The sequence below is a fragment of the Strigops habroptila genome, chromosome 22 (assembly GCF_004027225.2).
Source record: "Strigops habroptila isolate Jane chromosome 22, bStrHab1.2.pri, whole genome shotgun sequence".
In the NCBI taxonomy this organism is placed as follows: domain Eukaryota; kingdom Metazoa; phylum Chordata; class Aves; order Psittaciformes; family Psittacidae; genus Strigops; species Strigops habroptila.
The window spans coordinates 1,422,340-1,491,538 of NC_044298.2; the positions used below are offsets into that span (position 1 = coordinate 1,422,340).

Here is a 69,199-nt window from a genome sequence, read left to right on the forward strand (position 1 = left end):
GTCATTTTCAATCATGTTATCTAAAGTACAGTGTGCAGATCTGTGATGTTGCCTTAAAGCACAGTTGTTTCTTAATGAGTAGCCAACATGCAGAATCAGTCTTGGTGTATAAAAAGAAAGGATAGTTTTGAGTTGTGTGACATCAGAGCTTGCTGAAACACTGGTGGTTTCTAATACTGTAGTGTGGTACCTGTAGAAGATGTTGTACAGCCTTCACAAAGTTCTTTGAATGTATTTGTGCTCAGACTTCAACAGGTTATATTTAACAAGTGTTTTTTTCCCCTGCAGGGAAATCCCACACATTCATTCATCTCAAATTTTACGGACCATTTATGGCATGGAAATCTGAAGTTATTTAATCAGGAAAAAAACCACAGGAATGTAAACAAATTATGCAGGAGAAAGAATGAAGTATTTTTAGCAATCTCTGGGTGTAGCAGCTAAATCTGATGTGAGTAACCCTCTGTCCTCCCTGGCAGACCTCAGGCTTCTGTTGGTTAGAGGGTGAGAAATGATGTCCAGCACAGACCTCTGCTCCCACATACCTGCCCGGGGGGGGCTGACTTTTAATGGGAATTGAAGTACTCAAAGGTCAAGGTCTAGAACTAATGATGAGTGTATTAACAATGTATCAAGAATGAAGATTTTATGTGTAATTTAAAGTGATATTATTACTTGATATTTGAATGTAAGGAGTCTGATAAGGTAAGGTTTGATTCATCCCCTTTATTTGCTCCAATCTTTTGTGTGGGAAAAGCAGAAACATGCTTGAGATGAGGATTTTGAACTTTTCTTCTATATATAACTGTAGGTAGGTGTTATTGCTGGAAAGTTCCTTGAGAGGGCAGACCAAAAACTTGATATGAACAATCATAGAATCATAGAATACTTAGGGTTGGAAAGGACCTTAAGATCATCTAGTTCCAATCCCCTGCCATGGGCAGAGATGCCTCACACTAAGCCATGTCGCCCAAGGCTCTATCCAACCTGGCCTTGAACGCCGCCAGGGGTGGAGCATTTACCACTTCCCTGGGCAACCTGTTCCAGTGCCTCACCACCCTCACAGTAAAGAACTTCTTCCTTATATCTAACCTGCACTTCCCCCGTTTAAGTTTAAACTCATTACCCCTTGTCCTATCGCTACAATCCCTGATGAAGAGTCCCTCTCTGGCATCCTTTTAGGCCCCCTTCAGATATTGGAAGGCTGCTATGAGGTCTCAATGCGGCCTTCTCCAGCTGAATAGCCCAACAATGTAAAAGATGTGAATTTAGAAAATGAGCAAAGGATAAGAATTTAAGAGCATTCTATCCTGGTCCTGCACATAGGAGAAGCTCTCTGAAACTGGAGAGGGAAAGATAGGGATGTTGTGGAGAATAGGGAATGGAGAGTCTGCACATGGGAAAGTTTTTGAGATGATGAACAATCCCTTTGCACGTTCAAGGCTTCTTATCAGATCTAAATAAATAGCTACTTTATAGTAAAGATCTGATTCCAGGACTCTAAATGGAGTTACATGATATTAACTTTATAATAGGCACTTTGCCTATGTAAATCAATAGAAAGCACTTAGGAAGTATTTCGAAACTCTTTCCTTGAGGACTCTTGGAGATTTCCCAGTGAATGACTTTGCCCTGGCTGACCCTCAGAGAGGCATTTCACATGTTAGAGGTAGTTGGGAGTATAAATCTGATTAAATCAAAACCCAGGCTGTAGGGTAACTGTGCAATGGAATAAAACCAGACTTCTAGCATACAGTCTGGGCCCCTGTGATCCTTCCCCTTCCTGCATACTACAGCCACATGGAGCTTTCCAGCACTGCTGCACCTGCCTGTCCTCCTTTATAGCATGGCTATTGCCCAAAGGCCTGGGCCACATAGTAGCTGAGTGTATTCACAGCAAAATTACACGTGGCACATATATGTCAGGTAGTTCATGGTTATGTTGACCAACACAGGTTTTTCACAGAACCTTAGGGAAAGAGAAAGAAAGGATAGACACACCTACATCCAAATGAGCTGGGTTCCTCCATCATGACACTATGACAAGCACCTAAATCTTTAGGACAAGTGTGGTGGCAGTAAGCAGTTGTGTAACTTTAGTGGTGGATGGTAGCTATTAGTGTTTGGCTTGCTGATCTGCTATTAAATTCACCACTGCTGGAGACCCATTCATGGGGCTAGACTGTTACAGGGTAACTGATATTCAAAAGACACGAATAACAGCCTCAAGCTGCACCAAGGGAGGTTTAGTTTGGATATTAGGAACAATTTCTTCACCGAAAGGCATTGGAACAAGCTGCCCAGGGCAGTGGTGGAGTCACCATCCCTGGAAGTGTTCACACACTGTGTAGATGAGGCCCTCAGTGACATAGGTTAGTGGCAGCCTTGGCAGTGCTGGGAGGACGGTGGCACATGATGAGGTTTTCCAAGCTGGTTGATTCTATGATTCTGAGCTGAGCAAGCTGAGCAAACTGAGCATAGTGCATACTGCACTGCTGAAGGGAGGCAAGATGTCTAGCTTCCACTCTCTTGGGATTTGTCCCCTGAACTTTAAAACAAAACATTGGGGTGACTTGTTTAAATATAAAAAAAAAAAAAGAAAAAAAGAACGGTTTATGAAAAAATGCAAAATAATGATCTCACCTGAGAAATGAAGCTTGCAGTCCTCATACATGTATTTCTAAATTGGAGGTGTTGCTCAACAAACACCTGGGATGTCTAAATCTGAAGACAGAGACTTAGTTTCACAATGCTCTGCATGTGTACAAATATAATTAATGTTTATGAAGCATTTTGAAAACTATATTTGTTATTATTACTGAAAGGATCATATAGGAGCCACCTGAAGTTGAGTTTGATTCATGGAAAAAGAAGTGGCAGGTTTAATTTGCAGACTCCAAGAACTTGAGTAGATTAATATAGAGAAAATACCCTGGGGGATGGGGAAGGCTGTTGGAAACCATCCCCTGAGAATTACAATGAGGAAAAGGTCTAATGCTCAGCCTAATAACTCATTAGTTCTAACTATTACTGCATGTTGGCCAATATATATACATATATATTCTTTGTGCTATGAAGTTGCATGTATTCATATTACAGATCCTTTTTGCAGCAATTCTCCCAATGAAATGACCCAGAGAAACGGTTATAGTGCCCTGCTGCTGCCTGTACATACTTGGTCAATGATTTTTTTTTCTATTTTGGAGGAATAGCCTTGTGAATAGAATCAGAGAATCAACTAGGTTGAAAAAGACCTTTCAGATCACCAAGTCCAACCATTACCCCAGCGTTGCCAAGTCCACCACTGAACCATGTCACTAAGGGCCTCATCTACATGTTTGCTTGAAATAGGCTGGGAAATTCCCTCTAATACTTCAATTAATTAAAATCTCTTCATCTTTGGGAGCCTGGGAAGGAGTGGGGAGGTGGTTTCATGGTGCTCCGTGCTGCTGCAGTCTGCCAACTTTCTGTGGCCTGCTTCAGAGGTGGACTGGCCCACCACTGTGCAGGGTGAAGCACCCTCCAGAGCCAGCAGCATCTTTCTGCTCTGCAGTTTGGCTGAGGTCTTAAAACATGCAAAAGCTTATAAATATTGAGCGGTGACTTAGTTAATGCTGGTGTGAGTGCTGAGCCTCAGGAAGGTGACACCACCACTTAGAGTGGCACTCACAAAGGTTCAAAAATAAAATGTAGAGCAAAAGGAAACCCCAGAAGTACATGCTGCATGGCAATATTTAATGGGAATGAGAAGCTGAATATACATGTGCAAAATGAGATGGATAGGATATAATCAGAAGAGTTCCAGGACTTCATGAGGGTCTACAATGAATCTCCAGTTCCCTAATTTTACATAGCATGTTCTTCTTTGCTCAGATATTTTACAAAGATATCTGCTATTACAATTGTTTGAAGTTCGAATTTGGTTTTGCCCGGCTTACATCAAAGGAGGTAAAGTCAGAAAAATAAGCTGGAAAACCATTACATCATAGCTCTAAGCAGAAATAAAGCACAAGACAGACTTGCAAAATGCCTAATCTTAAGAAATGCCAAGTAGAGCTGATTTTTTTTTTCTTTTTAAATTGTAAATACTGGTGCCACAAAATATACAAATGAATATGAATTTTGATAAAATCGATTTTGGAACCCAAGATTTTCAGTCATCTAATTTTGAAATATTTGGTGGTTTTTATTTCAAGAGGAATTGATATTAGAAAGTCAATGTTGGCATAAAAACTTGAATTTATTGAGATACATTTTTATCAAACCAAAAATATTTTTTATTTTTTAAAAATCTTGTTTCTTGGAGAATTCTTTTTTTTTTTTTTCTTTCATTCTGATTTTGAATAAGATCAATAATGAAATTTCAGTTTCTTGAAGTTTGGAAATTCAAGTCCTCATGCAGGTCTAGTTCCAGGAAGCCAATGCTTTACTGACTCCACTGGGAACTGTAGGAGCTCAGCACTTCTATAATCCATTATCCATAAACTTAGTCACGATCTGTCTTACTGTTCAGTACTGCTTTTCACTTAATCCACAGATATCCATGCTGGGTTTAGGTTGGCCTGTAAGTTCTATAACAAAAGGGTATGGACAAGTGAGGAAAAGAACGGTTAAAATTTCCTGTATCATAAAATGATAATCTTGAGTTACATGCTGTCCCAGAACCACACATACCCCTAAACCCATGAGATCCCCTGGAACCAAGCAAGTTTCTGACATTGAACAAGGCAGTAGATCCCACTAGGGTTTGCTGAGGAAAAGTGGTGAGAGTTGGGCCAGGATATATCACAGAATATGGTGGCAGGTCAGGCTCCACTATGTCCATTACTGTGTTGGGGTATTTTATGACACAGGTCTCATTGGAGGTGAGGGCAAATGGCTCAGGGCATATCAACCCAGGTGGCAGGCAGCACTCGTAGGGAGACATGGGACAGATCCAGACCTGAAACACACGAAGAGGAGAGAAGAAAAGGCAGTTGTTAGTCTAGCAAGAAGTTTATGTATAAGGCGTCAAGATTTTGGGAAGACAAGATTGCATGCTGGATGCCATGATTGATGGCAAAAGGGGACATTGCAAAGTTCATGTGGTAGTTACGTGTTTGTCCAGTTTCCTTTTTCCACTCAGTAAACCTCCTTGCTAAACAACCCATTTTGAACGTCATTGTTTCAATATATGATGATATTTTCTAGATCACCACTGTTTTCATCCTAAACACTCTTCTGCTATTGCTTGTCTTCTTTTCTTCTGTCACTCCTTCTATTGCCAATTCAAACCCTACTGAAAACCATAACCCAAACTCAACTCCACATTTTAAATTTCAATTTTAGTCCTCACTGCCCTGGCAAACCAAAACATGGGGGGAGAAGCCAGTTGCCTCATCTCACCTGATTAGAAATGGAGCAGTATGATCTGGGATGGAGATCCACCCATCTTTCATTAGACTCATTATATACCATCTGGATTACAGTATCTTATACTTGAAACCACACAGCTCTTTAAAACTGTACCTGATATCAAGGCCAGATTTTCCTAGGTATCGTATAATTACAGATTAACAAGATGTTCTTGCCCTGAATTGTGCCCACACTTATGAGGCACAATTCAGTGGCAAACAGAGTGAGGGAGAAGTGATAATTTTCTTCACTTTATCTTTGTGAAACTAATGTAGAAGAGATTAAGGGCCGGCATAAAGGGTGGTCCTGAACTGATTTCCCAAATGAGTCCCCACAATTACCCCAGGAGTCTGTGGGAGAGATAAAATTCAGGGGTGATTTCATGTGTCTCCATCTAAACATCTTGTTTCAGCACACACCATAGTTGCCTTCTCCAATCCTGAGGGCTGCATCTTCAGCTTTTTCCAATTGACCTTATGCCTTTGACTTGAAGTTAGGAAAAAGGCAACAACAATACTTTACCAGCTAAAGAGCTGGATCTGAAATGGCTGGTTCTGCCTTTGAAGAAAGAATTCCTGCTACAGATCAGTCTAAGGATAGGGATCCTTCAGCTCATCCTAGTATCCCTGAGAAGGGGTGAAAAGGAGCACTTCTATGTTCCTTCTAGATTTAAAATTCAACACTATAAATATATTTTAAACAAAACCAGTAGAAAAGTGGCTTTTTAGTCAGAAAAAAACAAGTTCCAGGCTTTGTAGGATTTGGAAATTATTTAGGACAAGTTCTCCAGCTGTTAAAAGAAGCTTCCTTGGAGACAGCTGAGGGTGAGAAGAGCATTAAAAATTACATATCTTCAATGATATATTTTTTCAATGATAACTTCTTTAATGAAATCTAGCCATTATAATATGAAAAGGATGCTTGCAAGTCTGAAATTGAGACTCTTTAGAGTTCTGAGGGTGTTCCATATGCTATATGTGGTTTAAATGAACTGCTGTCCTGAACGCTAACGTAGTTTGCAAATGCCATCTTTCACCTCTGAAGTGTAAAATTTAGCACTAAAGGACAACAAAAAGGTTATTTCTGGCAGAATACCCCCTTACCATTTCCTAAGTTTCACCTGTCATTGGATAATATGTAGATAGCAGTAAGTAATTGATTCAAAATTGACTTACCTGGATCACCAAGGAGAAGAGTTTAAGAAAAGTGATTAGAAGAGTTCTATGTAGCAAATGCTTTTATACTCGCAGTCAAACGTATATTTGACGTAAACGTATAAACGTAGTATTGCCTGGAGGATGTGACACCCTTTTTGCATGAAGTCTTAATTAGTTGCAAAACAAACTTTGCTGCATGCATAACTCCTGCAAGTAATGAAACTGTTTTGCTCGCTGTGTTTGTTACCTATTGGACCTTCACATTGTGTGCTAAATACACCCTGCAGGCAGGATTCACTTCAACATTTCATGGGTCAAAAAGAACTTGATATACTTCACTAACCACATTTCAGTTAGATCATGTGTTGATCAAGCATTGTTTTATTTACATTTTCTTTTTTTTATCCCTTCAAGGGGTTCAAGGGAGCACCAGTAGCACCATTTGCTGATAGGAAACAGGATTTTATTTTCATTTTCTAAACCTGACACGTTGTCTGGTGTGGAAGAGAAGAGACTATTCCTCTGAAATACCTTACAGGCCATTAAACTTAGCAGTATACAGCTATTATTCTTGGGGAATATTTATGAATGAGGAGAACAACTCAATAAATTCATAGCCAAGAATGAGGCTGATCATCTCTGAATAGGATTGATTCCAAGGCAGAGTGAGCTCTGTATCTAATATTCACTTTAGTTTTTACAAATAATACTTGCATCGTATTTCAGTGGAGCATTTGGATTTGTTTCAGATCTCTTTGCAGGGTTTGACCATGTTGCAATTGAAGGCAGGTAGAAACCACCCACGTCTTCTTGCCACTGACTCAAAGTGAAGTCAGGGTGCATCACAGAGCTGCCTTCCTGCTTTTCTTTCTTTTTTCATTTTCTATTCCCCCCAGCTTTTTGACCAGGTTCAAAAGGGCATTTTTACAGGGAAGGTTGCAATGGGCTGTACTCTGAAACTGGTGTTTCCATCTAAGCTGTTTTAATGTGATAGTACTAAAGGAAAGACTGGCAGTGGGGGCAGGGGGAAACACATGAGAAATAGCTCTGTCCTGTTGAGAACCTAATTTAACACAAAAGAGAGACATAACTTTAATGTCAGACTACTAAAGAATTATAGGAAATGGGGGCTGTCAGTTTGCCAAGATTTTTATGAACAAGCCAGCCATGTGGATTTAAAAATGGGTTTATAAACTCTAGAAAGAAGAAATCAATATGACAGAAATATTATGTTAAAGGAGGAGAGGGAAATCAGGATTCACATGGAAGCAACTTTCAAAAAAGCCAACAGTCAGTGCATCTAGGATCTTTCCGGAATAACAGTCACTCAACATGTCAGCTTGTAAATCAGAAAGAGGTTTTTTAATACATAAAAGGTATTCTTAATAAAAATCTTATTGTAATAACAGGGACAGGGATCACTTGCATATTTTGGGACACACTTAAGTACAGTACAACTTGCTGTGTTGCATACCTGATGCACAATGCTTTATCTGCATGAATTAATGGGAATCAGCCTGAAATCTTTTCTTCTGTTCACAAGTTCCTGTAAGCGCATTTGCCTTAGGACCCTGGCTAACATCTCAAGCTACAGACAATTTATAATATGAAGGAAAAATTTAAGTGAATAATAATTATGAACAAAGGAAACTTTCCTCCCAGTTTGCAAGGCAAGGAAGGGGGGCATGTCGCCTTCCTAGCACCACTCAGCTGCCCTCAACTTTAAATATAAATCTTGTGAAAGAGAAATAATAGTTTTGATAATCTTTGCCACGAGGTTTCAGGGCCTGATGGTTGCTTTAAGACAGGGAAGTGGGGCTAAACCACTTTTTGGGACTGGAATAACTAAGAAAAGTGAGCCAGCTGAGAGGACATCAGTGAGGATTTCCCTGTTCAGGGTGAAGGATGGTATTCCCACTTAATCCTGACACATGGGGATCCCTAAAGGCTCCTCCTTTAAGGGACAGAGGTGAACCAGCTGCTCTGGAGAGGTTAAAGCTCTAAGGCTGAAACACAGTATTTTACTAACACTTCACAACCCTTCAGAATGAGTCAAGGCTGGCACAAATTTGCGTGATGTAGTATATTTATTTGTGGCTGATTTTCCCATGCTTTTTTCCCTTTTCCCCTCTCTTTGCTCCATCCTAGTTAGAAAAATTCATGCTCAGGATAGCCACCTGCTAGATACGTTGTGCTCCTGCCTGTGCATTCCCATGCCTTCAGTTCTTGTGAGGATTATTTAAGCATTTACACTGATTTGTCTGAAATATTTCAAAATCAAATCTATCTCCTTAGAGCTATGGGAGGAAAAAAATCATAGAATCATAGAATAGTAAGGGTTGGAAAAGACCTTAAGATCATCTAGTTTCAACCCCCCTGCCATGGGCAGGGACACCTTGCACTAAAAAAGTGAAAAAAAAAACAAACCCAGGAATCTCCCTCTTCGAATAAGGAAGTTTGCGAAACAATTCAATGTGAACCACAGCAGGAGCTATCTTCTCCACCACATCTGCAATAAAGTTGTATTTGTGCCGCAGGCTATTAGGGTGTTCTTGGCCCTGCCCGCATGCTCCGCGCCGGATGGCGATGATAGGCGGCTGGCGGAGGATCTCTGCGCGGCGGCTGGCAGCCCGCAGCTGGCACTGGCTGGCGTAGGTAACAGCATCGCTATTACAGGCGGGCTCGGTGCTGGAACACCAACAGCGCCCGGCCGCCGCCCGCTTGCGCACGGTGGCCGAGGCGGGGACACCGGCGCCGGGCGGCACCACGCACTGGAGCCCCTCACGAGGGGAGGGTCGCCGCCGCCGCCGCCGCCGGCGGGCTATCCCTCCTCCGCTCCGCAGGCGCGGCAGCAGCCGCAGCCGCCCAGCACCTCACCGCCGGGGCAGGAGGCGGGCAGCGGAGGGCAGCGCGACCGATCGCAGCGCTCCGGGCAGGCGGCCTGCGGCGCGGCGGCGGCCAGGGGCAGCGGCCCCACCAGCAGCAACAGCAGCGGCAGCAGCAGGGTCCAGCCCCGCAGCGGCATGGCGGCGGGACTATCGCTCTAATCCCTATTCCCTCTGCACTACATACATAAAATAAAGCCTTTCCTATTTGCTGAAGGCAGCTGTTCTTCAGGGAGGCAAAGGGGTTTTTTATATACACTTAAGAGCTCTGTCTCTTGTCTCTCATGTTGATTGTGAGCATGTGAATCGATGGGGAAACACCAAAGAGTGAAGCAGGTGCTTTTTGCCTTCTTCGCTCTGGCCAAAACCAAAAACCAAAACCAAAAGTCTGGAGTAAGAAAGTGAATTTGCGTTTCACCCTTAGTAGTGTTTGGGCTTTTCTTGTTTGTCTTTTTTTTTGGGTTTGGTTTTTTTTTTTTTTTTTGAGTAAAAGGTTATTACATCTTAGCCAGGTTGGGTTTTTATAGGGCCATAATAAGAAATGGGAAAAATTAGTACGGTTTTCTGATTAAAGAAACCAGGACATAGGGTTTTTGAGGGCTCCAGGCAGGCAAAAGGGAACTAAAGGCAGGTGGGAATGTCCCAAGATTTACTTTTAATTAATTTCCCTAAGCACTGCTCTGCCATTGAGGAGCTGTGTAACATTAAAGCTGTGCAGCAGGATTTGTTCGTCTGAAAAGTCATATATACATATACAGGGAGATTAATATATATGTTTATTTTCATTCAGAATTCATTTAGTAAGATTTGGGTCTTATAATTTAACCATGGATAAAGAAACAATTGGTTGTATTTTAGGTTGACCTAAAATATGCACAACATGCTGCTCATAAGCTATGTGAAGATAAACCTTAAAAGCTTGTAGGTAAAAAAAAAAAAAAAAAAAATCTAGTTTTTAACTGTCTGTAAACCACCACAGGCATGTTCTTAGAGAGCTGGAAATGCCTGGCAAGAAAAGCCTTAACTGCCAACTATGCTTATCTTTTGTTGCTGAGGCATTTTGTGCCGTTAATCCAGGTTTAGCACAACTCGTGCTCCTCTTATGGGCATTTTCTTTTCTAAATACTGACTCAAAGACTACTCAGTGCTTCATGTTCATTGCACCCTATTTTTATAGCCCTTTGTGCCATAGTATTATGGGGAACTCTTTGAGACTTTTACTCTCTTTGCAGTTTTGGGTACTATATAAAATGCTACTTTGCACTTCTTTGCATCTTAAGTTTTCATTGCCTTTGGCAAATCTTATTATTATATCTAATTATTATCTAGGTTTAGTAGTGAAGCACAAAGGCTAAATGAATTGTCAGAGGTCACTTGAGCAAATGGAACAGCCTGGAGTAAAACAGGCTTTCCTCATTGGCATTTATCATATTATTTATAATTTGAATTCCTGCAAGTCTTTGAAGTCTTAACTGAGATTGCGTTGGGCAAACAAAGGGCAAGTCCCCACACCAAACAACAAGCATTTGAACTGATTAGACCTGAAAAACAAAAGAGAAGGGATTACTATCTCTTTCACAAATGCAACGCTACTGCACAGGGATTAAGGGAGGGGCTCTCAATACAGGGAAGTACTTTTTGATATGTCCTGAAATGACTTTTCTAGTTTTACACAGGAAATCTGTGGCAGTCAGGAAGTAAACACACTCCTAAGTGTTCATAAATTATTTAATTGTAAGAGTGCCCATTATATTCACATTCTTCAAGTGCTGTTTCCACAATAACTGAGGATTTGGTGTAGCAACTCAGTCTATAGGATAAGTGAAGTGTGTACAACCCCAGCTAAGCCAGTGGTTTGGACACCAGGACATCCTTCTTTCTTGGATAGACATGTTTACAGGAAAGATAAGGGACTTGAAATTGAATCTGAAGAGATGAGTGCCCAAAAGTATTAGAAAACCTAGTGTAGTGGAGATCCGCTTAGCCTGAACAAAGCACAGCAATTCAGTAGGGCTGGAAATTCTCAAACTGTGCTTCCCCTGCTCAGAATAAATAGTGAACATTAATTTTTTTTAGTGTTTTTTTGTTTTCTCTCCATGAAAGAGATGAAAAAGTGCCAAGTTTTTCAAAGCTGCTTAAAGTATTTAAGACACCATCCCTGGTTAAAATCCATGGCTTTATTTATGCATTTTGAAACCTAACCTGTCACTTAAGAAATCTGCAATTACCAATGCTTGCAAATTACTAACTGTGGAGTAATAAGCTTTGTTAAAAAAGTAATAACCTTTCAATAAAAATCCTACATCAAAATTCATCCCCTAGGTAACGGTTGGTTACCAAGCAATGATTGTATCGGCGTGGATTTATCTGCTTTTCTGAAGAGAACACTAAAAGACGGGGAAAACAAACAAGATAAATAGGAGGCCTATTTAGTGGGAACTTTCTTAAATTAATTGAAAGATTAAAGAAGCGTTTTGTGCATGAGGTCCTCATTAGCTACCCAGGTTATTTTTTTCCCCAAGAGTAAGTTCTACATGTGTCAGGGTAGCCTGACTGGCACATTTTCTGACCTTCACATTCTTTCATGAGAGATGTACAAGAGCCTAATCCTTTGCTCAAATCATTCTCTTGCCTCCTCTAAAAAGGCCTCTAAGTCTTTATTAAGGGTCTTGATTTTGTTATTCATTTACCAATATGAGTAGTTCAGCTCTTTCTGAGACCCTTCCTCAAAATGCAAACAGAATTAAGCTGAGGAGGTCATGGATGCTTATATAATTATTCTCTGTTTTCACATACATAGCAAGTGAGCAAGTGCATGTTTGTGTAAGTTCTGAGAAGTTTCAGATTTTCTCTGCAACAAGTTTCACCAGTTGTCTCTTCTAAGAATTCTGGCATCATCAAAGCTACTTTTCAAATGAAAATCAAACAAAAATGTAGTATGATGCAAGAACCTTAATATATAACTAGAGAATATGAACAGTAACAACCTTGACACGTATTTCAGGGTGACTTCATAAGTCTATTTTAAAACACTGCAATCATGCTGAATGCTTAAAATATGGTAATAAGTGTTTTGCATGTATAAATCATTAATGAGAGTTTGCAAAGTGCTTTGAAAACTTCTGCAGAGTGTTCCCAATGACTGGCACTGCTTTGGGACCTTTACAAAGACATCTACTTTACAGGAATGATTTAGAAGATGAGGACCACAGATTGAATAAGTTATATATATATCAAAAAAGGAAATCAAATAGTTTTCAGAGGAAGGTGGTGGGGCATGAATGCTTTTTATACTGAAATCTCCCAATCTTCCACAAGATAAGATGGTATTCCAGCAGTGGCAGCATCTTGCCCAAAGAGATTTACTTGCATGGTTACAGCAGATTGTACATTATACCTGCAAAGGGAGTTATTTTATACCCATCTACAATGTAATCCCAGCATTAAGAGAGAGAAAGAGTCCTCTTTGCCATTCAATCTTGTCCAAACAGCTAAGACTGTTTGCTGCAAAATTCTACCACCTGCCTGAGGGTAGGATCCAGCTTTGGAGTATAGAAGTGCTAAAGTTAAGAAGCAAAACCTCCCAGATTCCTTCTTCCTGTGCATCAGGGTAACATGAACTCACTCTCCCTAAGCATTGCAAGTTCTTTGGATATAGCCAATGACGGAGGTCAATAAAGTTATAGCCATGATCTTTGGTATTTCGTCAGAGTTTGGTGATTCCCTGTAATCCCACCTTTGAGATCCCAATGAGCCTGGCGTCGGGCCTGGGTGAACTGTGAGAGATATTCAGGGAGACAGAGTTAAAAAGTCACCCAAATCATTCCTGCTTTATAGTGAAAGCTAAGGTTTGCTCCCACTAGAAAATGATGAGATTTTGGTTGCCAAAGCCACAATGCCTCAAAGCATATAGATTTTTAGAAATCATTTGCCTTGAAAACAAGGTTCCAAATTTGAAGCCAGAAGTAACTAGTAGTTTTGGGAGTCTATTTATGCTTTCCAAGCAGTGCATTGCAGCTCCCAGCCCATCTGTCTTCTGTCCTTTTAAGTACTGCAGCTAAATATGATTTGATGGTAAAGATGACAGGGGAACAAGAGCATCAGACTGATGACAGGGAGCTTACTAAAACTGCTTGCAGTTGTGCCATTGCAGAGTGGCTGGCTCTTAAAATACACTCACAGGAAGGGAATATAATCTGTCACTGAGATGACTTGTATCCTGAGAAAAAATGGATCCAAATTATAAGGCTTTACCCTTCATGGTGTTGAAATCATTGCAATAACATACAAACCCATGAAATGGAGTTTATTTGCATCAGTGGGATCATGTGACAGTCACATGAGACTGCAAGGGGTGAGTGGAATCTAAAATGAATGCAGTGTAGGAAAGAAAGGAAAATAAACAAAATAAAGCATTATGAGGCCAGGAATCCTGACCTGATTACGAACTGATTAGTGGAATGACATATGTGACTTTGATCTGTTTATCTTAAAGAGATATTATTACTCAATTCATGGGTGTCAGAAGCCAATACCACAGTTCAAGTATAATAACACAGCACTCTGAATGTATAAATCATTAATGAATACTTGTGATATGGCATTTGATCTAAGGAGGACGCAGAACTTCCCGATAAGAGTTATTGCCCTATGGATCCCTCCAACACACCTCATAATTTAGGAGGGATTTACAGAGAAGAATTTTTACTGCTCTATTAGAGAAGCAAACAAGGAGCAGGTAAACAACTCCAAACAGGAAATCTGTCTTTAGGGAAGGGCAGATCTCGGGGTATGTGAGACACTTTCCCTGACTAGCTTGTTCTGTAACAGCTACAGCTTTTGGCACAACAGCCCAAAGATGAGCTACATGGGCACTGGAGACAGAAAAAGTCTTTGTCACCCTTGGTGGCTGCAGCTTTTCACCCTGATTCCTGCTGGCAGACCCTTTAATCAGGGTTGATACCCACATAAGCATCCCAGGCACCAACCCTGCTTGAGTGCAGAATGACGCTTAATCTATCAGGAAGGGTTAGGATAGCCAGAAAGGTCCTTTTCTAAACAATAAGAAGCAAAATATTTGTCTTCGCAGCACATTGAAATACAAGTGATTACCTGACACCAAGCTTTTCAGTGCAATAAAGTGTCATGGCAAGTCTCAGACCCTGCCTGGTCTAGCCTGAAGGAGCTCACTTACGGTGGGGTCACTGGATGTGAATTTTTTCTAGGAATCTGGAGCAGATGTATAGCTCTAGGTCTGCAAATAGGCAACTTAGTCTTCTAGTAAAACCGAGGATGTTATTTTTCAGGGAGAGAAGCAATAAGTTTTGTTGCCCGGTGATGTTGTATTATATAGTCATAAGACTTTAGAGTAGCTATGGATCTGCTCCAGAAGTTTTATACAAGGTTATTATTATGACACATACAAAACTACTTTTTAATGAAAAAATGAATAACCCTGGTTTCTGAAGCTATTAAATATTGCCTGCTTAGGGAGTAACCATGACTCTCCAACTTAAAGTGATGGTATTAGCCAACTGACATAACTATTCAAATTTCGTCATGAATATTTTGTGACCAGCTTTGAAGTTCTTTCCTTTAAAGAAGCCAGAGGAGAAGTTTCAATAATGTTTCACAGCCTTAGGGATCTGCAGACAGACACACCTCAGTGGCTTCTAAATATGTAATGGAGGTAAATGGAAGATCAAGATTCTGATACTGCTCAGAAGAAAACTTTAAGTGAAATATAGTTTTTTGAATGAAAGAATATTTTATAAAAACATTTCCTTTAATCCTGCTATTGATCACTTATTCTACCTTCAGTGATTACTGCAGGATGCATTCCCAATGAATGTGGTTTTTCCCTGAACTGAATTCTTAAAATGATACAAATAAAATCACAAATCTGGGTGTGATGTTTTGTGGGAACTCTGCTGGGTGGATAATTTTATCCCATCACCATCAGCTGAATTCTTCTTTTGCTTCAGTCATGGTGTATTAGGCTCTGTTTTAATGAATGAAATCAAACATTTCTCTCTTCAGAAATGTTTCATGCAGTGGTGTAAATATTTCAGCTTCAGACTTCCTTCATTTTTCTTCATTTGCTTAGCCAAAATTGCCACCTCAAAGTATTTGAATGTAGTAGAAACGATTGCTTGCTACACCACCTGAATGAAGCATTTGGTTTTCTGTGTTTCGGTATGGTAATAAATCAACTGAAAGTATGTGTCCAAGCAATTGCATGATGCCATCTTCTCATGTGTTTGCAATTGCTTTAATTTCTTTCCTACAGCAGAGTTGAACGAATACTATAAGTAGACATTCTGGATACCACATTGTTATGCCAGTACATAAAACTTTAGCATATTACACCCCTAATTAGACCAGGGAAGCAACTTGTACAGTAGCCCAAATAGCCCATATCCAATACCAGATGCTGAAATGCTTTGTAGAACAATTCTGGTTTGCTTTCGAAAAAACCCCCAAAACCAGCCAGATTTGCTGTGCTAAATTCCAAACTCAGCACCTCTCAACATCTGCAGGACTTTTTTTTCCATTGAGTTTCATCTCAAACACTTAATGGGATGTTTTAGTATCTTGTATGTCTCAGTGCATGGGTGATTCAAAGTCCTGTTGTGAGAAGAGTTTTTCTGAACTTCATAGGCGTCTGGACTGATTGATATTGCACAATGGATTTTAATTGATATCTTGAATGTGCAATTCAGTATCTGGCCAGCAGAAAGAGCTGACCTATTTAACTTGCTATCCTTGCAATGAGTTTGAACATGAGTCCATAAAGTCTGAAAGTTTCCAATCTCAGCTTGGTGAGAGAATTCTCAGTCTGTCTGATGTCAGGAAAGGATTCTTCTTACAGGTAGTTGCTCCATTTTCTGACTCCAATTAAAAACATAAAATATCTCCCAAACGGACCACAGCTTCTGCAAGAAGGGAAGGAAAAACCACTCATTGAGTCTTTACAGAAATTGCTCTGTTGCTCAAGGGGAAAATTATTTCTAAAAATGGCTTGAAGTGTTAAGTTGGCTTAGAAGAACATGATTTTTAGGCATTCTGATGACGCCATGTTGTGTATTGGAAGTTAAAGTAGTTGGATATTCTACAAAATCAGGAAGCAGTGAAAAAATAAGCTATAATAACACCATATTATAACCATATCAATACCTGAATATAGCCATGATGTGGTTGCAGACATCAAAGAGTTGACAGATGAACTAAAATTTTGGTACCATGCAGGGTATCTGACCTAATTAAGCTTTTGTCTGAAGAAATATTACACTTCTATTGACAGATTCAAGATGTGGTGCAATCCAAAGGAACAGAGAAAAATACCTGGAGGTATATTTGTGCAAAAGATGCAAATTTTCCAATTAAGATGAGTCTCGCATCATTCTAATTTGAAAACGGCCTGTGAAAGCCAAGCCAGCAGCTAAAATGACAGACGGAGGAGGAAAAATACATTGCTTTCCAAGCAGATCACCATAAATGTCTAAATTACCCAAATCAAGAAATTCATTTCATCTCTAGTTGTGTCATATAAAATAAGGTTCTGTGGTGGAATGGGCATGCCATTAGCAAGGAAACGAGGAGGTAGCATTGCAACTATGAAATCAAAGTGTATTACAGTAGCAGGGAATGCTTTCTATACAGGATGAGCTTCTTGGCAATACATTACCATGCACAAAGGGTGCCTCTGGGCCTGGGGCAGTCTGAACCAGTATAAAAGCCAGTCGAACTGCAGGCTCCCTCATCCACTTCTCTTGCCTTCTCCTCCTTGGTGAACAAGGTAAGTAGCAAGTGCCTCTGTGGGTTTCTCTTCTTTGTCCTTTTTCTCTTTCTCTTTCGTGTAGCTTTTCTGAGAGCCTTGCTCCTTACCAACATCATGGAAGATGGGGAAGGTCTACAGCTTTCTTTGCAGCAGCTCCTTAAAGACCAGGGCTCTTGATCTCTCTTCCTCCCTACACAGGCTGTCCCAGCTCCCCAGCCTGTGCCTTTGCTCTGACCGAGCAGGCTGTCACTATAACGCTGCCTGTGCTTTGGCTGCCCTCTCTCCCAGGTCCACCTCCACCCCAAAGCCATGTCCTGCTACGACCTGTGCCGTCCCTGTGGGCCAACCCCACTGGCCAACAGCTGCAATGTGCCCTGTGTCAGGCAGTGCCAGGACTCCAGGGTCATCATTGAACCATCTCCCGTGGTGGTGACCCTGCCTGGACCCATCCTCAGCTCCTTCCCCCAGAACACCACTGTGGGATCCACCACCTCCGCTGCCGTTGGCAGCATCCTGAGTGAGGGAGGAGTGCCCATCAACTCCGGGGGCTTCAGCCTCTCTGGCCTTGGTGGCCGCTACTGTGGCAGACGGAGCCTGCCCTGCTAAAGCCGGGATGGATGTCTCCAGTGAGTGCGTCGACCAGGAAGACCAAAGCCAGGTGCCGGACTGAGGACATTGCTGCTAGCCAGGCTTCTCTGGGCAGATTGGTTGAGCATCCTTGTGCCCTCCTGCAAGGGAGGGATGGAAGCAAGGTGCCAGCCTGTGCTGTCTGGAAACATGTCCAGCTGATGTCTTCTTTTTCTCCTACTTTCCTCTCCACATCATGAGTCCCTGTTGTCTCCTGCTATCCTGTGCTATCGGTTCATCCTGAAGCAACTGGAGAAGGTCCCTGCTCACCACCTTCTGTGCATGTGTGTCAGATGAAGACGTGTGTCTTGCTGTGAAGAGGTGCCTGACTGTCAGGTGCCCTTGTAGCAGCCTGGACAGCATCCCTTCCAGGATGCACTGCTTTGTTTCTCTCTTTTTACTCATTAAAGTTTATGTTGCATTGTAGCTTGAGTCTTCTTGTGTTCCTTCCCTCCTGGGATGCCCAGCCAAGCTGCCCAATGGGGTGCCCAGCCAAGATGTGTAGTGGGAAATGGAATAACCTAGAGCGGGAGAGATTGGGTGGGTTAGGGCCGATGGTTAACCTGTCTTGTGCCTGGAGGAGCTGAGTGCCTCAGGTCTATGGTCATTGGAAGAGTGATTGGGTGGTGGAGGGTTTTGTGGTATAATCTGAACACAAAAAGGGTGTCCAGAAGCTCCCCTAATGGACATGTGAGCAACAAGCATGCTTGGATACTGTCTCGGGTTGACAAGGGAACACACTGACCTACTGCAAGACATTTCTGTGCAGTCCAACACTGACCTGTTGAAAGCTCTGATTCCATGTTACCACCTGCAACTGATCCTTGCCCTTCCTTCCTCGAAACCCTTCTTGGAAATCCTGGATGTGGAGGGAGCGCCAAAGGGATTGAAATGAGAGGTTGCCAGAGCAACTATACAAAAGGACATGTGAACCCTCTACTAGATTCTGGCAAAGTTGGAATAGGTTGAGCATTGATGTGTAGGTGATAGATATGTACACACAGGCCTCATAGTTCCTCATCAGAAAGAGATGGGCAGTGCTGATGTTATGTGCTGGAAACTCTTTGCACAGCCAGAATGGAGCAGGAAAAGCATTTTTGCATCCACCAAAGGAGTCTTGTGCTGAAAAAAACAAGGAGTTGCAGAGTTCTTTATCTGTCACTCTACCATGCAGGGAAGTGATACTGGCACAGTTGTGCTGCAAAGCTTCTAGAAACCCCACTCAGCTGCTGAGCAGGTTGTGCTTGGGGAGGTCCCAAGCAGTGATCATTTTGTTTCTCCAACCATGCCACAAGCTGGGGAGGCTGAAGAAGTGGCACCCCATTACCTCAGTTCTCAGTCTCTCCATCACATGCAGGAAATAGTTCGTGCTGCTGCTCTGGTTGTGCTTCGGGTACAGTAGGAGGTGCCTGCTATGCCATGCTCCTCCGATTGTACTTGCAAAGAAATATGGACCCTGCTTGCAGCTGAGCAGGGTTATGTGCCCCGTGGAAATCCTGCCATGTATTTGGTCATGCCTGGTGTAGGACTGATATGTAAAACAGATGCTTGTCTCAACCATTGCTCTCCGTGACCTTAGGACTGATACATAAAACAGGTATTTGTCTTAACCATTGCTCTCTGTGAGCCATGAACTTTTGTGAGTGTGGCGAGACCGTGTACCCCTCAGAAAGAGACTTTATTGCTCTCTGAAACAACTTGTGGATTCGGCTCTGTTGATTCAGCTGCTTGTCCTTGCACAGGGAGGAGGCTGGGATGCATCAGTTCTGACAAGCGGACAGGAACATCCTGGCAAAAACCAAAAAGCGGACGGGAACGTCCTTGCAGGAAACAAAAAGCAGATGGGAACGTCCTTGCAGGAACCAAAAAGCAGACGGGAACATCCTTGCAGGAACCAAAAAGCAGACGGGAACATCCTTGCAGGAACAAACTGTATGGTCAGCAGACAAAAAACCTGCTGAAACGTGCAATTCGTGGATGTAGCCCATGGCTGGTCACAGTTGTTGCGCAATGCTGGAGCAACGACTACCTGATTGACATCCGGACACAATATGGTATAAAGGACCGCACGACTGCCAGCTAGTTGGAAGACTTCTCCCACCAGTCTGGATGACGGGATGCCGTATGACTCCGTGGTGGTAACTTAACTATTTGACCTGCTCTCTCTCTCTCTGCAAATTTGCTTCTATCCTTTTCTCCCTACTCTTCCTCTTTTTCTTCTTCTCTTTTATTCTCTTTTATTTTATTTTATTTTATTTTTTACAATAGTTTTAGATAATAAATTGCATTATTTGGACATTTGACCTCATTTGTGTCTTAATTTCACCCCGTGAGATCTGAATCCTCTTTGTACTGTCCACCGGGACGCGACACCTGGTGTGCAGCCGTCTGTGTGGTTAAAGCAGAAGTGGTGGCAAAGACACAGGCAGCAAGAAGGATGTGTATCGATTGGCCAGGACATGCGTTGGTCACTTGGGTGCATTCAGCTTTGCCCGTGGTCTCCAGCAAAGAGTGTTGAGAGGGGGATAGCCTTGGATCTTAAGCACTGGTACTCTGCTGTTAAAGGTAGGTGGTGATGAGGGAGAGAAGGAAGATGGCAAAAGAGGCGGAACAGCTTCTGCTCAGATGAAAGCTCGATCTCAGAGAGAATGTCTAAACCCCAGAGCAGAGGTTCCCTGCCTAGAAACGTGATGCCTAATAAAGTGTGAATGAGCACAGAACTAGAGCTGACTCTTGTGCATGGGTGACCAGGCTGAAGCCTCAGGGTTATGAGGAGACGGGCCGCATGCATCAGGAAACACTTAAAAGGGAGGCCCTGCAGGGCAAGAGGCTGGTTCACCTGGTGAGGTAGGACACTCCTCGTTACTGGCTGCATCATCTGTCTGTGCTGATGTGTCATTTCCCCTGGAAAAGTTAGGGTTCTAATAGTGTCAGTCTAAAGGAGCCTGTGTGGCTGAACAGGCACGTCATGAACAGGGAAATGAAAAGAGAAGGTTGCAGGGCAGAAGTAAACCCCCTAATTTTTTCAATTGTGATGACTTGCATGTAAGATGAGCTTTTTGGGAAACACATTCCACGTGCAAAGTCTTCCTCTGGGCGTGGGACAGTCTTGAGCAGTACATAAGCCAGTCCAGTGGGGGCTCTCCCTCAGCCACTTCTCTTGCCTTCTACTTGGTGAACGAGGTAAGTAGCAAGTGCCTTCTTCTGCTTGTTGTCTTTGTAATTTTTCTCTTTGTCTTCTGTTCTCGACTGAAAAGTTTTGTTTTGCTGAGACCATTGCCACTCATCTCTGTTCTCTTTACCAAACTGTGGGGAGGTGGGAGAAGGTCTTCTCTGTCTTTGCAAGGCCCTATTGAGGACTGCAACTCCTAAGATTCTCTTCTTCCCTATGAAGCTTGTCCCTGCTTCCCAGCCTGTGCCTTTGCTCTGACCGAGCAGGCTGTCAGGCTGCTCCTCACACGCTGCCTGTGCTTTGGCTGCCCTCTCTCCCAGGTCCACCTCCACCCCAAAGCCATGTCTTGCTACGACCTGCGCCGTCCCTGTGGGCCAACCCCACTGGCCAACAGCTGCAACGAGCCCTGTGTCAGGCAGTGCCAGGACTCCCGCGTGGTGATCCAGCCCTCTCCCGTGGTGGTGACCCTGCCCGGACCCATCCTCAGCTCCTTCCCCCAGAACACTGCCGTGGGATCCTCCACCTCCGCTGCCGTTGGCAGCATCCTGAGTGAGGAGGGAGTGCCCATCAACTCCGGGGGCTTCAGCCTCTCTGGCCTTGGTGGCCGCTACTGCAGCAGAAGGAGCCTGCCCTGCTAAAGCCGGGATGGATGTCCAGTGAGTGCATCGACCAGGAAGACCAAAGCCAGGTGCCAGACTGAGGACATTGCTGCTGGCCAGGCTTCTCTGGGCAGATTGGTTGAGCATCCTTGTGCCCTCCTGCAAGGGAGGGATGGAAGCAAGGTGTCAGCCTGTGCTGTCTGGAAACATGTCCAGCTGATGTCTTCTTCTACTCCTGCTTTCCTCTCCACATCATGAATCCCTGTTGCCTTCTGCTGTCCTGTGCCATGGGTTCATCCTGAAGCAAGCGGAGAGGGTCTCTCATCACCACTCCCTCCCTGTGTGTGTGAGATGAAGACGTGTGTCTTGCTGTGAATAGGTGCCTGACTGTCAGGTGCCCTTGTAGCAGCCTGGACGGCGTCCCTTCCAGGATGCACTGCTTTGTTTCTCTTTTTAGATTCATTAAAATTTATGTTGCGTTGTAGCTTGGGTCTTCTTGTGTTCCTTTCCTCCTGGGATGCCCAGCCAAGCTGTTCAATGGGAAATCACAGAATCACAGAGTGATACAGGTTGGAAGCGGCTTTTGGAGGTTGCCTGGTCCAACCTGCTGTTCAGTGAGTTCATCCTAGAGCCAGTTGTTCTTGGTCCAGATTGCTTTTTGTTGCCTTCAAGGATCTAAACTCATAATCTTCCTTGGCAGCCTGTTCCAGTGCTCAGTGACACTCACAATGAAAAAGTGTTTCCTGACGTTCAGACAGAGCTTTCTGTGTTTCATTCTTGCCCATTGCCTTTGGTCTTTTCAATGGCCTCACTGAAAAGAGCCCAACTCCTTCCTCCTTGAACCTTACCTTCAGGTATTTCAACAGAGGATTGAGTGCCATCCCTGAGAGCCTGCTCTTCCCAGCTCTCAGTCTTTTCTCATATGTATGACTCTCCAGTCCCTTAATCATGTTTTAAATTTAATTTTCATTCATCATGGACTTCATTTGACTCCCTTTCAGTGTGTCCATGTCTCTCTTACACTGAGGAGCCCAGAACTGTACATGGAACTCCTGGTGTGGCCTCATGAATGCTAAGAGAAGGGAAGGATCAACTTTCTCAACCTGCTGGAAATACTTTGTGTAAAGGAGCCCAGAGTACAATAGTATTCTGCATTAGCAAATGTGATCCCAAACAGGCTGAAAGTATGTGGTGCACTTGCATCCGAGGGTCTGAGAGTGGGTGTCTCACTGAAACAGTCAGCTAGAGGGCGCTGTCCTTTACATGTGACAGAGCCATCCAAAGCCACTACATCCCTCTGTCGTGATCATCTGACTTGTGTCTCTCAGCAAACCCCTGTAATGCCTTCCATGGCTCCAACACATGTATGACAGATGCCAAAAGAGATGTAAGCCTTCCCTTCTGCCCCCAGTCTCTGTGTGTCCCCCCTGGCCCATTTCAGAAGTACTTTAGGAATGTTGGCATAGCATCACATTCACAGCTTGGGAGCCTACATGACCCATGCGCCATGACACTCAATTGAGGGCATTTATCAAGTCTTTCTCGATACCTTGCCCTTGAACACCAGAGGATGGAAAAAAACAAACCCTCCGGGATGCAGCGATCATGTCTTCCTGCCTTTCTGCCCTCAATTGCAAGTCCACAGACATCAGGGTGGGAAGTAACCTTGCACATGTGTGGAGCCGGCATGTAGCTGGTGATGTAGGAGAGGACAAGCTGCCTGTCCCTTCCTGCCTTATCCTCTAATCCTCCACTGATGATATTTGCCACATGCCCCAGAACTCCTATTTCAGGTAGAGTGGGGGGCACCTCCTGTGCTGTCACATACGCTGTGGGAACCCCTACACTGCCTTTCCCTGGAGCTAAAGCCCTATCTTTTCTGAATGACAGCTGCTGTCAGCAAAAACCCCGTGCCCTTCTGTGCATTCCCTCAGGGAATGCACTGTCCACCAACACTTGTGAGCCATGCTGAGCTGACAGCAGAAGCAAGGTGGGCTGAAAAGATCATACCAGGGAGGGAAGGCAGCATCAACTGCATGTAATTAGAGAGAGCAGGATGCAGCAGTCTGGAGTCTTCGAGCAGATCCTCACTGTGGGCGCTGACAGTGGGACTACCACAGGCCAGTGGGAAACTGCATGTCTGAGTGCACTGAGATGCCTGGGAAGAGGAAACAGAGATCCTGGTGTCTACTTGTGTCCAGTGTGTTCCTGCATGTGTTCCTAGACTAGTATTTGTTATGAATTCCGATGTCTCATAGAAAGCTTTCCAAGCTTCTTGCAGTGCCTGTCATTGAGTTAGGGTGTAGGCTCAAAGAAGAAATGTTTGGTATCCTTGAGCATGAAAAACGAACAGTTGGGAAGCCCCAGCACAGATCTTTGGTACTGCTGGGGTTAGGGTGGGAGTGGAAATAGTATGTGCTGAAGAGAAGTATTTCTGCTTTTCAAACATCCTTCTCTTCTTGATCAGAAGCTGCTGGAGGCTATCCTCACTTGGACGGAGTTAGGTATTAGGTTATTCAATGGGTATGGTGACTCTTGTCACAGAAAATTCTCTCTAATTCTGGCCTTGTATTTTAGGGTAGCCAGAAAACATGCCCTGTTCAACATGTGAATCCTTAAAGTGAGGCCCTGGAGGGCAAGGGGATGGCTTCATCTGGCCAAGTGGGACAGTCGTCATCACTGGCTGCATCATCTGTCTCTGCTGACGTGTCATTTCCCCTGGAAGTGTTTTGGCATCTGAGAGGGTCAGTTGAAGGGAGCCTGTGTGGCTGAATGGGCACGTCATGAACAGGGAAATGAAAAAGCAGCATTGCAGAAAACATAAGCAATGTCCCCGTTTCTTTAATTATGATGCTTTGCATGCAAGATGAACATGTTGGTAAACACATTGCATGCACAAAGGGTGTGCCTGGGGAGGTCTGGATCAGTATAAAAGGCAGTCAACTGCAGGCTTCCGCATCCACTTCTCTTGCCTTCTCCTCCTTGGTGAACAAGGTGAGCTGCAACAAACGTTGCCTTTTTCTTGTCTTTTTTCTCTTTGTCTTCTAGCTCCAATTGAGTCTTTGTCTCTGTGTAGCTTTTGCTGTAAGCCTTACAACTTGTTTGTGCTGCCAGCATCTGTGTTCTCTTTGCTGCCCTGCAGGGAGGTGCAAGAAAGACTTGGGCTCTCTTTACTGTGGGGCCAGGGCTCCTAATCCTCTCTTCCTACCTATGAAGCTTGTCTCTGCTCCCCAGCCCGTGCCTTTGCTCTGACCAAGCAGGCTGTCAGGCTGCCCCTCACATGCTGCCTGTGCTTTGGCTGCCCTCTCTCCCAGGTCCACCTCCACCCCAAAGCCATGTCCTGCTACGACCTGTGCCGTCCCTGTGGGCCAACCCCACTGGCCAACAGCTGCAACGTGCCCTGTGTCAGGCAATGCCAGGACTCCCGCGTGGTGATCCAGCCCTCTCCCGTGGTGGTGACCCTGCCCGGACCCATCCTCAGCTCCTTCCCCCAGAACACCACTGTGGGATCCACCACCTCTGCTGCCGTTGGCAGCATCCTGAGTGAGGGGGGAGTGCCCATCAACTCTGGGGGCTTCGGCTTCTCTGGCCTTGGTGGCCGCTACTGCGGCAGAAGGAGCCTGCCCTGCTAAAGCCGGGATGGATGTCCAGTGAGTGCATCGACCAGGAAGACCAAAGCCAGGTGCCAGACTGAGGACATTGCTGCTGGCCAGAGTTCCCAGATCGGTTGAGTATCCTTGTGCCCTCCTGCAAGGGAGGGATGGAAGCAAGGTGCCGGCCTGTGCTGTCTGGAAATGTGTCCAGCTGATGTCTTCTGCTTCTCCTGCTTTCTTCTCTGCATGATGAGTCCCTGTTGCCTCCTGCTATCCTGTGCCATGGGTTCATCCTGAAGCAACTGAAGAAGGTCCCTGCTCAACACCTTCTCTCCATGGGAGCGGAAGGAAAATGCTTGTCCCACTGCTGTGAAGAGGTGCCCGACTGTCAGGTGCTCTTGTAGCAGCCTGGACAGTATCCCTTCCAGGATGCACTGCTTTGTTTCTCTCTTTAGACTCATTAAAAGTTTATGCTGCATTGTAGTTTGTGTCTCTTCATGTTACTTCCATCCTGGGATGCCCAGCCAAGATGTGCAGTGGGAATATGAGGCACCCTAGAGGGGAAGAAAATGAGTGGGTTAGGGTCAATGGTTGAAATGTTTTGTGCCTGGACGAGCTGAGTACCTCAGGTCTATGGTCATTGGAAAAGAGATTGGGTGATGGAGGGTTGTTTGGTGTGGTCTGAACACACAAAGGCTTGCCAGAAGCTCACCCAAGGAACACATGAGCAACAATCAAACTTGGATACTGCCTCCAATTGATGAAGCAAGCCACTGAGCTGCTGGTGCTCTCTAACACCCACCTGCCCAACACTCTGATTGTGTGTTACTGCCTCTAATTGGTCCTTGCCCTTTCCTCCTCAAAGCCCTTCTTGAAAACCCTGAATGCAGAGGGAGTTCCAAAGAAGTTGAAGGGACTGGTGTCAGTCAGGACAACTTCCTTAAAGGAAATAAGCACTGATTTTGAATTTTCTTCCCTTTCCCTCCCTTCCATGGTCTATTTCTAACGGGGGACAGATTGCAACTGGCCCTACAGTCAGAGTCAGAAACCACTCATGTGAACTTCCCTGGTGTTAAGAGTACGTGCTTGCACCAGGTGGCTGTCTTCTGGTGTTCCCTGAAAGAAAACTTTTGCTCAAAATATCCCTTTGCTTTTATCTGCCAGGAAAACCTGTATAAATGCACTCCCATCCTTAGTTGTAAGCCATGCTGATCCATTAGCAGAAGTATGGTCAAAGTCATAGAAGGGAAGAAAGGCAACGTCCTCAATAGGAGCTCATAGGAGCAGGGTGTTTCAGCAATCTTGAGCCTTTATGTAGACCTTCGGTATGGGGGACCGAGCTGGGGAGAATGGAGAAAGGTAGGAACTAGATTCTTTGCTTTTAATATTTTGTTTGTGGAATGTTTTGAAGTGGAAGTACCGTGGATAGAAAACTGATGTGCGGTATGATTTCAGCATAATGAAAATGTGCTTATGTTTGAAGGATATCTTTCCATTACACACAGGGTTGCTGTGTTGCAGTCACACTGGGGATTTCTTCTGCATGCATGTTTAATCGGATAAATATCTCCCATCAACCTAAAAGCTCTCTTCGTCTTCTTCCATGAGGAATTTGGTGTGGACCTCTGTGATTAGAGACTTGTCTGTCTCCAATGAAGTCTCAACCTAATTGGGGAAAGGGTTTTGTCCACCCTTTGCAATGAGGACCCACTTGGGGCGTCAGAGGAATGCAGCTGGTGCCTCAGGCAGGACTGTCATTCCTCTTGGCAACATTCAGCCCTTGTCTTGCCCCAAGAAATACAATGTAGAGCATTGAATCCTTCCCTTGGAATGCCTCTTTGGGGAGATCCTGACATCTGCTGCTCTCCAGGCTGTCTTTGCTGGCACTGCCAGCCCTCTCTTGCTAATGCGGAGGGTTTTCTATTGAATTTAAATCTTGCTGAGTGTTAGGAACTGTATGTGCTGTCCTGTCAGCATGTAAGCATAAAGAAGTTGAGGAATGTACATGGGGAATGGAAGAGGGAAGAGTTTTGAAGCCAGAAGACATTTTTGTTAGAGAGTGGTTTCTGAAAGATAAGAGCAGTGGCTAGCTAGTACTTGTGGGAAAGCAACATCATCATTCATTCTAAAACATTCTTGTTCTGCTGATTGGGCACCTCCAGGCTATTCTGAAAGAAGTGAGAGGCAAACCAGACAAGCCTATTCCTTCTAAGAACAGTGGGAGATACCAAAGAAAATACAAAATGCAATAGCACAGTCTCCCTGGTCAAAAAGAAGATGCCTAGGAAAGCTAAAAAGACCCTGGAGGCACAATCCTGGATTTGGCCAGTCCCAGCATAGCAAAATCCTGCCTTTTAATTGTATGTTTATATGGGAAAAAACCTGTATTCATTAAAATAAAAGCCAGACGGGAGCCTCGGGAGAGTAAGATGCTGACATCACCTAAATATATGGCACCACTTCACCCAGTTGATTGAACCATCTGTCTGAATTTGCTGTAAATTCACCTGGAAACATTTTGGCCTCTAATAGTGTCAGTTGAAAGGAGCCTGTGTGGCTGAATAGGCACGTCACAAACAGGGAAATGAAAAGGCAGCGTTGCAGGGAGCAAAAACCACCACCACATTTACTTAAGTGGGGTGATTAGCATAAAATATGAGCTTGTTGGTAAACACGTTACTATGCTCAAAGGATGCCTCTGGGCCTGGGGCAGTCTGGACCAGTATAAAAGCCATTCTAACAGCAGATGCCCTCATCTGCTTCTCTTGCCTTCTCCTCCTTGGTGAACAAGGTGAGCTGCAACCGAATTTGTTGCACTCTTCTACTTGTCTTGTTCTCCTCTTTGTCTTCTGGCTTCAACTGAATCTTTGCTTCACAGTAGCTTTTGATGAGAGCCTTGTTTCTTAATTCTGTTCCCATCTTTTCTGCTCAATTTGTTCTTCAGTGCGGGGAGGTGGGATGTCATCAGCTTTCTTTCCAGGATGTAGTTTGGGACCGGGGCTCTAACCTCTCTTCCTCCCTATTGAGGCTGTCCCTGCTCCCCAGCCTGTGCCTTTGCTCTGACCGAGCAGGCTGTCAGGCTGCCCCTCACACGCTGCCTGTGCTTTGGCTGCCCTCTCTCCCAGGTCCACCTCCACCCCAAAGCCATGTCCTGCTACGACCTGTGCCGTCCCTGTGGGCCAACCCCACTGGCCAACAGCTGCAACGTGCCCTGTGTCAGGCAGTGCCAGGACTCCCGCGTGGTGATCCAGCCCTCTCCCGTGGTGGTGACCCTGCCCGGACCCATCCTCAGCTCCTTCCCCCAGAACACCGCCGTGGGATCCTCCACCTCCGCTGCCGTTGGCAGCATCCTGAGTGAGGAGGGAGTGCCCATCAACTCCGGGGGCTTCAGCCTCTCTGGCCTTGGTGGCCGCTACTGCGGCAGAAGGAGCCAGCCCTGGTAAAGCCGCGATGGATGTCCAGTGAGTGCATCGACCAGGAAGACCAAAGCCAGGTGCCGGACTGAGGACATTGCTGCTGGCCAGGCTTCCCAGATCGGTTGAGCATCGTCGTTCCCTCCTGCAAAGGGGGGTGGGAAGCAAGGTGCCGGCCTGTGCTGTCTGGAAACGTGTCCAGCTGATGTCTTCCTCTTCTCCTGCTTTCCTCTCCGCATCATGAGTCCCTGTTGTCTCCTGCTGTCCTGTGCCACGGGTTCATCCTGAAGCAAGCAGAGAGGGTCTCTCATCACCACTCTCTCCCAGTGTGTGTTGGAGGAAGATGTGTGTACCATTGCTGTGGAAAGGTGCCTGACTGTCAGGTGCCCTTGTAGCAGCCTGGACATTGTCTCTTCCAGGATTCACTGCTTTGTTTCTCTCTTTAGATTCATTAAAGTTTATGCTGCATTGTAGCTTGAGTCTCCTCATGTTCCTTACCTTCTGGGATGCCAATCTAAATGGTGTAGGGAAAAATGGGATGCTATACAGGGGAAAGGTATCACTGAAGGCATGTAGAAGATTCATGTCTTTCGTGGGGGATTTGGAGGAAGGACGTCCCACTGAAATGTTCACCTGGATAGCACTGTTCTTTACATGCCTACCCAAAGTCCTCCATATCCCTTTGTCCTGAACACTAGGCTTGTTGTTTCTGGGAGCAAACCCCTGCACTAATTTCCATAGCTCCAAGACAGAGAGGACAAGCTGCCTATTCTTTCCTCCGTCATCCTCTAGCCTTTCAGAAGTGATGTTTTGCTCTGTGGTCTTTGGTCCTGCTTCATTTAAAAAGAGGGACACCTCTTCTGCTATCCCATACACTGTGAGGATCCCTATACTGCCTTTCTCCAGAGGTAAAGGCCTGTCTTCTCTGAATTAAAGCCACTGTCATCAAAACTCTCTGTGTCCTTCTATGCAGGAACATGCTCAGGGAATGCACTGTTCACCAACACTCACGAGCCATGCTGAGCTGACAGTAGAAGCAAGGTGGTCTGAAAAGATCATACCAGGGAGGGAAAGCACCATTAGCTGCATGTGATCAGAGGGAGCAGGGTGCAGCAGGGCACTGGTGTCTTTGAGCAGACCCTCACCACGGGCATTGAATGTGGGAATATGAAGGTCTGGTAGGAGACCCTACCCATGGATTTTCTGGGGCAGGGATAGGATTGAAAGGATGCTTAGAAGAAAGGACAGATTTTGCACATATACAATGAATGTAAGCTTGTTCTCTTGAAGGATAAGTCCCTCCCCCTGACTGCGGTAATAGATGGAGTTGGTGTGCTGTGTCCCAGGTGCAGAGGAGATTTCTTCTTCTTGCACATTAGTGGCCTGAGTGCAGGAACTCCCAGGCCAACGGCCGTGATGAGCCTCACCTGGGGCCTCTCAGTCCTCCTACTCCCCTTTAACCCAGGGCCTTACTTAAGCTCTGTACTGAGCCCTTCTCCTTTTCTTCAGCTTAGCAGCAGGAGTGTAAGCTTCCTGCTCTTTAGCACATTTGTGTATGCCTGACTGTGATCCCCTTGATCCAGACCTAAGTTGTGGATGGAATTCCCAGCCTGTGCTTGACTCTGTCTGGTTGTTGTGGCCCTGGTCAGCAACTGATGAGCTTTATGGCCCAGGTTACCATACCGGGATCTGCTCCTGGTGTGTGGAGTGTCTGTGTTGCCTGATGTCAGTCCTGCTTCATCACCAGGAGCTTGATGGTTGACCTGGACTGTGGGCTGCACCCGTCCACTGTCTGTGCATTTTCCTTGCTCAGGTACTGTGCAGTGGGGTCATTGCTGGTGAGGATTCTGTCCTCCTGTCTTTGTAACAATGCTCATCTCCTGGCTCCCATTCTGGAGGGAGCAGCTTGCACTCACTGAGCCCTGACAACGTTTCTGGATAGATGGACTTTTGCTGTCCTCATCAGGTAAATCGATGCAAGCTTCTAAGCTCTCCTCATCATCTCACATGAGGAATTTAGTGTAGGCCTCTGTGATTAGAGAGCTGCCTCTCTTGTGAAGTCCCAACCTAATAGAGAAAGGAGTTTTGCCCACCCTTTGCAATGAAGATCCAGTTGGGGTGTCAGAAGAATGTGGCTGGTGTCCCAGGCAGAGCTGTCATTCCTTTTGGCAACATTCAGCTCCTCTTCTGCCCCAGGAAATGCGGTGTAGAGCATTGAATCCTTCACTTGGGAACACCTCTCTGGGGAGATCCTGACATCAGCTGCTCTCCATCAGTGCTAGCTGTCATGTGCTTCTGAGGAGAGTTACATGTTGCATGGAAATGGTGCTGAGTGTTTGAAGCTGTGTGTGCTCTCATGGTGATATGTTGAGCAGAAGTTGAGGGATGGACCATGAGGAAGAGGAAATCAGATGCATTTGGCGCCCACAATGTGCCTTTGTTTTGGGGGGGTACATCCCATTTTAACAGGAGTGTTGAACCAATACTGGGCTGTGGTAGAGCAACGTTGTTGATGAAAGCTGCCTGTGTTTATGACTGGGCCATCTAAATGCTGCTGTTATCAGTGAGAGGGAAAATAGCCATGCTTGTATCTCCACAGAGCAATGATCGGTATCACAGAAGCACAGAAAACCCAACAGCGTACTTAGACAATTGGTACCTGAAACAGCCTGAGCTGGTCAAAAGGGAAAGCTGAGGAATTTGCTGGTCCTTCCATGGCAGATGTCTTGAAAGTCTGACCTTTAATGGTAAGTATGGAAGCACTGAGGACCCACAGCTTAGAACAAAACCTGAAAACAAGCTCCAGGAGGGTGAGAGGCTAGCATCAGCTGGTCAGGTAGGCCATCTCCTACTTGCCTTCATCTTCTTCCTTCACTACTGTGTCATATCCCCAAAAATCTTATGGCCTCTAAAGTTGAAAGGAGGCCGTGTGACTGAATGAGCACATAATGAAGAGGGAAATGAAAAGGCAGAGTTGCAGGGAACATAAACATCGTCCCCATTTCTATAATTGTGATGCTTTGCATGGAAGACGAGCTTCTTGGTAAACACATTCCATACTCAAAGGGTGCCTCTGGGCCTGGGGCAGTCTGGACCAGTATAAAAGCCAGTCGAACTGCAGGCTCCCTCATCCACTTCTCTTGCCTTCTCCTCCTTGGTGAACAAGGTGAGGTACAACCGCCTTTTCCCACTCTTTTTCTCCTGTTCTCCTCTGTCTTCCAGATTTACTCAGCTCCTTTCTCTTTGCTTGTGTTCCTGAGTCTTGGGTCCTTGCAACCACAATGGGAGGTGGGGGACAACTTTTTTCAGGGAATGTTTCAGGATGGGGTGTCTTTGATCTCTCTTCCTCCCTATTGAGGCTGTCCCTGCTCCCCAGCCTGTGCCTTTGCTCTGAGCGAGCAGGCTGTCAGGCTGCCCCTCACACGCTGCCTGTGCTTTGGCTGCCCTCTCTCTCTCGCAGGTCCACCTCCACCCCAAAGCCATGTCCTGCTACGACCTGTGCCGTCCCTGTGGGCCAACCCCACTGGCCAACAGCTGCAACGAGCCCTGTGTCAGGCAATGCCAGGACTCCCGCGTGGTGATCCAGCCCTCTCCCGTGGTGGTGACCCTGCCCGGACCCATCCTCAGCTCCTTCCCCCAGAACACCGCCGTGGGATCCTCCACCTCCGCTGCCGTTGGCAGCATCCTGAGTGAGGAGGGAGTGCCCATCAACTCCGGGGGCTTCAGCCTCTCTGGCCTTGGTGGCCGCTACTGCGGCAGAAGGAGCCAGCCCTGGTAAAGCCGCGATGGATGTCCAGTGAGTGCATCGACCAGGAAGACCAAAGCCAGGTGCCGGACTGAGGACATTGCTGCTGGCCAGGCTTCCCAGATCGGTTGAGCATCGTCGTTCCCTCCTGCAAAGGGGGGTGGGAAGCAAGGTGCCGGCCTGTGCTGTCTGGAAACGTGTCCAGCTGATGTCTTCCCCTTCTCCTGCTTTCCTCTCCGCATCATGAGTCCCTGTTGTCTCCTGCTGTCCTGTGCCACGGGTTCATCCTGAAGCAAGCGGAGAGGGTCTCTCATCACCACTCTCTCCCAGTGTGTGTTGGAGGAAGATGTGTGTACCATTGCTGTGGAAAGGTGCCTGACTGTCAGGTGCCCTTGTAGCAGCCTGGACATTGTCTCTTCCAGGATTCACTGCTTTGTTTCTCTCTTTAGACTCATTAAAGTTTATGCTGCATTGTAGCTTGAGTCTCCTTGTGTTCCCTCCCTCCTGGGATGCCCAGTCAAACCGTGCGGAGTGTAATGGGATGCCCGGGCAATCAGTCCAAGGGTAAATGGGATGCCTTGGAGGGAGAAAGAGTGGGTGGATAAGGGTCAGGGGTAGACCAGCTTTGTACCTGGGCAAGCTGACTACACTCAAGGGCTATGGGCATTGAAAGAGACATGGGGCGTGTTGTCTTTTCTGAACGTACAGAGGCTGGCACGGGGCTCTGTCGGGGGACATGTGAACCGCAAGCGAGTTTGGGTACTGGATTCCGCTGGAGTAGGCATGATGACAATGACCTGCTGGAAGACGTTTCTATGCAGGCTAAGAGCCACCCGCCCAACACTCTGACTGTATGTTAACACTCACAAGATGCCCTTGCCCTTGCCCCCTCCAAGCCATTTGTGTAAATCCTGGTAGCGGAGAGAGTGCCAACGGAGTTGAAGGGAAGCTGTTGGCCAGGGCAGCTGTGTCAATTGAGATGTGACCTCTCTTCTGGATTTTTCCACATTTGGGAAGGGTTTTCTCAAGGGCATGTAAAAGTTGTAGGAGAGGGCTCTGTGCACGCCGGACTCATCTAAAAGAGATTGCAGTGTTGTTACCTGCTGGAAAGCCTGTGGAGGGGGAGCGGGGAGCAGGAAAAGCATCTTTGCCCCACCTCGAGCAGTCTTGTGGTCAAAAGCATTGCCGTGTCCTTCTGTGTGTTACTGTGTCTGAAGGGAAGGCACGCTGCGGCAGATGTGCTGTGAGTCATAGAACGGTTTGGTTTCCAGGGGATATTAGAGATCATGTAGTTTGACCCTCCTGCTAAAAGCTGGGACAACTTCCACTAAATCCTCCAGAAATCGCACTCAGGTGCTGCGCAGGATGTGACTGGAGAGGTATGAAACAGCAATGCTTTTGTCCTTTTGACTATGCCCCAGGCTGGGAAGACTGAGGGAGTGGTACCCCACCATCTCAATTCTCAGTCCCTCCATCACATGCAAGGAAAACTTTGTGTTGCTGCTTCAGGTAGAGCAGGAGGTGCCTGTTGTGTCGTGCTCCTCTGATTGTCCTTTCAATCATTCCCGGACCCTGCTGACAGCTGAGCAGGGTTGTGTCCCCTGTGGAAATCCTGCCAAGTACTTGGTCATGCCTGGTGTGCATCCATCTGCGTGGCTAATCAGAAGTGGTGGCAAAGACATGGGCAGGAAAAAGGACATCTATTGATTGGCCAGGTCAGGCATTGGTCCCCCGGGTGTGTCCAGCTTTGCCCATGGTCTCCAGCAAAGAGTGTTGGGAGGGCAATAGCCTTGGATCTTAAGCACTGGTACTCTGCTGTTAAAGGTGGGTGGCGATGAGGGAGAGAAGGAAGATGGCAAAAGAGGCAGAACAACTTCTGCTGAGTTCAAAGCTCGGTCTCAGAGAGAGTGTCTAAACCCCAGAGCAGAGGTGCCCTGCCTAGAAAGGCGATGCCTAACGCAGAGAGCGTGAGCATAGCACAAGAGCGAGCGGCTGATGGAGCCGACCCTTGTGTGTGGATGTCCAGGCTGAAGGCTCAAGGTTATGAGGAGACTGGCCGCATGCATCAGGAAACACTTTAAAGGGAGGCCCCGCAGGGCAAGCGTCTGGCTTCACCTGGTGAGGTAGGAGACTGCTCATCACTGGCTGCATCATCTGCCTGTGCTGACGTGTCATTTCCCCTGGAAAAGTTAGGGCTCTAATAGTGTCAGTTGAAAGGAGCCTGTGTAGCTGAATGGACAAGTCATGAACAGGGAAATGAAAAGGAAGTGTTGCAGGGAACATTAAGAACAGTTCCTATTTCTTTAATTGTGATGCTTTGCATGGAAGACGAGCTTCTTGGTAAACACATTCCATACTCAAAGGGTGCCTCTGGGCCTGGGGCAGTCTGGACCAGTATAAAAGCCAGTCGAACTGCAGGCTCCCTCATCCACTTCTCTTGCCTTCTCCTCCTTGGTGAACAAGGTGAGGTACAACCGCCTTTTCCCACTCTTTTTCTCCTGTTCTCCTCTGTCTTCCAGATTTACTCAGCTCCTTTCTCTTTGCTTGTGTTCCTGAGTCTTGGGTCCTTGCAACCACAATGGGAGGTGGGGGACAACTTTTTTCAGGGAATGTTTCAGGATGGGGTGTCTTTGATCTCTCTTCCTCCCTATTGAGGCTGTCCCTGCTCCCCAGCCTGTGCCTTTGCTCTGAGCGAGCAGGCTGTCAGGCTGCCCCTCACACGCTGCCTGTGCTTTGGCTGCCCTCTCTCTCGCAGGTCCACCTCCACCCCAAAGCCATGTCCTGCTACGACCTGTGCCGTCCCTGTGGGCCAACCCCACTGGCCAACAGCTGCAACGAGCCCTGTGTCAGGCAATGCCAGGACTCCCGCGTGGTGATCCAGCCCTCTCCCGTGGTGGTGACCCTGCCCGGACCCATCCTCAGCTCCTTCCCCCAGAACACCGCCGTGGGATCCTCCACCTCCGCTGCCGTTGGCAGCATCCTGAGTGAGGAGGGAGTGCCCATCAACTCCGGGGGCTTCAGCCTCTCTGGCCTTGGTGGCCGCTACTGCGGCAGAAGGAGCCAGCCCTGGTAAAGCCGCGATGGATGTCCAGTGAGTGCATCGACCAGGAAGACCAAAGCCAGGTGCCGGACTGAGGACATTGCTGCTGGCCAGGCTTCCCAGATCGGTTGAGCATCGTCGTTCCCTCCTGCAAAGGGGGGTGGGAAGCAAGGTGCCGGCCTGTGCTGTCTGGAAACGTGTCCAGCTGATGTCTTCCCCTTCTCCTGCTTTCCTCTCCGCATCATGAGTCCCTGTTGTCTCCTGCTGTCCTGTGCCACGGGTTCATCCTGAAGCAAGCGGAGAGGGTCTCTCATCACCACTCTCTCCCAGTGTGTGTTGGAGGAAGATGTGTGTACCATTGCTGTGGAAAGGTGCCTGACTGTCAGGTGCCCTTGTAGCAGCCTGGACATTGTCTCTTCCAGGATTCACTGCTTTGTTTCTCTCTTTAGACTCATTAAAGTTTATGCTGCATTGTAGCTTGAGTCTCCTTGTGTTCCTTCCCTCCTGGGATGCCCAGTCAAACCGTGCGGAGTGTAATGGGATGCCCGGGCAATCTGTCCAAGGGTAAATGGGATGCCTTGGAGGGAGAAAGAGTGGGTGGATAAGGGTCAGGGGTAGACCAGCTTTGTACCTGGGCAAGCTGACTACACTCAAGGGCTATGGGCATTGAAAGAGACATGGGGCGTGTTGTCTTTTCTGAACGTACAGAGGCTGGCACGGGGCTCTGTCGGGGGACATGTGAACCGCAAGCGAGTTTGGGTACTGGATTCCGCTGGAGTAGGCATGATGACAATGACCTGCTGGAAGACGTTTCTATGCAGGCTAAGAGCCACCCGCCCAACACTCTGACTGTATGTTAACACTCACAAGATGCCCTTGCCCTTGCCCCCGCCCCCTCCAAGCCATTTGTGTAAATCCTGGTAGTGGAGAGAGTGCCAACGGAGTTGAAGGGAAGCTGTTGGCCAGGGCAACTGTGTCAATTGAGATGTGACCTCTCTTCTGGATTTTTCCACATTTGGGAAGGGTTTTCTCAAGGGCATGTAAAAGTTGTAGGAGAGGGCTCTGTGCACGCCGGACTCATCTAAAAGAGATTGCAGTGTTGTTACCTGCTGGAAAGCCTGTGGAGGGGGAGCGGGGAGCAGGAAAAGCATCTTTGCCCCACCTCGAGCAGTCTTGTGGTCAAAAGCATTGCCGTGTCCTTCTGTGTGTTACTGTGTCTGAAGGGAAGGCACGCTGCGGCAGATGTGCTGTGAGTCATAGAACGGTTTGGTTTCCAAGGGATATTAGAGATCATGTAGTTTGACCCTCCTGCTAAAAGCTGGGACAACTTCCACTAAATCCTCCAGAAATCGCACTCAGGTGCTGCGCAGGATGTGACTGGAGAGGTATGAAACAGCAATGCTTTTGTCCTTTTGACCATGCCCCAGGCTGGGAAGACTGAGGGAGTGGTACCCCACCATCTCAATTCTCAGTCCCTCCATCACATGCAAGGAAAACTTTGTGTTGCTGCTTCAGGTAGAGCAGGAGGTGCCTGTTGTGTCGAGCTCCTCTGATTGTCCTTTCAATCATTCCCGGACTCTGCTGACAGCTGAGCAGGGTTGTGTCCCCTGTGGAAATCCTGCCAAGTACTTGGTCATGCCTGGTGTGCATCCATCTGCGTGGCTAATCAGAAGTGGTGGCAAAGACATGGGCAGGAAAAAGGACATCTATTGATTGGCCAGGTCAGGCATTGGTCCCCCGGGTGTGTCCAGCTTTGCCCATGGTCTCCAGCAAAGAGTGTTGGGAGGGCAATAGCCTTGGATCTTAAGCACTGGTACTCTGCTGTTAAAGGTGGGTGGCGATGAGGGAGAGAAGGAAGATGGCAAAAGAGGCAGAACAACTTCTGCTGAGTTCAAAGCTCGGTCTCAGAGAGAGTGTCTAAACCCCAGAGCAGAGGTGCCCTGCCTAGAAAGGCGATGCCTAACGCAGAGAGCGTGAGCATAGCACAAGAGCGAGCGGCTGATGGAGCCGACCCTTGTGTGTGGATGTCCAGGCTGAAGGCTCAAGGTTATGAAGAGACTGGCCGCATGCATCAGGAAACACTTTAAAGGGAGGCCCCGCAGGGCAAGCGTCTGGCTTCACCTGGTGAGGTAGGAGACTGCTCATCACTGGCTGCATCATCTGCCTGTGCTGACGTGTCATTTCCCCTGGAAAAGTTAGGGCTCTAATAGTGTCAGTTGAAAGGAGCCTGTGTAGCTGAATGGACAAGTCATGAACAGGGAAATGTAAAGGAAGTGTTGCAGGGAACATTAAGAACAGTTCCTATTTCTTTAATTGTGATGCTTTGCATGGAAGACGAGCTTCTTGGTAAACACATTCCATACTCAAAGGGTGCCTCTGGGCCTGGGGCAGTCTGGACCAGTATAAAAGCCAGTCGAACTGCAGGCTCCCTCATCCACTTCTCTTGCCTTCTCCTCCTTGGTGAACAAGGTGAGGTACAACCGCCTTTTCCCACTCTTTTTCTCCTGTTCTCCTCTGTCTTCCAGATTTACTCAGCTCCTTTCTCTTTGCTTGTGTTCCTGAGTCTTGGGTCCTTGCAACCACAATGGGAGGTGGGGGACAACTTTTTTCAGGGAATGTTTCAGGATGGGATGTCTTTGATCTCTCTTCCTCCCTATTGAGGCTGTCCCTGCTCCCCAGCCTGTGCCTTTGCTCTGAGCGAGCAGGCTGTCAGGCTGCCCCTCACACGCTGCCTGTGCTTTGGCTGCCCTCTCTCCCAGGTCCACCTCCACCCCAAAGCCATGTCCTGCTACGACCTGTGCCGTCCCTGTGGGCCAACCCCACTGGCCAACAGCTGCAACGAGCCCTGTGTCAGGCAATGCCAGGACTCCCGCGTGGTGATCCAGCCCTCTCCCGTGGTGGTGACCCTGCCCGGACCCATCCTCAGCTCCTTCCCCCAGAACACCGCCGTGGGATCCTCCACCTCCGCTGCCGTTGGCAGCATCCTGAGTGAGGAGGGAGTGCCCATCAACTCCGGGGGCTTCAGCCTCTCTGGCCTTGGTGGCCGCTACTGCGGCAGAAGGAGCCAGCCCTGGTAAAGCCGCGATGGATGTCCAGTGAGTGCATCGACCAGGAAGACCAAAGCCAGGTGCCGGACTGAGGACATTGCTGCTGGCCAGGCTTCCCAGATCGGTTGAGCATCGTCGTTCCCTCCTGCAAAGGGGGGTGGGAAGCAAGGTGCCGGCCTGTGCTGTCTGGAAACGTGTCCAGCTGATGTCTTCCCCTTCTCCTGCTTTCCTCTCCGCATCATGAGTCCCTGTTGTCTCCTGCTGTCCTGTGCCACGGGTTCATCCTGAAGCAAGCGGAGAGGGTCCTCCTCATCACCACTCTCTCCCAGTGTGTGTTGGAGGAAGATGTGTGTACCATTGCTGTGGAAAGGTGCCTGACTGTCAGGTGCCCTTGTAGCAGCCTGGACATTGTCTCTTCCAGGATTCACTGCTTTGTTTCTCTCTTTAGACTCATTAAAGTTTATGCTGCATTGTAGCTTGAGTCTCCTCGTGTTCCTTCCCTCCTTGTATGCCCAGGGAAGTTTTCCAGGCAAAAATGGGATGCTATACAGGGGAAAGGTGTGAGTGAAGGGGTGTCGTATTTTACATCTTTCTTGGGAGATTGGGATGCTGTGTTCAGCTGAAATTGTCACTTGGATGGCATAATTCATTGCATGTGATACCACCTTTTCAAAGTCACGCACATCTCTTTGTCCTGAACAAAAGACTTGTGTCTCTCATCAAACCCCTTCAATTCTTTCCATGGCCAGTAGATGTGTGTGGCATGTTCAGATGTCAAAGAAACAGTAACCCACCACTTCTGGCCCCAGACCATCTCTACATGCTCCTCAGGCCCCTTTCTGAAGTATATAGCTGTTAGGCCTGTAGAGTCACTGCTTGGGAGTGTACATGACTTGTTGCCCATGAAGCTGTAGTGGAGTCCCTCTCTGTCTCTTGTACACCAGAAGATGAAATGAAGAAATCCTTCAGGGTGCAGCCATTGTGTCTTTTTCCAATTCTGCCCTGAACTGCAAGTCCACTGAGATCAGGGAGGGAAATCTTGCCCATGCATGGAGTTGGCATGTAGGTGGTGTGGCCTACTCCACTGAGATATAGCAGTTGCTCCTGGAACTGGTGATCTAGGAGATGACAAGTTGCCCGTCCCTTCCTGCTTCATCCTCTAGTCTTGCACAGTTGATGCTTCATCCTTTGGCCCCCCGTCCTGCTTCAGGCAGTTATGGGCACATCTTGTGCTGTGCCATATGTGATGGGAACACCTACAGCGCCTTTCCCCATAACTAAAGCCCTATCTTCTCTGAATGAAAGCTGCTGTCAGCAGCCCTGCTGTTCCCTCTTGTGCAGGAAGGCCCTCGGGGGATGCACTGTCCACCAAAACTCATGAGCTCTGTGCTGACAGCAGAAACAAGGTGGGCTGAAAAGATCATACCAGGGAGGGAAGGCATCATTAGCTGCATGTGATCAGAGGGAGCAGGATGCAGCAGGGCACTGGTGTCTTTGAGCAGACCCTCACCACGGGCATTGAATGTGGGAATATGAAGGTCTGGTAGGAGACCCTACCCATGGATTTTCTGGGGCAGGGATAGGATTGAAAGGATGCTTAGAAGAAAGGACAGATTTTGCACATATACAATGAATGTAAGCTTGTTCTCTTGAAGGAAAAGTCCCTCCCCCTGACTGCGGTAATAGATGGAGTTGGTGTGCTGTGTCCCAGGTGCAGAGGAGATTTCTTCTTCTTGCACATTAGTGGCCTGAGTGCAGGAACTCCCAGGCCAACGGCCGTGATGAGCCTCACCTGGGGCCTCTCAGTCCTCCTACTCCCCTTTAACCCAGGGCCTTACTTAAGCTCTGTACTGAGCCCTTCTCCTTTTCTTCAGCTTAGCAGCAGGAGTGTAAGCTTCCTGCTCTTTAGCACATTTGTGTATGCCTGACCATGATCCCCTTGATCCAGACCCGAAGTTGTGGATGGAATTCCCAGCCTGTGCTTGACTCTGTCTGGTTGTTGTGGCCCTGGTCAGCAACTGATGAGCTTTATGGCCCAGGTTACTATACCGGGATCTGCTTCTGGTGTGTGGAGTGACTGTGTTGCCTGATGTCAGTCCTGCTTCATCACCAGGAGCTTGATGGTTGACCTGGACTGTGGGCTGCACCCGTCCACTGTCTGTGCATTTTCCTTGCTCAGGTACTGTGCAATAGAATCATTTTTATACTTCTGTGTCATGTTTCATGTAATAATTTTGGCCTCTGATATTGTCACTTGAAAGGAGGCTTGTTGCTGAATGGGTACGTCACAAACAGGGAAATGAAAAGGCTGCGTTGCAAGGAATGTAAGCACTGTCCTCATTTCTTTAATTGTGGTGGTTTGCATGCAAGATGAGCTTGTTGGTAAACACTTTACATGAGCAAAGGGTGTCTCTGGGCCTGGGGCTGTCTGGGCCAATATAAAAGTCAGCCCAACAGCAGGCTCCCTCATCCACTTCACTTGCCTTGCCTTCCTTGGAGAACAAGGTGAGCTGCAAGTGTCTTTGCCTCCTATCTTGCTCTCCTCTTTCTTTTTTGGCCTTGATTGTGCCTTAGCCTTTTGGTAGCTTTTGCTGGGAGCCATTTTCCTTGATCCTGTTCTCTGTGTTTCTTCCTCTTGTTTTCCACTTGGGGGAGGTGGAAGAAGGTCTTACACTTTTTCTGTGCCTCCTTGGGAACTGCAGTTCCTGAGGCTCTCTTCCTCCATACTGAGGCTCTTTGCCACTGTACACAGGCATCCTAGCTCCCCAGCCTGTACCTTTGCTCTTGCCAAGCAGGTTGTCACTCTAACACTGCCTGTGCTTTGGCTGCCCTCTCTCCCAGGTCCACCTCCACCCCAAAGCCATGTCCTGCTACGACCTGTGCCGTCCCTGTGGGCCAACCCCACTGGCCAACAGCTGCAACGAGCCCTGTGTCAGGCAGTGCCAGGACTCCCGTGTGGTGATCCAGCCCTCTCCCGTGGTGGTGACCCTGCCCGGACCCATCCTCAGCTCCTTCCCCCAGAACACTGCCGTGGGATCCTCAGCATCTGCTGCCGTTGGCAGCATCCTGAGTGAGGAGGGAGTGCCCATCAACTCCGGGGGCTTCAGCCTCTCTGGCCTTGGTGGCCGCTACTGCGGCAGAAGGAGCCTGCCCTGCTAAAGCCAGGATGGATGTCCATCAATCAGGAAGCCCGAAGCCAGGTGTCGGACTGAGGATGGAGCTGCTGGCCGGAAGTGACAGATGGGTTCAGTGCTCCCCTCCCTCCTTGAAAAGGAGAGAGAGAAGTAAGGTGCTGTCTGGGCACTTGGCCAGCATATGTCTTGCTCTTGAAATTCCTGCTTTTGATGACTTTCCGTGCCTCTGTGATTTTGAATTTCATGTTGTCTTGGTATAATGCCGTACTTTAAAACGATCAGTGGAGGGGTTTTATTCAGGAATTAAGTAAAAGTGGAGTCTGTCTTGCTGTCTTTCAGTTGCAATGGGTTAAATGGCTTTTTTCTCTTTTATAAATATATATATTCCTTTTGTTTTGCTGAATGCTGCTTGACTTTTTCATTATTAAACTCATTTTGCATCTGAATATAAGTTTCATTATGGTTTTCTTCTCCTCCTTTTTTCATCCCCGTGGGGTGGAATATGTCCTATGGCAACTCTCTGCAAAGTACCTTCTCAGTGGAAAATGTGAATTGAATAGTCACCACAATCAACCTGATAAAAAGATTTTCATTGTTTAGACTCTTGTGAAACACTGAACATTTTTACATATATATTTCTCTTGCTATTTTTTTTTCCCCAAATTTTTTTCCGCATCTGTGCTTAAGAGTACAATTGTGCTCTTTTAGGTTGGTAACTTTCTGATCTTATCACATATTTGGCATCTGTGAAACTCTCAGAATATGGAACTCCATAATTCGGAAGTAATGTTTGAGTATCTGGTTTTGATTAGATTGGTTACTACCAGCCTATGAAGCTTTAACCATGACATTCCATGAGTAATTTTGATGCAAGGCTTCAAAGAGGAAGTGAGTGTTCAAGTCTCAGCAGAATCATAAAACCATTGTAGCATTAATAGAAGTTTATGATGGGCTTTGATATCCTCTCTTTCAAACATTAAGCACAATCTATGAAATCTCGTTGCTTAGCTAATCCACACAAGAACTCTCATAATTCAGAGGAAAAAAGAAGTAGATAAATGGCCAAGGTATTTCCCATAAGATTAAAACCTAATTGTTCCTCTTACCATCTAGGGGTTTTCTCAATGTTGTTAAAACTCACAGTATTGGGTGCAGCTAAGAGACATCAAAGAAGAATAAAGAGTAGCTTGTCTGTAGGTACATAAGTTTCTGAGAAATTTATCCAAGTTGTTGATTGTAGCAGTGCCTTTGTTCTCTTGCTATGCAGGAGAATGCAGGGTCTGACAGGACATAGCATAGGAAAGCAACATGAATGAGAGTTGTGCAATTTTGATGACTGTACACTTCATTCAGGGCTTTCTCCTTTAAAGCCCACTAATATCTACTTCAAAATTGAAATATTGTAGTGCTGATAGAGATAGTGAAGGAACTAGTGGGAAGAAAACTGGCATTCAGGTTCACTGCTGGAATCAGCCCAAAAGTTCATATGCTAGGGGAAAAGAGATAGGTTTATATTTTTCCAAATGTTTTAAGCTTAGAAGTTTTCTTTGCTTAAGAATTACTTACTTGCAAAGTTACCAAATTAGAGGGGGGGGGAATGGTTTAGAGATAACATGGGTTATGTTCCCTTTTAGGCTGTGGCTTGAGGCAGCAAAAGCAAACTATGAAAGATGGGAAATCAATAGGTCCTAGATTGAATGGAGTCTCTGCTTAAAAATTGGTTTCTATAAGTGTGTTTTCCATACAAATAATTGAAGGGACTGGAATGCATCCGCAAGTATTTGGTGCCCTGTTGACAGAACTGCTGCGACTGAAGTAATTAATGATTTACTTAGATCTCTGAGGAATCACTGATTACTCTCTGATGTACATCAAAGAATGACTTCATTCTTGGTGGAAGGAAGGTGTCTTTCTATGATGTAAATGGACCTGTAGCATAGAAAGTACAGAAATGAATTTCAGGAGAATAAAGCGACCAGTTAAGTGGCCTTTACCCAACAACAACATGTCCTGAAAGGTACATTTGTGCTGCTGGTGAATGAAAAAGCTTGGAGCACTAGTCTCTGCCATAAACCCCTTAGTCTATGGTTGCTGATATAATAGAAAAAAGAAAGCAGTGTCCTGGAACTGCCCATCTTCGGATAGCATGACATCATGGAATGATTGTGAAGGATGCTCAACAAGGAGGTTCAAACCCTGCAGCTCACCCGAGGATGCTCACAAGAGGTTCAAACTCTGCAGCTTGTACTGGAGAGATTGCAAAGTAGAGTTAAAAACCGTTTAGTGTATATATGTATTCCACTTACGCGATGGAATTCCATCAGTCTGCAATGTAATTACTATTGTTCTTTAGCCTGTAGCAAGGGAAAAAGTACAGCGGCAAACAAGTCCTTTTGTGTTGTGTTGGGTTTTTTTCCCCTATGCAGGGGATGATACCTCAAAATAGTTTAAAATTTGTATGTGTCCTCAAGGTGACTTGTGCCATGCTATTCGTATATATGGCCTGAGATGGTACAGAATGGAGATGTAGGCTCTTTTTATAAAAGAACAGATAAATAAGGTTTACATGTTCCCATGTGTTATCAGCTGTGCCTCAGTCTGTGTAATCGAAGTGTAATAGGGTGATACTATCCAAATTTGACATAGTATAGTAGTATTTTACTCTGAATTTCATGCAGGGCTTAGATTCTTTGTCACTGCATTCAGTGGGATTTCAGGTGTGCATATGTTTGTGCTTTTTTGTTTCTTCACAATAAAAACTTCACAAAGTTCAGTCTGGATTGTTCTTATGCTTGTTTGGAGCCAGAGCTTTGTAAACATTGCTGGTGACAAGAATTTCTTAATGATTTACACTCCTATTCTTAATCAAAGAGCACCTTTGAATGATGAATTATGCATGGTATAAATTCTTAATATTTTTCCTTATGACTAAGGTGAAACATACACCAGAGCATAAATTTTGTTGTGCCTGAAAGGTGGCACTGGAATAAATTTGGTCCACAATACCAGAAGATGAGAGAAACTTGTGTGATGGAATATGTATGTCAGAAGATAAGGAAATGAAAACAAAGTAATAAATAGTAAGGAAAAGATGTTTAATCTGTTGGAAGAACTTTGCATTCAAGACATACTTGTTGGTAAATAATTTCATGCACAAAGGATGTCTGTGCTCCTGAGGCCATCTGAGATGCACTATAAAACAAACTCAACTCAAGGTCCCTCCTAACACTTCTCTTACCTTTTCCTCTTTTGTGAACAAGGTTAGTTCAAATCTACTTCTTTCTGTTTTCCGAATTCTTGCCTTCATAACAATTTGTTTGCTGTTCTTAGTTCACCACAGTATTCTGCTAGTTGCTGGATTGGTTGGGGGAAAGACTTTTTAAAACGTAGGTTTTTGCTGTTGGAAATGCAGGTATTTCTGGACTCCCAACTTTGCCATATACATCCTTGAAAAGGTGATATAAGTTTACTCAAATATGGGCTTTCAGGCATGCTAAGTGATTTACCAAATCCTAATCATAATAATATTAATAAAGATTAACAAACTGAATTGGTAGTGTACCTGTGCAACAGGGTTGGAACAAGGTGATCTTTAAAGGTCCCTTCCAACTCAAACCATTATATGATTACAGAGATCTCTGTGCTCAGTCATCTTTCAAGTAGCAATGTGCTTTTTGCATCTTTAAGGGTCTTATCCATCATCTGCCATGCCTGAAATTTCAGCTGGGGCGATATGAAAACAACAGCATTTGTGAAGCAGGTGGGTGCATTTATCTTCAGAAATGTCATTCAGAAAAATCCTTTTCTTTGCTGTCTATTCCATAGAAGCTTTTCAGTGTTACCCGTTTTTATTATGATGAACTTATTATTGGGCACAGTAGGAAACAAGAAGGTAAAATGATACATATACTAAAAGAAACAGCTGTTGAGCAGAGAAACTAGAAAGGTTTAACCAGAGGTCTGTGGGTTTTAAAAATCAATTACATGGAACCACAAGCTTTTGAGCTCTAAATACCACTTTCAAAATGAAGATAATATGGAGCTGCATACTGAGATTAGAAGGAATAGCCATTGTGAGTTCAGCAAGGATATTGACTCTAATCACACATGCTCAACCTTCTGCTGTAGTAGTTGACGTGGACTTCAATCTGATAGACATCATCAGAAAGCTCTGCTTAGTGTCTTATAAGAGCCAAGGTTTGAAATTATGTTATAGGGAGCAATGACATCTCCTGCAAGTTTAGAGAACTGGTTTCAGGGACTGTGAGAACAAAGGAAAAGAATAGCTAAAATAGAGGAGACCTCAGCACCCAACAAACTGAGATGGACATAAGAAACAGCAAACTTTGTTCTTAGTGGTGTGTTGGAACCAGACACAGTGAGTATTCAGGGAATATTTTGTTCAAGGAATATTTTGTTCAGGGAATATTTTGTTCAAGGCCAGGTTGTTGTCGCCCAGGGCTCTGTCTAGTGTGAGGCGTCCCTGCCCATGGCAGGGGTTTGGGACTAGATGATATTAAGGTCGTTTCCAAACCTCACCATTCTATGCTTCTAAATCCTGGCTTTCTCAGAGGATTGAGAACTTGTCTACTGTGGACAAGTTGTCTGGGAAAGATTTCCAAAGACATCAGCTTCAAGCATCCTTAACTATACTGAAATTCATACCTCTTTGTAGGCAAAGTTGGAACCTGGAAAATTATTCATTTCATTTTCCAGCTGTCTACTGAACTCTTTTCATAAGTACATTTGTAGCTAGGTATTACTCATAATTACTATTACTACAATCCTCTGAATACCCAGAGCTGGATCTCAGTAGTGTCTTTCCAGACATACAGCCAATCAAAATACTAAAAGTAATGATACAGGTACGTGTCCTTTTGTTCTGCTGCCAGCTATTCCACTGGAACACCAAAAACTGAGAGAGAATTACTTCAGCCTCCATCTTCATGTAGCATATTTAAGAATTTACTTTCCTTCTCATTTCACACCCCACTCAATTCCTAAAAAGATCCTTGTAAAGCTTCTGTTGTCCTGAGCTGAGAAAATGTAAGTGTAATGTGATTCCTACATTGCATTCACTTCTGGTCCTGTATTTCAGACTTGCCTCCATCCCACAGACATGTCCTGCTATGAGCGGTGTTCTTCCACCTCCTGTGGCCCAACCCCACTGGCAAATAGCTGCAGTGGGCCCTGTGTCAGGCAATGTCAGGACTCAACAGTGGTGATCCAGCCCTCTCCTGTGGTGGTGACCCTGCCTGGACCCATCCTCAGCTCCTTTCCCCAGAACACCACTATTGGATCCTCAGCATCTGCAGCCATCAGGAGCGCTCTCAGTGCTGGCGGGATCCCCATCTCCTCTGGCAGCTCCTCGGGATTAGGGAGCTTTGGCTATCCAGGCCTGGGCAATGGGTACAGCCGGCCTTACCGTTGCTACACCATCTACCGCAGTGGCTTCTACGGGCCGTGCTAAAGCGTGAGGAGCAAGCTGGAAGAAATGACCAGGAACGCTGAAGCACGACATGGCACAGGACTGAGCTGATGGCCATGGTTTTCAGATGTGATGTTAGACACCCACAGCTCCACCTGAAGTTTATGGAGCTGTAGTAGTTAGTAATTCCCTAAAGTGAGGGCCCTACTCTTGTTCTACTACTTTATATTTCTAAACAAGTATGTAGTTCTGCTGCACAACTCTGTAATTGATACTGCCTGGTGTAAAACTTATAATTTAGACAGTAGATGGGACTTGATTGTCAAGGTGTAATGCTACACTGAGAGAAGAGCTTTGTCCATGGAACACATCATCACGAGATGTGCCATTCTTCCCATGCTGAAACCTATTGCTTTGCAGTATTTCAATTCACTCTTTAGTGTTATTAAAGTTATGCTTTTATCATATCTCTGGTCTTCAGTTATATTTTGCTTCACCACCTCCCTCCTTTTGAGGTTTTTTCTGGGGGAAATTCTTCACTGCTTAGATCATCACTAGGCAGAGACATGATATGAATAATACTGGGGCCACTAATAAGAGAAGAACATATGTTTAGAGCTCCAGATCGAGAAAATATTTAGTTTAGCAGCTGAATTGCGTAATGATTCCACACTGACTCATCATATTACTTGGCTTTCTGCATCTATGCCAAGACATTATTCTCAAGGCTAGAAGTGTTTTATAATCTAGCACAATGGCAAGGTATCTAATCCAGCATATAATGATTTTGTTTTAAGGAATCTTGTGATTCACACTCTCAATTACTCTAATGAGGAGCTGCAGGGTACAAAGAAAGATTTACATTCTTTTACCACCAAATCACTGCTTGAATGCTTGGATTTGTGAAGTAAAACATGAAAACATGACTTCTGCTGAAGTAAAACAGCAGAAGTCTCAAAGGAGAGATACACATAGCATCTTCAGCAACAATATTTGGTCTATTTACTTGCTATTTACTGCATAAATACTGCGTCTTTTAGGGCTCCTGATAAGAGCCAAGTTGTCTTTAGTGTCTTGACTGCAGCCCTACAGAATTCCAACATGAGCTCATGTCAAGGAATGAAGAATGTTAACACAAAATAAATATAGGACATGCAAGCATTAAAACCTTTAGTAATCCTCACAAGTAAATTGTTTTTGCTGAAGGACAGAGCTGAGATTTAAATGAAACTTGCAACAGCTACTGAAGGTACTAAACCAATAGATTTGGAAAGGAAATGAAAGAGATCCTCATGTAGGCACTGAAATAATTCCAGTCATAAAATCTATTGCAGCTAGTATATTGTCCCCAGTAGTTAAATTGTCCCCAGCAGTTAAATTACTTATGGTTTACGTACCAGTCTAGCCTCATCCTGGCTTCTAATGAAAAGCCTTCCTTAAAGCTTCTTTCATCTCAGAGATCTGTTGATCATTTGAATGCCTTGTTCTGTTACACTCAGGCCTCTGAAGCCGACATAAAGATGCTAAAAATTTTGATTCATGTAAGTAATTTGTTAGCTCTTTGGCAATTTGGTAGTTCACCAGACTGTCAGGGAGCTCTCTGTTGTTACACAAAGGGCTGTAATTGAGTGTGTGGAATGTGAAACTCCATCACTGATCCATAAGTGAGAGGTATCCTTGTTCATCAGCTTTAACACCGAAAAGCAAGATCTAAAGGCTTTCAGCCTTTTGAGTGAAATCTAGACTGAACTGGCAGAATATCAACGAAAATATTTGCAGGCTGTTAATGTTTCTAAAATGTTATATACCCTCCAAGAAATGCTGTTTATATCCCTAGAGGTGAGAATGAGGAAAACTTGGCATTCTTTGGCTATCCCATTACACAGATGAAAGGGGAATGAATTCTCCAAGTAAGAGATAGTTTTCACCTATGTAGGATGAGGAACGCTAAGGAAATAATTTTTTAAGAAGACTCCAGGTAGCATTGGATAGTAGAGGTTTTGAGGAAAGGGAAGAAAAAGACTCTCTCCTTCTTATATAGAAATGGAGAGGAGAATTTTCCTGTGGAGAATCATTAAAATATGTAGACTTTTTTCTTTAAAAAAATCCTTTTTTAAAAACCTTGTATAGCATTTTACAGAAGATGAAGGTTTGGATTTTTTATTTATTTATTTAATTTTTTAATCAATTAGAGAAATTTTTTATAAAATCATTAAAGTTTCTGAAGGTGTTTCCCTTGAATTACTTTGTGAAGTTCTTTGAGTGATCTTGACTCACACACTTCAATTGGGTTATTAGCCAGGTGATGTGAGTGCTGAGATCTTGTCATGCACCTTGAACATCAGGTAACATGAAACTTTGTGTATTTGAGCCATTAGTGAAAAGCTCTTCTGAACTTTGAAGTCCTTTGTTCTTTTGAAGACCAAGACCAACCCATATACACCACCACTCTTCATTTAAAGTTAATTCATATCTCTCGCTGAGGAACAGTGCTGCTAAAAGGAGAGACTTCATCCCTGCTTTTTGCATCCTTTCAATTTCTGCCAGTGTTTCCAGTAGGTTGGAGGACAGCCACGGCAGGCCACTGCAGGCTGCAGAGGTAAAAGAATCATGTAATGATTAATGTAATGGAGAACTGCTGGGTGCAACTTCTGATGCCGTTGTTTGGCTCAGGCAGAACCCTGGCTCTAAGAACCAATACTTGAAAGCAATCTTTAACATCCACATTTGTATTTAATTTGATGTGAAAAGTGCTGCACATCACAGCGACTTAGTGTGATTTCAGGTTGGAATAATGGTGATTCCTCAGATGAGAGGCTCCACAGAAATAATATTGAAAATTAGAGGCAGTTAATAAATGCCACAAAGTAATAAGATTAAATAATCAAGCTCTTTCATTGAAGGTGTGGTTGAGTTTAGCATGGAAAATGAAGTTAAATTTATGATTGGGTAGAGAAATGCAGTCATATATGTGTATTAGCTACATTCATACATACACTGGGTTTGTATGGAGAACTGTGGGTTAGTCCAAGCAGCTCTAGAATGTGTTTTGTTGTCTCTGATCAGCAACTCTCACCAGTCTTTATTTTCTTTAACCTTTGCAATGTTCATCTCAGCTATATGTGTGGGATTGAAAGAGTGCAGAAGTGCAAAATTTGGGAATATCTATTCTACATCTTGTCTTGTGGTAAAGCTGAGTCCTTGAAATGGAAATGCTTGAGCCCAAGCCCCCACCTTGGTCCTAAATGGTTATTCAGTCAAAGGAGTGAAGTCTTGAGTAAGGACTATGCATCACATATACTCCCCTTAAGCAGTGTCTTGATGACTAAAATGAAGCATAAGATTTACATTGGCCTTAGGAGGTGACATGATTACTGCTGTAATTCAGACGAGTCACCACAGTCTTCCAAGCAATTCAGTGGGTGCCCATTGGTGAAGATGAAAGCTTTGTCTGTACTGGAATGTGAATGTAAAAAGGGGAAGGGAAAAAAAAAATAGAGCAATAGTGAAAGAGCTTTTAAAAGTCAGAAAAAAAAAGAAGGTTGATCAGTTTGGTGGATTTTGCATGCAAAATCATTAAATAATTTCATGCATAATGTATGTCTCTGGTCTGCTGGCAGTCTGGAACATGGTATAAAAGCCTATACAACACAAGACTTTTCCATCCACTTCTCTTGCCTTATTCACCCAGATGAACAGGTAAGTCTGAATCTACTCAGTGTCTTTTTAAATGCTAAACTGCTACTTTGATGACTGCTTTTTTGTTCTTATTATTCTTAGTTCTTTATAAATATTGCTAGCTTTTTTTTTTTTTTTTTTTCTTTTTCCCTTTTGGGAAGGAAAATTAAAAAGCCTTAGTTCTATCAAAAACAGGGCTTTATTTACTTGTGAAGCAGGGTGTAATGAGACAGGGCTTAGAGAATACTGGCAATGTTGTCTGTCAAAACAAGCAGCTCCATGCTCCATTTTAGAGACTTGTGCTAAAGGAGTAGTTAGCCAACGAACTTGGAATTACAATCTCATCTTAAGAAACTGGCATAAAATCATGTTGAGTCCAAGGATCTATCCCTAAGTCCTGTTTTCCACAGGCAGAAGAGCAGGGATCCCAGCAGACTCAAATACATTAAATTCAAATCAAGGCAGAAACCTCTGATCAGGAAATTAATGCTTCTGCACTCTCCAAGTTTGCCTGTTGTGGTCATACAACATTTGGACATTTGGGAGCAAAGGATACTTCTCAAACACTGCTCTACAGCTCTGCAAACTGTGCTGTCTGGGCTGTTAGCAGCTAAGTTCTAGCATTAAGGCACTAAACCCAGTCATGTGTCAGTGTTCAGCTCAGGGTCACTTTCCATGCCTGCTGAGAGCTCCAGCTGCTCTTCTCCATCTCCTGGTACAGCTGCAATTGTACTTCAGAGATACAGTGCAAAGGGAAACTACTAAAGAACAGGAGATGCCTTTGCTGGTAAGGCTTAGGGTAAATTTTGTCATGGCTGGCACCACAATTCATAGTCCAACACGGAGCAGAGGCATGTTCCACTAGCCTTATAAAATTAAGAGAAAACTCCATGCTATTTTCAGACTGTCTACCTTGGACTTTGATAAGTGATCACCTTTCTGACCACCTTCTTTAGGTACTTTCATAGACATTATGCTCCTGACTGACTTCTATAAACTTAATACAGAATTTTATTAAATTTACTTTCTTCCCTGTATTTCAGACTTCTCTCTGTCCTATAGCCATGTCCTGCTCTGACCTGTGTGCTCCCACTTCCTGTGGCCCAACCTCACTGGCAAATAGCTGCAATGAGCCCTGTGTCAGGCAGTGCCAGGACTCCCGCGTGGTGATCCAGCCCTCTCCTGTGGTGGTGACCCTGCCCGGACCCATCCTCAGCTCCTTCCCTCAGAACACCGCCGTAGGATCCTCCACCTCCGCTGCCGTTGGCAGCATCCTGAGTGAGGAGGGAGTGCCCATCAACTCTGGCAGCTCCTTGGGATTAGGGAGCTTTGGCTACCCAGGCCTGGGCAGTGGGTACAGCCAGCCTTACCACCACTACAACACCTACCGCAGTGGCTTTAGTGAGCCATGCTGAAGTGAGAGGAGAAAGTGGAAAGAAATGACCAGGAATGCTGAAGCACGACACGACACAGGATTGAGCTCATGGCCATGGTTTTCAGATGTGATGTTAGACACCCACAATTCCACCTGAAGTTAATGCAGCCATGGAAGCTTCTAAAATCATGCCTTTGATTGTCTTATTCTTTGAATACTTCATACTTCTGATGAAATATTATTTTTTCTATTGCTGTAAGTGCAACTTTATTGTCTCAGTTCATAGCAGCACTGAGAAAAGTAACCCGTGGTGAGAGACGCATTAGCTGTTGTCTTACTGAATCCTAGAAATATATACTTTGTACTTTTTCATTCTGCTTTTTGCCCTCGTTAAAGTTATGCTGCATCACTATCCAAGTCTTCTGGTGTTTGTTTGAAAAACCTTCAGCAGCTCCCTTTTGGTAAGATTTCTCACTGTTCCTCTGTTTTATTAATCAAAAGCTACTTTTCCATGTTGACTAGAGTTAAGTATTTTTAGCTGATGACCTCTCTGCTAAGAGATCATTTTACAGCCAGGAAACTTGGGGATATTGTGTAGATGTGGTCGATAGTTCATAAAAAATAGAGGCTGTTTGAGAAAACAAATTAGTCACATTGTAGCAAAGTGGATACTATGTATTGATATGTATCTACTTTGCATAAACATACCACGTTTGCTACTTTTCCTTCCCCAACTCTGGCTTTCATCACGAGGATAAGACCGTGTGCTTAAAGTGCTTGTTACCAAATTTCTCTCCTTCATTTGGAAGCATTTCTGAGCCGAGTGGGACCCAAAACTGAGAGTTTGGATGGGAATACTCTCAGACGAGACCTGCTCCCCCTGCAAATCATATTGAATATCTTTTATAACTAATGCCAATCTATCTAAGGCTACTCAAATGTCGATTTGTAACTCGTGTTGTAAATTGAACTGCTGGTGCCTCTGTGGGTCTTCATGGGCTGGTGCTGAAATAGGCTGACAGAGGTACTTGTGTACGCTCACTGGTTGTAGGTATCTGTGGGGTAAATGACAGGTTGATTTTTCACCCCATGGGAAAGTCTAATTTCAAAGCATATTTTGAGCATGAAAACCTTTCTTTTCTTACTGCATAGAAAGGCTTTAAAAGGATGTGTGTTAGTCCTGAGTCTCCAGCTCCAAATAAGCAGTCTGTGATCTTTTCTTTCCTAAATGACTAATGGAAATAAATGTAAAATCAGGGACCTGGCATCTAATTGCATCAAAATGCACCAGAGTGATACCTCACGTAGTGCCTGGCAGAAACAATGCCCAGTGAAAAGGGTTTATACCAATAGTTACTGGCAATCTCTTGCTCTGAGGTGATGGATTACAAGCATGCATTCATCAGTCTGGGTGGCACCAAGACACTGTTCTGCAAGGAAGGTGGATCTGACACATAGGGCCATGGGTAGAGAAATACCAATTGCACTCTTACAATCTGAAATATAATTAAAATCTCCATTTCAAACATATTTGAATAATAAGCAAAGGCCACACATTTGGGGTGTGGTGTCTTGCAGTGTTTCGGGTGAGTAACTTTCTTCCCTCCAGGGTAAATTAATTTTTGTTGTTGTTTTCTTTTACTGTTCCTATTGAATGCCAGCCTAATGACCATGCTACATCTGGCTGTTTGCAGAAATACCCCACAGATCTGTATGCGGTAGTTTTTTTGTCAAAAAGGGAAATTGTAACATAAATTGATGAGGTTTATCAAACCACAGTCAAATGCAAAACCAGACCTCAAATTTTAGTAATTTAAAAGTTGTTCATAGCAGTATTTGAATAACATTAACAATGAAAATAGATATATTAAAGTATGAACTCAAGGACTACATATCTACCTATATTTGAACACCTTTGCCTTGAGGGAAGCTCTCTGAGCAGAGGAAGCTAAAGCTGCAAAGCTCAAATCACAAGCTTTGCCTACACCAAAAGGCATCTGAGATTAAACATACAGCAGGTACCACTCATCTGCCTGGGCTAAATAACAAATTATAGCAAACAATGAGTGGTGGGTTGCAATAAAAAGAGCAGTGTCAGGCAGAGGCATCCAGTCTGACTGAGTTGAACAACCTTATGCTATAGATACATCTTCTGTTTTAAGCAATAAGCCAGAATTTGCTAATACCATGGGAGCATTAAGCAGAGTTCACTGTCAGTCACCTGGAAGCAGGTGTCCTAGATTATTCTGTGAACTTCGAATGGTGTGTAGGACATGCAGTCTGCTCCTAATGTTGTCAATAAGCATCTATATTAATACAATTAGCTAAGAATGAGGTTCGAGATAAAAGCAAGAACTATCAGAACCATTGTGAATGGTGAGAGAAAGGAGACCTCTGAGTTGCAAGAACTTTTTCAGATTAGTTCAACTTCTCAAAGCCTCCGAGCCATCAATTTCTTTATATGAGCTAATTAATTACCATTAAAAATTGATTGCAGATGGTGCTCTTATTTCCAGGGAAATGTCCCTTTTCTGTGTGTCTTTTTCTCCATGCACATATTTGGAGTCACTTTTGTGTCTGGAGCCGTTACAAGGGGATTACTGTGAGTAAACTTCCAGTTCCATTCTGATTAAGGTTTTTTGTTCAGACAGTTAGTCACTCGCTGTTGTCTCAGGAGGATGTTCTCACATTATGCAAAGAATTGTAATTATGATGTGAATATATAGATCTGTCCTTGATCGTACAAAAAACCCTGTGAACTTCTGATTCACTCACTTGAATTCATCTCTAAGATCAGGCCATTAAATCTTTCTGCCTGTACGATAAATTGATCGGAGTTAGAACAATAATTATTGTAATTCTTTTCAAGGAAGGCTGTAGACAGCTTTGAAAATATTGCTAGATCTTTTTTACTTTAAACTCTTAGTTTGAGACCCTCCTTTGGAACACTGTGTCCAGTTCTGGTGTCCTCAACGTAAGAAGGACACGGAGCTGTTGAAGCAAATCCAGAGGAGGCCACGAGGATGACTGGGGGTGGAGCACCTCGTGTATGGAGGCAGGCTGAGAACATTGAGGCTGTTCAGCCCGGAGAAGAGAAGCTGCCTACCCCTTAGAATATAGAGAAGTACTGAGTAATAGGGAGGGTTGGTGAATCTAGAAAAGGTTAGGCCAATTTATTTGAGAATCTCCTTGAATTATGTGATGGTTTAAACCAAACCTTGAGCCATTTCTTTAATTAAAAATAAAATACTGTCATGGTTTAAGTCCAGCCAGTAACTCAGAACCAAACAGACACTCGTTCACTCCTGCTCTTCTTCCTCCCCCCACTTCCGGAGGGATGGGGAGGTGAATCAGAAGGATGTAATTCCCACAGGTTTAGATAAGAACAGTCCAGTAACTAAAGTATAATACAAAACTACTACTGCTACCACCAATAATAATAAGGGAAATAACAAGAAGAGAGAATACAATTGCTCACCACCCACTGACCGACACCCAGCCCAACCTGAGCAGCCATCTGGGCCTTCCAGACAACTCCTCCAGTTTATATACTGGGCATAACATGCTGTGGTATGGAATATCCCTTTGGCTAGTTTGGGTCAGGTGTCCTTTCTCTGCTTCCTCCCAGCTTCCCCTCCTCCTTGGCAGAGCATGAGACTGAGAAAGTCCTTGATGGGAGTAAACATTACTTAGCAACAACTAAAAACATCGGTGTTATCAGCATTGTTCCCAGGTTGAAAGTCAAAACCACAGCACTGCACCAGCCACCAAAAAGGAGAAAAATGACTGCCACTGCTGAACCCAGGACAAATACTTCAATTCCTGCAGCCAGGAACAGCGACATAAATCTTAGAACCCAATAACTGACCTGCACCTTCAAATCTTAATAATATATTATTATAGCAGTGATATGAGAATTCAAATATGGGTCACGTATCTTAAATTTGCACATATGATCTTTTGCATGCTTAGCACTTTAATAAAAGCTTCTGATAAACTTTGAAGTTCTCAGGAACCTATGACCAAGCCAAACAAGTTTCTGTTCCCAGGGGATCTTCACAAAGACACGCCTAATTTAAAGATGATTTACATGTCTCAGTAGTTCAAGTGCTAGAAGAGCAGAAACCTCAGTACTAATCTCTCTGCCTAGGATTGCTTATGTATTTTGCTCATTTATTATTTATCCTGCACCCCCACACACTCCCAAAAAGGGTCAATTTCATTGTGCAATCCAAAGACAGCTGTAAAGTGACAGCAAAATTGACTACAAGTGAAGAAGTTATACTTTTTGCACTTCTCCAACTGGCACCATTGGTCTACAACATATCTATACCAGACATTGCAGGGTAGCTGGAGAACTGAATGCTGCAATAGGAAAGGAAGAATTCATGTGTGTGATGTCTGCCTCCACAGCTGACTTTTGGAAATCCTTATCTTTTGCAGAACTCTTCCTTGAGAACAAGTGTCACCAAATAATGCATATTTATGCATGTGAAAGTTAACCTAAAGCCAGTTGCTGATATTTTGAGACCTGAGATGAGAATAAAAGTGAATTTGTGGATTCTGTGAAGAACTCCTAAGAGGTCAGGCCCAGGATTAGAGACAGACTCTTCCACAGAAGTGCCATCACTTGATATTATCTCATTAGACTGGACTTTTAATACTGTTTTTTGTTTCTTCTTCCATGCCAAAGGAACAGTATCTGGTGTGTTTTTCTAGTTATCTCTCAGCCTTTGTACACAGCCATAATACTTCAGTTTCTTCTGATTCTCACAGGGTTCTTCAGTGTCCCTTCCTTTTAACAGTATTTGTGTTTCTTCTCTAATTTTGGGGCTGGAGTTGGGTGAAAATTGTGTGTAGTCCTGACCATTTTCTGGAAAATTCAGTCTCTCTTTTCCCTAAAAGCAGCTTGAATCCCCAAACTACAAGTGCTCACTGGTTGACTTCCAAAAGCTGAAATTCTTCATGATTTCCAACAGGATTTACCTTGCAGAGGAGGGTACAAGGGACTGTATTATGTAAATTAAGCTTAATCTCCTTTAATGACACCAAGCAGATCCAAAAGGGGTTTGAAGGCAGAATAAATTCTTCTGAATTAATCATTCTAGTGTTTGCAGAAATTAACTTGGCCCAGAGTATTTTAAGATGAAAGAGACTTGTGGTCAGATATACATGCCACAAGATAAGGAAGTGAAGCACTAATAAACACAAATACTGAGGCAAAAAAACATGTAATCAGTAGTGGCTCATAGCTAACTTCATGCACAAAGAATGCCTCAAGTTGTTGGGCAACCTGGAACTCAGTATAAAAACCTGAGCGTCTCAAGGCTCTTCCATCCATTTCTCTTTCCTTCTTTGCCTTGGTGAACAGGGTAAGTCTGAACCCATTTCTTCTCTCTTCATATGTTGAGCTTTTGCCTTGATGATTATGTAGTTTTTCCTCCTAAATGTTGTACATTCAGAAAGGCGTTTTCATATGAAAGAGAAAGTTTTCTGTTGGTGGTCAGTTATAAAAATCATTGAATGGGGAGCTTAACCAGAAGTTAGAGAGCTAGGTCTATTTATTCAACTTTGGGATCCAAACAAGTTTTCAGGTCCTGCAGCTGAACATAAAAACCTGTAGTGAATTCTTGGGTCTGTTCAGAGTAGTGTGTTGGTCTGTGGAGACTTCAGCTAAGGCCAGATCAGAAAACCACAGGGATATTGACCAATACTGGCAGTCCTGGATCACCAGCTCTCCACATAGAGCCCATGCCTGCCTTTGAAACTCAACTCTTGGTTCTTCTGTAAGCAAGGAGTGACTTTCTCCATCCTCCAAATCTGCAGACAGATTTGCACTGTAACTTCTAAGATCTGCTAATCATTTCAATATTAACAACAATACCCCAAACTAGGGTGTTCCAGGATTCAGCTGCCTGTTTCTATTCCATATAGAACAAAAATCAAGTGCTTAAGCTTCTATTTTCCACTTTCTAAAACCTGGAAAAGGGACCTCCAAGAGATGTCTCCTTAAAGAAAATTCAAGCTCAATCCTGTAGAATATCATCTTGTCTGTGATAAACTCCCCTTATCAGAGAATTCAAGCTGTACAAATAGAGTTTGATTTAAATTCTTGTATTGCATTTCTTCTTTCTTTTGTGTTTCAGATTTATTTCCATCCCACAGACATGTCTTGCTATGACCTGTGCCCCCCTGCTTCCTGTGGCCCAACTCCACTGGCAAATAGCTGCAATGAGCCCTGTGTCAGGCAATGTCAGGACTCAACAGTGGTGATCCAGCCCTCTCCTGTGGTGGTGACCCTGCCTGGACCCATCCTCAGCTCCTTCCCCCAGAACACCGCTGTGGGATCCTCAGCATCTGCAGCTGTTGGGAGTGCTCTCAGTGCTGGAGGGATCCCCATCTCCTCTGGCAGCTCCTCGGGATTAGGGAGCTTTGGCTATCCAGGCCTAGGCAATGGGTACAGCCGGCCTTACCGTCGCTACACCACCTACCGCAGTGGCTTCTATGGGCCGTGCTAAAGCGTGAGAAGTGAGCTGGAAGAAATGACCAGGAACGCTGAAGCACGACATGGCACAGGACTGAGCTGATGGCCATGGTTTTCAGATGCGGTGTTAGACACCCACAACCTGAAGTTTATGGAGCTGTGGGAGCTTGACATCTCCTAAAATCAGGCCTTTGCTTGTCTTACTTTTGTTATGCTTTACTTTACATTTCTCATCAAAAGTCTTGTTCTCTCATGCTTTTTTTGTATTTGACAATGACTAGGGAAAATACGTAATAATTAGAAATTGTTTTGCATGGCTGAATTAGTACAGTTCACTTAAAAATGAAGAAGGAAGATGTCATTTTGCTGAGCGTGTCTTTGTGAGAGGGATGAGTGGGTACTGTCCTTAGTGGACCATGGAAATGTATTCCTTATAATTTACATTGATTCCTTCCGTTCCTCAGCCTCATTAAATTTGTGCTGCATCATATTCTGAGTTGGCCTGTACTTCTTTCTTCTCCCAGCCCCTTTTCCAGTTTGTCTGTACTGAACCAGGTCCCTTTACAAGTCATCAGTTCCAGAAAACACTGTGTACATAACTTCATATTCATTGCCAAAGGAGAAGGAGCCAGATTGCAGTTGTGGAAAAAGTTTTTCTGTTGTCTATATGTGCTAAATCAAGCCTGAGAAATTATCAAAGGCTGGAAAGAAATGATGGTCACCTGTAATAGGTGTGTCTCCTGTTGTTGCATAAGCAGGAAATTTTAAACTAAGGAAGCTTCTTCTGTTACGCTTTAAAGACCCTTTACCTACAGTACCATGAAGATGGAAAAAGGCTGTTTGTTTTAATATTCCTCTTTTATGAGAATATGTTTGTTTTGAGATGAATGTCTTTGAAGGGGGGTGAGAATGGAGCAATAAGCTGATTTGAGAAGGGGGAAATTCAGTGAAAAGCTCACTGAAGGGATTACTGTTTCTCCTTATCCTTCCATAGATGTAATAGATGAGTATCTTTGTAAAAAAAGAGGATAGAGGGATACAGCAGGAAAAGTTACTAGGAACACTCAAAATTATAGAAATAAACCTTTTTCTGAAGCACTGCATCCACTCCTCAGCTTGTTGCACCAATAGGATATATGTGCTATTACTTGGGCAACCTAGAAGATGATTGCGGTTTTCTTTATCCTGTCTGTGATACTTTGGAAGACTCCTTTAAAAGGAGGGAGAGATTATGCTTTTCCTAAGCACAGCTGAGATTGCTCAGGGCAGAGGTGGTAGGGGGATGTGATAAGCTGGAACACTCATTTGAATGGAGCTTAGAGCTTTCTGATGGGTGCAGCACCTCTCGGCATCTGAGATCAGGCCCTGGTAAGTCTCAGAGGGAAGAAAGACAAGGCTGTGTGGAACTGGCCTTTGAAATTTGCTGGCCTGGAAGCATGTTGGGGAGAAAGATGAAAAGATTTGAAGTTCTAAGCCTTTCTTAGTGTGTCTTTATAATCTGACTCCTATTTGTTGTGTCTGGTAGATCTATACTTCATCAGGCATTGCTTTGGTTGGCTGTGTTGTAATAAAGGTGGTGTTTAGAGACTGGGAGCTTTGGTCCTTACAGGAAAAAGGTTTGAAAAGCTCTGCCTGGAGGCTCTGGATGATTTAATGTCTTGACAGCCCATACAACTCACAGCCTGATATCTCTAAAACTTCTTTCTTGGAGTCTTTGTCTGTGCCTGTACAGACTGATGTTGAACTGTAATTAAAGCCAGGGAAAGATGTTGATGAAGTTATACCGACTACAGTCATTAGCGGAACTAAATCAAAGGAGGTTCATCAGTCCCATTGAAGAATTAATAATTTTAAGGAGTAGGTTTTCTTAATAAACAACAAAAGAGAATGGAAATTTAGCAGTTTGATATTATAATACAGTAGAAGGCTGGTCTGAATTAAATATATAATCTATTTTTTTCCATCTCAGCTGAAACTATTGCTGGATCAAAGAGGATGCATTCCAAAGAAGTCATCATTCATTTGCAGTTGTTGCAAAATTGCTTTCTCTTATGGATTAAACTTGTGTATCTAACACAGCAGAGAAGTTACAATTCCACAGTATTGATATGGCTGGAAAGAATTACGGCTGAGGTACCACAGTGCAGGTATCTTTAACATATCCAGTTGGTCAGATAATGACATTTCTCATGATGAAGTACATTTTCCTACTCTTGCAATCCCCTTTTGCAGTTCCCTCTTAAGCTTTCTTCTAATCAAATCTTTCAAACCTTTTTGCAGAGATAAGCCCTGTGCATGTAAGCTCTTTCCAAAGTTAGGATCTTTCCCCAAGTGATCAGAAATTGTAGCAGAAAGAACTGACTTTTTTTGGGTTAAATTTTATTGTAGCTACAAGTGTAGCAATGTCCCAAAGTAAAAGGTTTCTCTGTATGGTTTCGTAGTTAATCAGAAACTGTTTTAGCCACTGCTGTAGTATATGAACTTTCTAGGCAAGAAAAGCTCAGGTGCTGCCTTTCAAGTTATTATCATGTTTGCTTTCGAAATGTTATACCACGTTAGACTGGGGTCTTCATAATTAGGCAGCATGAGTCAATAAAACATAGTATTAAACAATGAAACAGTAGCACAAAACCCAGTGCATGGTAATGTGCTTGGAGCGAAAGAATAGTCTGTGTCTTCTCTTTCTCACTTTATAAACTCACATCTGTTAATAGGTATTAGTGAACAGCTGGAACAAGTTGGTCCCATAGGAAAAAGAATAACATGAGATGTTTTTGCAGGATAATAAGTATTTGCTATTATTGACAGTGAAAATGTATCTCGGTGCCAAATTTTGTAAAACTCAAACCAGAATTGTAGTGTCCGATGTGTATACAGGGATAAGAGATGAAGCAGAAAGGCTCTGAACACCAAGGGCTTTTACGACTTTCTTGGGCTGCCTGGAGGATCTGAGACTTTCTTGTACATTTATACATTTACTAACTAAGTCCTGCGTTTATTAGGTTTTCTTTTTTTTCTTGCATGTGGCTGGGTTCCCACTGATGAAATGGTTTTGTTTACTGTTTATGTTTATTGTCTGGACTTATCCTGGCGTTGGATGAAAACTGCAATCCATGGTGTCTCTTTCATCTTTTTGATTTACATCCATTAAGTATGCCTGGCTCCATCATACTGGCTCCACCCTCCCAAAATATGGATGAGTCAAAATTCAATTTGGTTAAGAATTTTGTCTGCTCTTCAGCACTTTGGTTACACCAGCCCATGAAAGTACCACCACTGTCACAGCAGGAGCTTTTAGTTTCAGCTCTGAATATGCAGCTTCATCCCAGATAAGTGGCTATGAGATTTAGGATCACTACTCTTTGTCGTATTCCAGTGAGCAACATCCCAAAGCTTTCAGCTCCTGGGATGAGGAGACTGAGCCAGCCAGGCTAACTTGACATACGATCACCTTCAGAAGAGGACTTGTGATTCTTTTTGTCACCATTATACCTTTTAATGAGTTTGTTTTCAAACCCACATACTTCCCTTATGGTCAATAGGTAATTATTCCTATAAAGGAAGATGTTTTTTTACATTTCGATACTGTAGTAGTATGTCTCTCTGTGTGCATCGGTAAGAACATTGGGGAAAGACTGTTGAATCTCAAGGGATAGGAGAGCTTCAACCAATAGTGTCACTAGTGGGGGCCATCACATGCCTAAGAACATCCAGTAACTGATTACTGGAATGGGGTTTTTAACGTGTCATTTTGTGGAAAGACTTATTTGTATTTTAAGTGAAGTACATCAGTTTGTGACACCAAGGTGAGGAGGTTTGAGAAGTTCATTAGTAATCTTGGTAACAAACTGTAAACGCTGATCATGTTCAAATAGTGTCCCATACCTTCACATTTTCTGATAATGCATCATTTGCATGTCTGAGCCATTGATGAAAATATGGTGTAGACTTTGAAGACTATTGTTCTTCAGAAGTGTACAATCAGCATTTATTTCCCAGGAGATCTTCTTGAAGATACTCACATTTCAGAGATCATTTGCATGTCTCTAGCTAAGTGATTTAAACATTTGCTTTCAAAAGAGGAAAAAAGAACAAGAATATTATGAACTGCTGTAAGTAGCTACCATTAATTTGGAGTATAATTTTGTATAATAGTGCAAGACACAGTAGGGGAAAATAATAATTTAATGACAAATGTAAAACTGTTTGGCGTCTTTCATGACCCCGTAGGTAAACTTGTGCAAGACTTTCAGTGCCAGTGTCTTTGACTAGGCTAAAATTCACATGCGTCCTCAATCTGATCTCAATTGTTTTCCTGGAGTTTGATGTAAGAAGAAAGCTAAAACTACAGACTCCTTAGATTAAGGACTTTGACACTCATTTCCCAAATTGAAAAGCTGTGTCTCAAATTCCTTCACGGAAGTATAGTAGTTTAATATTAAATGAATAGATCAGACTGCTATACTCTTTCATTGTTGTCTCCTGAGTCAAGGAAGTAAAACATGTTCCCTCAAATAATCTGTTTCCCAGTAAGTGCCTTGGAGACTGGAAAAGTGTAATCAGCTCTACTAAGTGCTGTCTGTAACAATCTTATTTGCTGAATTTGTGCAGCTGTCTGGCTGTTTGAGACGAATTTGACAAAACTACAGTCCAATGGTCAGAAATGGTAACTTCTGGTCTTTTCAGAAAGGGATGTGTCAAAAACTTTTGCTCTCCATGAAGACAGAAAGGGGATTTCACAGGAGAGTTCACATGTGTCTTTATTACGTGTATTCATCTGTGTCAAATTATGTACATTTCATATACTGTCCTTAGGATGCAAAATAATTTCTTTAGTAACTCAGATGAATCAGCTGATCTGACCAGGAATTAACTGGGCTTGTAAGATCTTAAGATAAAATAAACATCTCTAGTGGAATGCATACATTATGGTGAGGAAATTAAATCAAGGCAATAAATACAAACAATGAGGAAAAAGTAAATCGTCAGCTGGGAATATTTTGCATACAAGTCTTCAGCGATTGGATGGTAAACAGCTACATACAATTATGTCTCAGGTCCTCAGGCACTCTTGGAAACAGTATAAAAGCCAGCACAGAGAGAGGTGCTGCCATTCACTTCTGCTTTTTTCTCCTTGGTGAAAAGGTAAGTCTGAATCTGCTGTGTATCTTTCAATGTCCTGAATTGTTGCCTCCATCTTACTTGATTTTTACAGTCTTATCTATAGTAGTCGAAGGTTTATGATCTTTATCAGTGTGTGTGTGTGTGTGACCTCTGAGTAGCTCTTTCTCTAAAAAAGGGTAGCTCTTTGAAGGGTGGCAATTGCTGGCCACAGGTCTTCAGACTCATTGTTCATTTGTATCACTGGATCATTCAGTTCCAAGATGTTCAGATCTCATTGCTCAGCAGCTAGAAGTGAATGTGGAGAATCTGTACAGAGATTTTGGCTTTCTCAGAGCTTTTTCTGATAATAAATAAGATAGATAAGTGGGCTCAGATTTTCAAAAGTGTGCTGAACACTTGAAAAGTACATCCCTTCTCGCACCAGGATACTGTGAAAATAAGGTTTCTCCTAGCCATATCATACAGGAGATCATAAATCTTGTCCCTTGCTTCCCACATGTTGCAGGGCTGCACACATCCTGAAGGAGTGTTGTGGGAAATGAGCTATCAAAGGCTGCTTAGGAGCAGGTAGAGCTACCCCTTCAGCTGTCCTCTGTAGCACGCAGGAGTGTGGGTTTCACTGAAGTCTCCTTTGAACCTTAGACAAATACATTATTCCATTCTCCATATAGTCTCTTGCACCCTCCATCATCTTAGCAGCTTAATTTCATGACTATAATTACAACTTCTTTCTTGTATTTATTTCCTTCCCTGTGTTACAGACGGTTCCACCCTGCAAACATGTCCTGCTACGACCTGTGTGCTCCCACCTCCTGTGGCCCAACCCCACTGGCAAATAGCTGCAACGAGCCCTGTGTCAGGCAGTGCCAAGACTCCACGTACGTGATCCAACCCTCTCCTGTAGTGGTGACCCTGCCCGGACCCATCCTCAGCTCCTTCCCACAAAATACCACGGTGGGATCCTCAGCATCTGCAGCTGTAGGGGATGCTCTCAATGCTGGGGGGGTCCCCATCTCCTCCGGCAGCTCCTTGGGACTTGGGAGCCTTGGATATTCGGGTCTAGGTGGCCTTTATGGGAGGTCCTACCGTCGTTACAACCGGTGTGGGCCTTGATAAAGCCTTGGGGAAAAAAAATCAAAGGAACAACCAGAAGATTACAAGTGTGATCTGGATGCGGGACTGAGTTCATGACTATGGCCATATGCTTGCTGACCACCCTCAGCTTTCCCCTGAGCTACTGGGACTGCAGGAGCTTGGCATTGCTGATTGAATGCCTTTGCTATCAATGAGGTGAAAAATGTAACTTCTATTGTTGCATGTAGGAGTTGGGTGTCCAGCTGTAAAGCATTGCCTTGAAATGGATGATTAGTTTTATCCAGATTCAGCCCTACTGCTTTCTTATGCTGTACATTTTTTTTTTTTAATTCCACTTATTAAATTTATGGTGCATCATAATATGTATCTTGCAATGTTCTTCCTCTTTGGAGCCTTCTCTTGGAGGCGCAAGCAAAGAAATTTGCTTGTGCACAAATTGTCAGTACCAGGCACATCATCATTCAAATCTTGCCCTACCAACTAGTAAGGAGGTAAGCACAGGTAAAAGTAAGCAATGAGTAATATCCCTTCTTTTACAGGGTCTATTTTCATTTAGTCACACTTCTCTAAGTACAATACAAAACTATAATTCCTGGCTAACAATGAATGAGGGGAAAGAGGTGCGAAAGCTAATGCTGTCTTACAGGAAATATATGGTTTCATTGTTTGGAATTCCAATTCTTTGGAGATCATAAAATCCCAGCAATCTTTAGTATTATTTTCATACTCACTTTTTGTATTATGAAGATTTTGCTAATAACAAAGAATGGCAGTTAATATCACGAAGAACATTTAAATTTCTTTTTATTTAAATATCTTAAATATCATAAGAAAAAAATATGTATGATTCTTCCTTTGTTGGATGCTAGTTTAGGAATGCTGCAATTAGGTGGAATTGGTTGCTAAATTAAGTGGTGGCTTGGGGGCTTTTAGGGTGTCACCAGAAGTCCTCAGAGCTAAAACAATTACCCTGCCTGTTCTGAACCTTGAAGATAATGACTGTTAAATTGTTAAGCAAACATTCATTAGCACAATGCTGCTGATGCCTTAAGGATCCCAATTAAATTTTCATTCCACATTTTATAGAGTGATTGAGCAGGGTAGATAGATAAGTTAACTCTGTATACCAAGGAGTTTTGCTCCTGGAGCAGGCTGAGGAACAAATGAAAACCAGAGAAGTTCTTATGCAACACCACAGGGATTTAATGTGAAGGAGAAACCAGCCATTCACAGAGAATCAAGGCAATACAAGGGGAATACAAGTCTGATGCAGGTATCATGCTCTGGTACCACCACTCTGTGCAGGACCCACGGGACGGCCAAGGTGATAGAGGGATGTAGGAGATACCCGGGCTCAGCTATGCAGCCATGGCACACCGTAGCACAGGGCAGTGGGCTGATGGGCATACACAGCCTCCTCAAGTCCCATGCCGGGGCACCTGATGCATGCTGCTGGTCCCCATGCCTCTTGCTCCACATCCTGGTGCCATGGTCCTTGCTTCAGGGCTGTTGCTGGTTCTAGGCACCATCCTGTGGGCTTTAGAAAGCCCTGCAGCTCCCACGGCGGGACCTGGCCAACCTCTGGGTGCCTGGGAGGTAATAGCCAGTGCCACAGGAGGAGAAGCCAGAGCTGTAGGACCTCCCACAGCTGCCAAAGCCACTGGACCCGTATTGGCCACCATAGCCCAGGGAGCCCCCATAGCCCAAGTCAGCTCCACAACCTAGGGAATGGCCATACCCAAGTGAGCCTCCATAGCCTCCCAAGCCAAAGGAGCCCCCATAGCCCCGGGAGCCCCCATAACCCTGGGAGCTACCATAGCCCCCCCCAACCAAAAGAGCCCTCATTGCCCCGGGAGCCTCCATAGCCCCCCAGACCAAAGGAACCCCCATAGCCTCCCAAGCCCAGGGAGCTCCCATAGCCCAAGGAGCCTCCATAGCCCCCCAAACCCAGAGAGCTCCCATAGCCCCTGGAGCTTTGGGAACTGAAGGACCTCCCCAACAGGGCTGGGCCTGATGATCCCACAATGCTCTCCTGAGGAAAAGAGCTGAGTATGGGGCCTGGGAGTGTCACCACAGCCGGCGGGGGGAAGATCACTGCTCTGGAGTCAGGACATTGCTGTACACAGGGCTCATTGTAGCTCTCGGCAATGGGCTGAGGGCAGGTCACCTCACAGGGTCTGCAGGACTCACTGTAGCAAGACATCCTTCTGGTGTTGGCTCTGAGCCTGCAATGCAGAGTAGTAAGCTGGTTTTAGAGGCAGAAATATTCACCTGACTCTAGAAGCAGACATCTAATGTCATGTATAGTGAATGCCACTTGATATCAACTTCTCTTGCTTGTAGCATGATGAATCTAATTTATTAAGAAAAGCTGAAACACACTGAAGTTTGGTAATGTGTTTACAGCATGTTAATAAAAGAGGTGTCAGATATAGGCAGCTATTTCTGTAGTTTCATATTGATACCCCAGTAGCATCCAGCTTCCAAACAGGAATATTTACCCTTATGGTGCAAGTACTACTACAAGATTGTAGATACTATGATCACTTTGTTATTTTTTAAATTTATAAGGCTACAAGCTACAAGCTCCTGAATTGGAACTAAAATGAGTGGGAAATGGTTATTTCAAGTGGCATAGTAAAACTTCCCATTTTGTTCTAAGAATAACACCTGTCTCCCACAGTTCTCTACCCTGTCAATCCATAGCATCATGTAGAATTTAGCATCAACAGAAAAGAGCCTGAGAAGGATAGATTGAACCAAATCAGACTTACCCTATTTACCAAGGAGACTAAACCAGGAGATGTGAATGGAGAGGCTCAGAGTAGGCACAGCTTTTATACCTTTCTCAAACTGCTTACAAATATGAAACACCCTTTGTGCCTCAGGACCTACCCAGTAAGAAAACAACCTTCCCGTTGAGGGATTTAATTTTGCTGGCTTTGCATTGCCACTCCCCACCTTCCAAAACAAGTGTGATACAATGCCAGTACTAAGTTGTGGGCATTGATCTGGTGAATGATGACATCTTTCAGACATCTAATACCCAGCACCAGCACTGGGCCTCTGCTGTTTTTAGGATCAATGAGTAAGGATCAGTTAAAGTCATCTGTCTTTTAAGAATAGTGCCATTTAAGTGAATTCTGTGAAAAGTTGGATAAAAAGCAGGAGAAGGGTAATACAAAGAGGTTTAGAAACATGGGGTTTTAAACATCTGTATTTGCAGATCAAATATTATTAATTACTTGTGAATTACAAGGTGGATTCCATTGTTATTTTTACTGCTGTCTTTGGAATGTCATTGGGGCAGTGACACTTCACTTATATTCCAGATCCTTCTAGGAATGATAAGAGGCTTTACAAACACCTACTAAAAATTCATATTTGATGTGTTGTACCATGATTATACACAACATGCAATGATCAGCACAAATCTTGTGCAAGAGCATCAATCTGGGGATGTGTGAATGAAGCGATGTGCTGTTAGGTACAGCTTCATGCATATGAGAGTCATACAGAGGTGAGAGCAAGTGATCTGGAGAGTCTAAAAGTAGAGATTTTAGAACATCAATCTGAGACCCCTTGTTTTTCAGAACATGGGAAAATAGCCAGTTAAGCCTGAAAATTCAGATAATTGTTATTTTTCCTCTATAGAATTTAAGGCAATAGACATTTCAGGCATAGTAGCAAAATACTGGCTTGTAAAGGGAGGTGAAGCTACTATCTATAGTTGGTTGCACTGACATAGCATAATCTCCCCAAACATACTCATACTTAGTAAAATAAAGAACTTAATCATTGATTTGAATGATAATCACATCATTGCTAGTATCGAAGTTATAAATCACAGTCTGATGGGGAATCGAAAGTAGTGACATTGGCTGGAGTATTTTTAAATGATGCTGTTTCATAACCAAGGCACTTCTAAATCCTGCCTTTATTTAATATGATAATTACATAAATTGCAAGCACTAACTATTAATGAGTATTTGTGAAGCAGTTTCAAGTCATTATCTTTCAGGTGCCTCATTATTATCAGCAAATCCTGATGACACTTCAAATACACAACTATCTTATGATTTAAAGGTAATTTATAGCCTATCTTTTGCAATATTGTAAAATTAGAAAACAACAGGTTTGCAAATAACTGTATGATGCCACAGACTTATCTCATTAAAATATATCCCTTTTTAATACCATTTTATTCATTGCCCACTTCTTCTTAAGACTTGCCCACTTCATTTTTATTCATTGCCCACTTCTTCTTAAGACTTGCCCACTTCTTTTTTATTCTTCTCCCACTCTTTGCGGGAGGGGGAGAAAATTAGGGTTGTTTTGAAATGTATTTCTAACAGAACTTTTAGGAGTTCTAGAACGGGCTGGATGGCCACGCGCATAGAGTTGTGGTAAATGGCTCAATATGTCCAGT

The 69,199-nt window shown here is 44.3% G+C and overlaps 8 protein-coding genes and 5 pseudogenes across 8 annotated transcripts; 12 read left to right on the plus strand and 1 right to left on the minus strand.

Moving 5' to 3' along the window:
• Positions 1–17,149: 17,149 nt before the first annotated feature.
• LOC115602814 (feather beta keratin) lies at positions 17,150–17,822 on the plus strand. The gene is made up of 2 exons (XM_030474248.1): positions 17,150–17,234; positions 17,505–17,822. The coding sequence occupies exon 2, from the start codon at positions 17,526–17,528 to the stop codon at positions 17,820–17,822; it is 297 nt and encodes a 98-aa protein (XP_030330108.1). The 5' UTR covers positions 17,150–17,234; positions 17,505–17,525.
• Positions 17,823–21,356: 3,534 nt separating this feature from the next.
• LOC115602815 (feather beta keratin) lies at positions 21,357–21,653 on the plus strand. The gene has a single exon (XM_030474249.1). It carries the CDS (start codon positions 21,357–21,359, stop codon positions 21,651–21,653), a length of 297 nt encoding a protein of 98 aa, XP_030330109.1.
• A 2,852-nt stretch (positions 21,654–24,505) lies between these two features.
• On the plus strand, positions 24,506–25,246 carry LOC115602816 (feather beta keratin-like). The gene is made up of 2 exons (XM_030474250.1): positions 24,506–24,604; positions 24,926–25,246. Exons 1-2 carry the CDS (start codon positions 24,506–24,508, stop codon positions 25,244–25,246), a joined length of 420 nt encoding a protein of 139 aa, XP_030330110.1.
• A 2,642-nt stretch (positions 25,247–27,888) lies between these two features.
• LOC115602817 lies at positions 27,889–28,650 on the plus strand (annotated as a pseudogene).
• Positions 28,651–32,062: 3,412 nt separating this feature from the next.
• Positions 32,063–32,398, plus strand: LOC115602724 (feather beta keratin-like). Its single transcript, XM_030474105.1, has one exon. It carries the CDS (start codon positions 32,102–32,104, stop codon positions 32,396–32,398), a length of 297 nt encoding a protein of 98 aa, XP_030329965.1. The 5' UTR covers positions 32,063–32,101.
• A 2,323-nt stretch (positions 32,399–34,721) lies between these two features.
• LOC115602512 lies at positions 34,722–35,438 on the plus strand (annotated as a pseudogene).
• A 7-nt stretch (positions 35,439–35,445) lies between these two features.
• Positions 35,446–38,482, plus strand: LOC115602514 (annotated as a pseudogene).
• Positions 38,483–40,847: 2,365 nt separating this feature from the next.
• LOC115602723 lies at positions 40,848–41,611 on the plus strand (annotated as a pseudogene).
• Positions 41,612–46,705: 5,094 nt separating this feature from the next.
• On the plus strand, positions 46,706–47,056 carry LOC115602515 (feather beta keratin-like). Its single transcript, XM_030473696.1, has one exon. It carries the CDS (start codon positions 46,706–46,708, stop codon positions 47,054–47,056), a length of 351 nt encoding a protein of 116 aa, XP_030329556.1.
• A 4,700-nt stretch (positions 47,057–51,756) lies between these two features.
• LOC115602779 (feather keratin 1-like) lies at positions 51,757–52,107 on the plus strand. The gene has a single exon (XM_030474182.1). It carries the CDS (start codon positions 51,757–51,759, stop codon positions 52,105–52,107), a length of 351 nt encoding a protein of 116 aa, XP_030330042.1.
• Positions 52,108–58,234: 6,127 nt separating this feature from the next.
• LOC115602516 (feather keratin 4-like) lies at positions 58,235–58,585 on the plus strand. The gene has a single exon (XM_030473697.1). The coding sequence runs from the start codon at positions 58,235–58,237 to the stop codon at positions 58,583–58,585; it is 351 nt and encodes a 116-aa protein (XP_030329557.1).
• Positions 58,586–63,599: 5,014 nt separating this feature from the next.
• On the plus strand, positions 63,600–64,788 carry LOC115602517 (annotated as a pseudogene).
• Positions 64,789–66,309: 1,521 nt separating this feature from the next.
• On the minus strand, positions 66,310–66,973 carry LOC115602721 (scale keratin-like). Its single transcript, XM_030474104.1, has 2 exons — positions 66,649–66,973; positions 66,310–66,593 (listed from the first exon to the last, which is right to left on the minus strand). Exons 1-2 carry the CDS (start codon positions 66,971–66,973, stop codon positions 66,310–66,312), a joined length of 609 nt encoding a protein of 202 aa, XP_030329964.1.
• Between the last annotated feature and the right edge of the window lie 2,226 nt (positions 66,974–69,199).

What these genes read in the sequence shown, in the direction of transcription:
- LOC115602814 (XM_030474248.1), top strand. Translation starts at nt 17,526, where the DNA reads ATGTCCTGCTACGACCTGTGCCGTCCCTGTGGGCCAACCCCACTGGCC.
- LOC115602815 (XM_030474249.1), top strand. Translation starts at nt 21,357, where the DNA reads ATGTCTTGCTACGACCTGCGCCGTCCCTGTGGGCCAACCCCACTGGCC.
- LOC115602816 (XM_030474250.1), top strand. Translation starts at nt 24,506, where the DNA reads ATGCACAAAGGGTGTGCCTGGGGAGGTCTGGATCAGTATAAAAGGCAG. An exon ending in GCCTTCTCCTCCTTGGTGAA is followed by an intron (nt 24,605 to 24,925) that starts CAAGGTGAGCTG and finishes TGCCCTCTCTCC; the next exon opens with CAGGTCCACCTCCACCCCAA.
- LOC115602724 (XM_030474105.1), top strand. Translation starts at nt 32,102, where the DNA reads ATGTCCTGCTACGACCTGTGCCGTCCCTGTGGGCCAACCCCACTGGCC.
- LOC115602515 (XM_030473696.1), top strand. Translation starts at nt 46,706, where the DNA reads ATGTCCTGCTATGAGCGGTGTTCTTCCACCTCCTGTGGCCCAACCCCA.
- LOC115602779 (XM_030474182.1), top strand. Translation starts at nt 51,757, where the DNA reads ATGTCCTGCTCTGACCTGTGTGCTCCCACTTCCTGTGGCCCAACCTCA.
- LOC115602516 (XM_030473697.1), top strand. Translation starts at nt 58,235, where the DNA reads ATGTCTTGCTATGACCTGTGCCCCCCTGCTTCCTGTGGCCCAACTCCA.
- LOC115602721 (XM_030474104.1), bottom strand. Translation starts at nt 66,973, where the DNA reads ATGTCTTGCTACAGTGAGTCCTGCAGACCCTGTGAGGTGACCTGCCCT. An exon ending in GGGAGGCTATGGGGGTTCCT is followed by an intron (nt 66,594 to 66,648) that starts TTGGTCTGGGGG and finishes TTTTGGTTGGGG; the next exon opens with GGGGCTATGGTAGCTCCCAG.